Genomic DNA, 72,011 nt, shown 5'->3' on the forward strand with positions numbered 1-72,011 from the left:
CCTGGTTTTGGTTTCAAATACTGATGTAAAATACTGACCAAATACTGCTAGTGTGACGGCAGCCTAACTGTCAAAAAGTTTTTTCTAATATAATCTGTGTCTCCTCCCATTCAGTTTCATCCCATTGCTTCTAGTCTTTCCTTGTGCAAATGAGAATAAAGATGATCCTCCTACAATGTGACAGTCCTTGAGATATTTGTAGACAGCTATTAAGTCTCCTCTCAGTTTTCTTTTTTGCAAGCTAAACATTCTCAGATACTGTAAACGTTCCTCATAGGACAAGGTTTGCAGACCGGTCACCATTCTGGTTACTCTTCTCTGAACTTGCTCCAGTTTGTTGATGTCTTTTTTAAAATGTGGTGCCCAAAACTGGACACTGTATTCCAGATGAGGTCTGACCAAAGAGGAGTAGAGGGCAATAATGACTTCACATGATCTAGACTGTATGCTTATGTTAATACATCCCAGAATTGTATTGGCCCTTTTTGCTGCTGCATTACACTGTTGACTCATGTTAAGTCTGTGATCTATTAGTATACCCAAGTCTTTTTCACATGTGCTGTTGCTTAGCCCTATTCCTCTTATTCTGTATATGCTTTTTTCATTTTTTTTTGCCCAGATGTAGTACTTTGCATTTTTTCCCTGTTAAAAAATCATTCTGTTAGTTGCTCCCCACTGCTCCAGTTTATTTATATCTTTTTTAATCCTCTCTCTCTTCTCTAGTATTAGCTATCCCTCCTAGCTTTGTGTCATCAGCAAATTTAATCAGTGTACCCTCAATTCCTTCATCTAAATCATTGATAAAGATGTTGAACAATACAGGGCCCAGGACAGAGCCCTGTGGTACCCCACTTGAGACATTCTTCCAACTGGATGTGCAGCCATTTATGACCACTCTTTGAGTCCGATCACTAAGCCAGTTATGAATCCACCTAACAGTTGCCTTGTCCATTCCATACTTAGTCATTTTTTCAATAAGGATTGTGTGATATACTTTGTCAAATGCTTTGCTGAAGTCAAGATATACTATATCTACAGCATTTCCCTGATCCACCCAGTCAGTGATTCCATCATAGAAGGAAATTAAGTTAGTCTGACATGACTTATTAGTTACAAACCCATGCTGACTCTGGTTAATCACTTCATTCTGATCCAGGTACTTACATACATGTTGTTTAATAATTTGTTCAAAGACCTTTCCTGGTATAGATGTCAGACTCACCGCCAATAGTTCCCTGGGTCCACCTTCTTCCCCTTTTTGAAGATAGGAACAACATTTGCTCTTCTCCAGTCTTCTGGAGAGGGTGTTAATATTTTGGACTAGCCCAGAATGGGGGAGGCTTAGGCCTCTTTCACACTTCCGTCTTTCATCTCCCGTCACAATCCGTCGAGTTTTGAGAAAACAGGATCCTGCAAATTTTCCTACAGGATCCTGTTTTTTGTATAAGCGATGGATTGTGATGGATGGCCATCCATTTCATCCGTCGTGCACTGGATCCGTCTGCCAAAAATGGTCCATCGGGCGGAGAAAACCTTCAGAGGAACGTTTTTTCTGCACATCGGAAAATCGCTCAGCGACACATCCTGCGCTGCCCGTCGTTGGCTATAATGGAAGCCTATGGGCGCAGGATGTGTTGCTGACTGTGAACAACAGGAATCCAGTGACATATCCCGTTTTTCCACTCTGATCATGCCCGGAAGGATTTTCAAGTCTGTGAAAAAGTCTCTCTCTCTCTCCTCCAGAATCTTATACCTGAAAATCCAGGCAGGAACTCCTTCGACGCATCCGTCATAACACTGGATACGTTGCACACGTTTTCCGCTACTTTCACAACATCTGTCGATACGTCGCTTCACTGCATTGCCATGCAAACGCAGCGACGGAAGTGTAAAAGAGGCCTCAGCTGAATGGATAGAGACAGTTTTCTGTCAGGAAGTTAGATAAAGCCCAACGTGATGTAAATGCAGACCTAAGGTCTGACTAGTGAGCGGAGCCGCATGATGTTGGTGTCACTGACATGTGTGGAGACCGAGACAAAGGATGGCGTGGTCCTGGGTAAAGAGAAAGACGGAAAGAGAGACGTGATCGATGGACAGAGTGATGCACTGGAGACAGAACGCCTAGCGGTACAGCCCTAAGTATGCAAGCCGGAGAGGTAACGGGCCAGGACGGAACAGGGAACGTAAGACAAAGAGAGCCCTAGGCGGTAGTTCCAAGGCATTAGCAGGCAGAGAAGATAAATAAAAAGGCAATGACGTGGCACCATGGGTTGAGAATAGGATTCTCCCTAACTGGTTTGTAGTACTGTGCTGGGTTGTGGTGAACACAGAGGATGAAGTAAGCAGGAAATAAGTAAGCATGGAAGAGGTAAAGAGACCATCTGTAAAGATGCTCCATGTTGTAAAGGAAATGCTTGTGGAGTTATACACCCACTCTTTATTGTACATAGTTCCCACCATGACTGATAGTCTCCCTCATTGAACTTTGCAACAACTGGTCCTGGCAAACCAAAGTCATTGGTATCACGAAGCCTGCAAGGGTGTAGCACCCCCATAGACGAAGCTGACACACCCAGCCAGGACCCATATCTTCATGTAACGTGCCAGGGAAAAAGAGATGAGTACGTCACCCAAAGCTATCGCCCCGCACCACATTACACAAGACTGTTGTCCGTGCCCACTTGGTGCAACGCTCCACAAGGTTGTAGCAATTCAGAGAAATCCAGGAACTAGGGCACTAGACATCCTCCTTTGGTAACTTTATTGATACAGAAAAATCACAGTGCCTTTATCAAGCCATATCTCTCTTTTTATGGCTTGATAAAGGCCCTGCGTGGCCGAAACATTTAGATTTTTCTGTACCAATAAAGTTACCAAAGGATGACATCTGGTGCTCTGGTTCCTGGATTTCTCTATGGAAAGGAATTCCAGCAGAGTGCCCCCATAATCAAGAATGGGATTTAGTAGTTTAGAGCAGTAATGGGTATGTCACTGGTAGCTTAGGGTAGTAAGTAGATTCAAAGGGTATTCCCACCATGTCAGATAACGAGAACGAGAGCTCATTGAGTGTTTTTAACATGTTCATCACTCTCCATCCATTTGGGAGCTCAAAAATTGTTGAGCCAACATAGGACATTTATGGCTTATCCTATGGATGAGCATCACAAGTGGTGGCTGAAGGAACGTTATATTAGAGATCAGCTCAGACTAATGACCCATTTAGCGGATCGGCAGTCCTTTTTGGACTGTTTTACGCAAGCAGACGAGACAGCGATGGGGACGGATCCATGGTTAATATGATTGTTCTGTTCCCATGCAGTAATCATAGTTCTCAGCAGCACTTTGCCCAATGTAAAGAGGGGATGTGCTGCCGATAACCATGATTTTTTTGCATGCAGAAAAGTCATGGCTTTGCTCATTTGGCAGGTGATTATTGAGTTCACAGAGTATTGGCTCATCTAAATGGACCATATGAAGGACGGTTGACCCGTGGTATATGCATGTGGTGGCGCTCCATAGCCCTCATGTATCTCCCCGCCTCCAAGCTGTCTCCATAATGTGGCCAGCTGTAGACACTCTGCAGAATATACTAATTCGGACCTGTATGAAGGATTATTTGTGCACCATGTTCACCACAGCATGGACTAATGTGCAATTTCTGTGTAATGAGTTGCACTTTGCACAGCAGGACTGTTCTGTTGTCTGCACGTCTGTAAGAGAAATGAAATTATGTAGGTGGTTGTCAGTGTGGTAAGACTATGAATAAAATTGAAAGTAGAAACAGTAGGAGAATGCAGGCTGTAGGAGAATGCAGAAGCTTTGCACAATATTACAGGTGAAATACATATGAATGTTCTAAAAAATGCCTATCATACCTGTTTTTTTTTTTTAAGTGGGAGAAGTTAGATACTTCCTGTCTCATTGAGCCAAACGTCAAACCAGCTTGTAGTAGGATAGCTAATCATTGCAAGACTCTGTTCACATGGCTAGCTGTTATCCGTTTGTAACGGATCCAGTATAAAAGTATTAAAGAAAAATAAAAAGGTTAAAAATTGAGTAAAAATGGATGCAAAAAGGAAACTAAAATTTTTGTTTTTCAGCAAATTCATCATAGTTTCATATTGAATGAAGACACAAATCCATAGTGTTGAATAGTGATGAGCGAATATACTCGTTACTCGAGATTTCTCGAGCACGCTCGGGGGTCCTCTGAGTATTTTTTAGTGCTCGGAGATTTAGTTTTTCTTGCCGCAGCTGAATGATTTACATCTGTTAGCCAGCATAAGTACATGTGGGGGTTGCCTGGTTGCTAGGGAATCCCCACATGAACTTATGCTGGCTAACAGATGTCAATCATTCAGCTGCGGCAAGAAAAACTAAATCTCCGAGCACTAAAAAATACTCGGAGGGCTCCAGAAATCTTGAGTAACGAGTATATTCGCTCATCACTAGTGTTGAATCAATAACCTAACGTGGTGATCCAGAGGAAGGCAAAAATCCCATAACTCAAATGGGGATTCCAACCCAATTCTCGGACTGGCCGGCGGCTATCCTGACCTGAGCATGATAGCTGCATTAAAATACATGCTGTTATGCTCAGGTCGGGAGAGCCACCAGCTAGTCCGAGCATTGCGTTGCAATCCCTTCCTAGTTATATAGTGGTCTGACTCTTCCTGTAGTGAAAAAATTTCTTTCGGTTGCCACATCTGTAATAAGACTAGTTCCCTGCATCAGAATCTAGTGCCCATTCCCTAGAATGGAATGATATTATATTTTTTCAAAAAGGAATCCAAGCCCTCATTGAACTTAGAAAAATAAAATAAAATGGATTCATTTAAAAAAGGATCACTTTTGCTTCTGTTTTGCATCAGTTTCTGATTCATTTTATTCTGGGCATGCACAGTGTTAAAAAAATGGATGACATAACTGGTGACTCTCTATTATGATCTGCTTCCCTTAAACCTCAAGGTTTAAAAAAAACGGATCCTTTTGTTCTTTTGGCCGCGCAAAAAAAAGTTGCACAGACTGCGTGTTTCCTTCAACATCAGAATCTGATCCGATAGTAATTGCAAGTAGACAAACATTTTATGACACCTCACATGGGAGTGCAGCGCCCCAGAGTCCTGGTCGTTGCAGTACTGTGGCTCCGCCACTAAGGGGAGCCATGGTGCGTTCGATGGCACTGAAGGAGTTCCTCCAATCAGGTATCACAGACACCAATATGTTTCACAGCTGGGCCTCCGGGGGGAGCTAAGGGTGCTATTCATTAGGCCACTCCGCACCATAGTGGGTAAACTGGGGGTCAGGCAGGAAGTTAGTAGAGAAAGCTGACTGGATCGAACGAAGCAACACCTAGTGAGAGAGGGTGTTGTGGAGGAAGAGACAGTAGGGTCTCTGCCAGGGGTGGGATCCTGGCAGAGGCTTGGCATTGAAAGAACGTAACGGGACCGTGCCTGCTCAGAATAGCGGCGGTGCCCTAAGAAAGGATTAGAAGCGAGATAGATTGTGCTGAGTGAGAAACTAAATCAAGCAGAAGGAGAATACCAGCAGGGGTTTTGTTGAAAGAGGCAGCACCTTGCTGAGGCGCATTACCGGTGGCCGGAACGCCGAGGGAGTGGAATAATATACAGCTTTAAGCCATACTCCAAACAGCGGCAGGACAGTCAGTCTCAGGCGGGCTGTCTACCACATATCACCTATGAAGTCTTGGGGGGCAATTGCGGGAGAGGGGCGTCTCTAGGGTCCCGGAAGAACTCCAGGCCTACCTGACAAACGGGTGCCGTTCTTACTGTAACATCAGGAAGGGACGGAAGATTAGCAGAAGATCAGTTAATCGAGTTGTGAGGGAACTTAAGAAACAGACACAACAGTTGTGGGGTACTTTCCGTAAGCACAGCAGGGAAGGACTACAACACAAAGCGCTAAGAAGGAAGGCACTGATTTCCACCTGTGAGGAGAACTCTGGAAGTGCTATTGGACCGGCCGGACTTGCGCAGCCTGGTGGACCGGATTCTGGACTGAGGACCGAGAGATCTCCAGTAAAGAGGTAAAGAGACTGCAACCTGGTGTCCTCGTTATTTATCGCGACCTGCACCCCACAACTGTACCGCTATACCACCGTTAACAGCACCTATTTGCAACGGACGTCCCCCACTGACAGACAGGGCCACGGACCGGGTCTAGCCACCGTGACAACCCCAGGACTGAGATCCCAGAGGCCCGGCTCCAGGTACCCCTCGGCCCTGCGGCGGTGTGGGGGCGCTCCAGGAACATGGCCCAATAGTGTCGCCACTATTTGTACACAGGGGTTATACACAGGAAGCTGCCAATGAGTGATGTGGGAGGGGTTATACACAGAAAGCTGCCAATCACTGGTGTGGATGGGGTTATACACAGGAAGCTGCCACTAAGTGGTGTGGGCGGGGTTATACACAGAAAGCTGCCAATCACTGGTGTGGGTGGGGTTATACACAGAAAGCTGCCAATCACTGGTGTGGATGGGGTTATACACAGAAAGCTGCCAATCACTGGTGTGGATGGGGTTATACACAGGAAGCTGCCAATAAGTGGTGTGGGAGGGGTTATACACAGGAAGCTGCCAATAAGTGGTGTGGGAGGGGTTATACACAGGAAGCTGCCACTAAGTGGTGTGGGAGGGGTTATACACAGGAAGCTGCCAATAAGTGGTGTGGGAGGGGTTATACACAGGAAGCTGCCAATAAGTGGTGTGAGAGGTGTTATACACAGGAAGCTGCCAATAAGTGGTGTGGGAGGGGTTATACACAGGAAGCTGCCAATAAGTGGTGTGGGAGGGGTTATACACAGGAAGCTGCCACTAAGTGGTGTGGGAGGGGTTATACACAGGAAGCTGCCAATAAGTGGTGTGGGAGGGGTTATACACAGGAAGCTGCCAATAAGTGGTGTGGGAGGGGTTATACACAGGAAGCTGCCAATAAGTGGTGTGGGAGGGGTTATACACAGGAATCTTCTAGTGGTGTGGATGGGGCTATGCACAGGAAGCTACCAATCTGTAGCATGGGTGGAGTTATATACAGGAATCTGCCAATAAGTAGTGTGGGCGGAGTTATACAAAGGAATCTGCCAATCAGTCGTGTGGACAGGATTATATACAGGAAACGGTCAATCTGTGGTGTGGGTGGAGTTATACACAAGAAGCTGCCAGTCAGTGGTGTAGGTGTGGTTATACACAAGAAGCTGACAATCAGTGGTGTGAGCAGGGTTATACACACAGGAAGCTGCCAATCTGTGGTGTGGGTGGGGTTATACACAAGAAGCTGCCAATCCGTAGAGTGGGAGGTGTTATAGACAGGATGCTGCCAATCAGTGGTGTGGGCGGGATTATACACAGAAAGCTGTAAACTTCGGCAGTAAGTGTTTAATATTCCTGCAGCGCCATTGTGAGCAAGTTGCGGGATGCAGTAACGGACAGGAGACAGAGTTATCTTGGTTTACTGTAACAGGGGTCTGCTCCACGGCGGGAGGAGGTTGGGTAAAACTGGGGTTTAACAGTTTGGTATACGGGATGGGGGTAAAGTGTATAATAGAGATAACAACAGTTCTCAAGAGTTAACTTATCAGTCTGTCGGCTTCCTGACTGAAAAGTTCACAATAGGTACGGTGGCGCCAAGACGGTCAGCGCGGGATGGCTCCGGTGTCGTCCTGTAGGTGTCCTTGAGTGCCGACGGCAGCGGCTTGTCCTCGGCGTCTTTAACGAGTTCCTTGGTCCAGGGTCTGCTGCGCGGGGTGCAATACAGTCCACAACACTAACAGAGCCCAACATGGCTCAACAGATGTATACCGGGTGATGAGAGCACAGTTGTTGGTGAGTCACCCGGTCTTACCTAAGCGGTGCGCGCACGTTACTCACAGGCACCTCGGGTCACAGGAGCCAGCGGGCACACGGCAAGATACTGGTCACAGTCTTTGTGAGTTACTGCAGGGAAGCACAAGCGCAGGCCTGGGCTATTCCGGTGCTGAGTAGTCGTAGCACTGTCTTGTCCCTGCCGCGCGCTGTCGCTTCCCGCCAAGTCTGTCTGCTTACGCGCGTGCTCAGGCTTTTTCTTAGTAGCAACGCCCCCTGCTCTGTCGTGCAAAGGTCAGTCCGAGTCTCTACGTTTTCCCCCAGACAACAGGGGAGACAGCCCCGACAGTTCCGGACCCGGCACAAGACAGGTACCACCGGTCCGGTCCTTCTTCTTACACAATCACAGGGTAAATTAGGCATTTCACAGTGCACATTCAAATCAGTGTTTTGTCTGCAACATATGAGAGCGGAGCCGTACTCCAGAGAGAAATATTACTTGTAACCACTTAGTATGCTGGTCATGAGATGGGGATCGTGAACAGAAGACTTTGCTTCCTTCATTTTAACTTTTCTAAAAGTTTAGATTTACACTGCACGACCCCTTTAACTCTCTAAGCTCTGAGCCTGCACTTTCAGCGCATTATTTGGACACTTTGGGTCCGTTTTGTTGGTACGCAGTTGGCAAGCATCGATACGCGGACAGGTTTTATACTGATATCATACCTATTATTACATCCCAAGTCTTACAGATGAGCCGCATTACAATGACTTATTTGTGTGGAGGAAATTCCTCCGTCGGCTTCCCGGTCGGCCGCTCCAGGCTAAGTTTCTGTTTTTCAGCCAGAATGATGACTCTTTAACAAAGGACAGTATAGACACTTTCCAGCTCTAGAGATAATAGTCTAGTAACTCTTTTCTCAACATCTCATTTAGAAGATTTAACCCCTTAAGGACACAGACAATTTTTTATTTTCACATTTAATTTTTTTTTTCCTCTACCTGTAAAGTGCAAGAGCACAGGAGCTTATAAGAAAAATCATCCTAGAAACTACTGTAGTCCATGCTGCATTTTTTTTCACGCTGATCTAGTCCATGAAAAAATGCACATTTGAACCGCAACGTTGCACATTTGGTTTGCGTTGACATTTTCCAGGACCCATAACTTTTCCTTTATTTGTTGATGGAGCTGTGTGAGAGATTGTTTTTTTGGATTGCGAGCTGTCACTTTTGAAGGTACCATTTTGGTGGGTGTTGACGACGTTTTTACAATCAATTTTTATTACATTTTTCTGCGACCTTTTGGCTAATACGTTTTTTTTTCTTTATACCTTATGGTTTACATAATTTTACAGTTTGCAAAATTGGACTTTTATAGACCTGACAGTACCAATAATTCTTAGAAAAAAAATTTACGAAAATGATTTGATTTTTTTTCTCTATTTGTATTTTTTTCTATTTACTTTACACTTTATTTTTTAGTCCTCATAAAGGACTCGATTTCTTACGCTATGTAGCGCAATATTTAATGATTTCCTTCACAAAAGTACCAAGATGGCAGTAACTGAGAATCCAGCTGGAGCCGAGTTATAAATTTCCATTGTCATCTATAAATGTAAAACAGTGACCAAAAGAAAAGAAAAACATGTCTGGCTTTTAGTCCTGTACTTCTCAAGATTTTGTAATCATGCGTTCCATGGGAAAAGAGGAAGCCCTGGCTGCGGCGCCTTCACATGAGATGGTTCATGACTAAAATGATAAAGTTCATAGAGGTTCTAGTTTCCGAGTCTAATTAAGATAAATATGAAAAAAAAAATAACAAAAAGGGAGGAAAAAAAACCACCCCAAAAAAAACTTTCACCCACTGCAATTATTTTAATGTGCAAAAAAAAATAATGTATAATTGTTATTATTGTTCCAAATTCTAAAATAATTCTGGTTTTAATATGCATGGTCAAGGTTGTAAAAGTAAAACAACAATGACAGAATTGCTGTTTTTTTGAACATTTTACTTGCCATAAAATAAAAAAAAGAAAAGGTGCTTTCCAACTCCTAACGAAGGTGCTACATTAAATAAGAACAATGCATACTTATCTTCCGGAATGGCACCGCCTCTTCTGCTTCTGATGGAATTTTGAAGGCTGCAGACCATCAGTGGCTGCTGATCGGCTGCAGCACTCAAGCGACATTGTTTATGTCACGAGATCACCAGGTGACACAGCACGCAGGAGCGGCTCCGATCTGGGAGGAATATATACACATTTTTTTTTCCATTTTTTTTTCTGTGTCATGCACCACTTTGGTGACATTCATAAAGAGTTGAAAACGGGGAAATTATGCAGACCTTAATAGCTCGCGCTGTTATCAGTTGAATAAAACTTTCAACATTGTCCTCTGCTATCACTGATCACAGTGCCAGCAGGTGAGAGTGATAAGAGCTGTCTTCAGCGCCCGGGAACAGTGTTAACTGTACCGCTGCTTCCCAGGCGGTGGTACGTGTGGTTCTGATGCAGCATATGGGCGGCACGCGGTTGCCATACATATGCCTCAAATATTACACACACATACTCATGGACACACGCAACCTGATATCAAGACGTGTGAAACCGGCCTAAGAAAGTAAACAATGTCCGACCTTCAAAATGCTCTACCAATGTCTAGGTAAACTATTCCAGACCAACTCAAGTACCACCGCAGTTTTTACATTTGCAGTTGTTTATTTTTTCATGAACTCATATGAACTTTTTTGTTTAGAATAGTCACTATTTTTTCAGACATAACAATCTTTTCACACTAAATCATTTGATCAAATTGCCCTTTTTTAAAAAAAAAGTGTTATGGTGTCACAGACGTCTTGCGTTGGAGGCCTAACACCTTGTACGGTTGGAGCAGCAAAAGAGTCAACACAAACTGTTGTACTTGCGTTTTTTCACCAAAATTGCAAAAACGTCAGTTTTAGCATTTTTGGTGAAAAAACGCAGGTGCAACAGTTTGTACTTAAAAACGCAGCAATAAAATTGCAACAAAAACACAAGTGAAGTAATGCTAAATTGGCACTTATTGGTTTACAGTCAATTAACTTTTCGAATTCTCAGCACGGGCCGGGTTATAAAATTTCCATAATGTCATTTATAAATGGAATGTTCGTTTATGGCGATCAAATGATTTTCATCAGTGACACACCCCCCCCCCCCAAAAAAAAAAGCAAAACGTGTCTGGCTTTTAGTCTTTTACGTCTTTAGGTTTTGTAATCATGCGTTTCATGGGAAAAGAGGAAGCCCTGGTTGTGGCGCATTCACGTGAGAAGGCTCATCGCTAAAACTATAAAGGTCATAGAAGTTCTAGCCTCCAAGTGGATCTAAAATAATAAATGTATTTTTCCTGTTTTCCACTTTGTGGACAGAGTTCAAACATTCCAGATGTTTTCAGCTGATTCATCAATGTCAACTCTTTAAAAATCGCAAAAGTTGGCACAACTCCACTCAAGTAGACCCCTGAAGTGATATTTTGGTACGTCTTTCAAAATGCACATCTTTTTTTAACATTTTGAAAAAGTCGCCAAAATGGTTAATGACATGAAAAAAGCCTATTTTTGTTTCCACACCAAATTCTTGAACCATGTGCATCATTTTGATGAATTGGGCGCAATAAATGTTAGCGAATACCAAAAGACAAAAAAGACCCCAATTCATCATTTGTGGATTTTTTGAAGTTGCTTTTCTTATCTTGTGGTATTTGCTGATGTTTATTGCACCAAATCAAAGTAAAAAAATGGTATTTTTTTTCTGACATCAACCATTTTTGCAACTTTTTGAGCAAAAAGTCACATCAAAAACTGGACTGGAGTGCGCCACACTTTGCCGCTTTTTAAAAACTTGAAATTGAAGAGGGCGCCTCACCGCAACTCAAGGTAACTCCAGGTCACCCTGCTTTCCATTCAGTCCCTGGGGGTTTTACAGCCACGAGCACTGCTTTAGCACAGCTCCTGGCTGTAAAATGATTTAACCCCTTCAGATGGATTTACTTCGTGGGACTGACCTGAGCGTCGGAAGGTATGAGATATTGTTGTTTTTTTATTTTTCCTTTGTTACAGAACGAGGGTCTTCAGCTGGATTACCAGTATTATAAAATATTACAACAACCTGTGTCTTTATTTCATTAAAATACTTTTTAAAAATGTGTGTGTTTTATTAACCATTTGGTACTATTGGATTAATAATGGAAAGGTGTCATAATTGACGCCTCTCCATTATTAATCTGGCTTAATGTCACCTTACTATAGCAAGGTGACATTAACACTTCATTACCCCATATCCCACTGCTACACGGGAGTGGGAAGAGAGTGGCCAAGTGCCAGATTAGGCGCATCTTCCAGATGTGCCTTTTCTGGGGTGGCTGGGGGCAGATGTTTGTAGCCAGGGGGGGGCCAATAACCATGGACCCTCTATCTGCCCTCAGTCACTGGCTTTACCACTCTGGTGGAGAAAATTGCGCAGGAGCCCACGCCAATTTTTTCCGCCATTTAACCCTTTATTTTACAAGCTACAGCGCCCACATTTTGCACATACACACTACTAACATTAGTAGTGTGGAATATGCAAAAAAAAAAGTGATATGAGATGGTTTACTGTATGTAAACCATGTCTCATATCATGTCGGGTTTGGGAAGGAGAAAGAAAAAGCCGGCAATTGAATTACCGGATTTTCACATATCTCGCGCTGAATTAAATATAAATACAGAATATATATATATATATATGTGTGTCTCAATGACATATATATATATACTGTATATATGTTTTAACGAACATTTGAGCACATAAATCCATTAGATGTCGGTTTTGCAAGCCTGGGAGAAAATATCGCAGTACGGATGCCATACGGATTACATACGGAGGATGCCATGCGCAAAATATGCTGACACACCCTGCCTACGGATGACATACGGATCACTATTTTGGGGACTTTTCTGCGTATTACGGCCGTAAAAAACGGACCGTATTTACATACGCTGAGTGTGACGCCGGCCTTAAGGACATGGTGGTATCACTGTTCCACCAGCCGCTGAACTGCTGAAACCTGTGAGTGGCCGCAGCTCTCAGGTAACTTGATCATCGTCAATGAATGCAAGTAAATTGTCAAAAAACTATAAAGTCCACAGTAAATGATGGAGGACAGCACCACCTCCTGAGACCAGCAGAACTTTTGCCTCCTTCATTTTAGTGAACAGTGGTAGTCTCAGCACCCAGAATACTACTGGCCAGAACTTCTCACCTGTCTCAATAGCAAATCAAAAAGTTTTCAGAAAGTTGGCTCACATTACTTTAGTAAAAGCAGACTTGAGCAAAAATATTTGTCAGTAGTCCATGGCTGCTTGACCAGATCCCCATCAATCCCCTACTACTTTCTGGAATCCCCGGTGCCTTTTCTTATTTGTAGACCTGGAGTGACATCATACATGCTTCACAACAATGACATCACACCGGGCCCACTAATTAGAAGAGGCATCAGGGATGCCAGCAGGTAGGAGGACATTCACGGGATTCTGTTCTTGTGGCACCGGAACAACTGACATGGCCGCCGGACCAGGGTCCTGCAAATATTGTAACAGTATGCATGGGAATATATAAAGGGAGTGGTTCTTGAGCTATGAAGAGAGTGATATGTATTATTATTTGGCAGTGCGAGGTGGACAGATCATTGATGCTACCTGTGCAGCCTACCAGGGGCCAAAGAGCTAAGAGGGCCACTACCACCTCCAAAACAGGTGGAATTGTGCATTATACTGAGCTATTGGACTGCAAAGGGCCCATATACAATTTTTGCACAGGGGACCTCTTCTGTCTGTGTCTGCCCATGTTGGAAGTACATTCAATTTTCCTTTTTAAAAAAAAAAAAAAAATTGAAATATCGAATGTGACTGAAACTACTCTTTAGACATTATAGAAGATGGCCTCATCTCTCTACTAGTGAGAGGAAAACTTTTGTTGTGCTGTTTATTGCATGGCCCGTGTCCAAAACCCATTTTGCAATCTGTCATGCAAGGATTTTCTCATGCGGAGATTGAATTTCTCTGCTACTTGTAATAATGGTCCATTGACAATCCTGGACTCTGAGCAATTCGGGAAGTGTTTATCTTCCTTGAAGCAAAACCACAAAAGGAAATGAAATATTACATTGCCCCTATTAACGGATTATCTGTGTAATGCAGGACAGGATGGGTCCTCCAAAGCGAGAGACACTCATTCTCCCTTGATCCATTGTTGACAAAAGATGAGGATCATGAACAGGAAACTCTCCTTAAAGCAGCACTCCTCCTCCTCGTGCTCCTCCTCCTCCTCCTCTCACAGTTTTTATCCTTTTAATATTTTGCATTCATCATATTTTTACAGCCCTGTGTAATTATAAATTGCTAATTTTGCCGATCTACCCAGTTAATTCTTCTCTCGAACGGTGCTGGCACCGGATGTGAGTATAAGCGTTATTATTTTACTAAGGCCGGGATCACACATACGCGAGATACGGCCGAGTCTCGCAGGTGAAAACCCTCTTCTGGAGCCGGCACTTGGGAGCAGAGCATGCAGCTCCATGTATTGCTGTGCGGCTGCACGCTCCGCTCCGGAGTGCCGGCGCCAGAGCTGGGTTTTCACCTGCGAGACTCAGCCGTATCTCGTGTATGTGTGATCCCGGCCTTAGGGCAAACATGCTGATTGAAAAGGAGTAGGCCGAGTAGTAGAGAACTCCATTAACAAAGGTAAAGTTTGGCGTATGAAACACCAGTCTAGATAAATTCTCCCCATAGTGCTTGAAGTTCGTCTCGCAGTTGTATTCCATAAACGGTTTGTCCCATGAAGAAAGTAGACCAATAGATCTTGGAAAAATAATAAGTTCCACAATTGGATGTGTTTAAAAAAAATGTTCCTGTGCCGAGATAATCTTATAAATGTGCCCCTGCTGTATACTGTGTAATGGTTGTTTCTGACCGTACAGAGACATGGTCTGATCATCTGGGCAGAAGGGGAAGCAAAAGAGAGAATACAGACAGGCTGCTACTGCGACCGCTCCCAGCTGTAAACTACTAGTGAATGAATGAAATGCTTCGGTGACTAGCAGTGATGTCACTGAAACTGCGCTCCCTGGCGGCCTGAACTAAAATGACCTCTTCAGCGTGGGAAAATGCCAGCAAAGGCAATTTTGGAATTGCATCAAATCCGTAGTGTAGTGCACAAGCAATGTTAGTCAATGTGAAATTGACATTTGGTGTGCACATGCTGCTTAAAAAAACACGCGGAATCGCAGATTTTTTTTTACGCAGCATGTCATTTCTTTTTGCGGATCTGCAGCGTTTCTATATGCATTGACTTCCATTGTGTCAGGCTAATCCGCAGCAAAACCGCAGGTTTAAAAAAGATCTGCGGATTTGCTACGGAAGTGTCTGCGAGAAACGCTGCAGATCAGGAGGGGGAAGAGTGTGTGAGCAGAATGTGGGCGGATACTGTGTGTGTGGGCGGAGACTGTGTGTGTGCAGAGAAGATGTGCAGGGCTGCTTGCGGGTGTTTGTGTGTGTCTGTGTGTGTCTGCAGGGGTGTACGGGGCTGTGTGTGTCTGTGTGTGTGTGCGGAGAAGATGTGCGGGGCTGTGTGTGCGGGTGTTTGTGTATATCTGTGTGTGCGCGTGGGTATACGGGGCTATATGTGTGTGTGTGTTCGTGCAGGGCTGTGTTCGTCCAGGGCTGTGTGTGTGCGGGGCTGTGTGTGTGTGCGGGGCTGTGTGTAGGCAGGCATAGTCCGATGGGACTGCTAGTCCCATCCAGCTATGCCTGCTACAGTGACAGGTAGCCGGCTGATGGGACAATAGTAGTCCATCAACTGGCTACTGTGTTCAAGTGTAAAAAAAATACAAAAACACATGTACACATATACAGTACATACATATAGACATACAGTACATACAACATACAACACACAGTATATACTCACCTCACAGCTAATACCTGAAGCCCTCGATCACCTGTAAAAAATTTAAAAATAATAAACCAACAGTATACTCCCTGATCCGATGTAATCCATGTAATAACGAGTGTCCCATTACGATCTTCCGTGGAGAGCTGTCACATAGGCAGATGCGACCGCTCTCCAGGGGCTACGATGATACAATGTATCCCTCCGCCACTGTGAGTGCAGAGTTCATACTGTCACTTGCGGCACCGCTGCATAGGAAAATTCTCACGCAGCAGTACCGTAAAGTGAGAGGCCATTGAACCCTCAGTAATAACACTGCAGGAGCCATTGTCTCCTGTCAGTGTGTCACTGGAGGCCTATACTGTAGAGCATTGACATTTCCTGATGTGACAGCTCTATAGGTGAGATCATCGTGGGACACTCGTTATTAATTGGACTGCGTCAGACCAGGGAGTATTTGTGTTGGTTTATTATTTTTTATTTTTTGCATGTGATCGATGGCTTCGGGGAATTAGGCGTGGTAGTAAGTGTGGTGAAATGAAGAATATTAAAATACTTTTTTCTGGCAGTGTCTTTGGAGCGCCCCCACTGCCGCAGGGCCGAGGGGCACCCGGTACCGGGCCTCTGTGTCTCAGTTCTGGGGTTGTCACGGTGGCTGGGCCCGGTCCGTGACCCTGCTGAGGGGCGTCCAGTGAAAGTTGAGAATGTGATGAGGTTGTGGTGCGGTGCAGGTCGCAGTAAATAACGAGGACACCAGGTTGCAGTCTCTTTACCTCTTTACTGAAGGCTTCAGGATCCTCAGTCCGGAATACCGTTAAACGGGCTGCGTGAGTCCGGCCGGTCCGATGGCACCTCCAGAGTTCCCTTTGCAGGTGGAAATCTGTGCCTACCTTCTAGCGCTTGTGTGTTGTGGTCCTCCCCTGCTGTGCTTACGGGATAGTCCCCACAACTGTTGTGTCTGTTTCTGAAGTTCCCTCACAACTCGATTTTGATGTTCTTCTTCGTCCCCCCAGATGATATGGCTAGGACGCACCCGTATGACGGGTAGGCTCGGAGCTCTTCCGGGACCCTAGTGTCGCCCCTCTCCAACTGTTGCCCCCTATGTCTTCTTAGGTGATTTGAGTAAGACAGCCCGCCTATAACTGACTGTCCTGCCGTAGGTTTGAAGTAAGGCCTGGAGCTCAATACTTCCTTGGCGTTTCCGGCCACCGGCTACGCGCCTCAGTAGGATGTTGCCTCGTCTTACAGCACGACTCCTACTGGTGTTTCTCCTTGTTGCGTTGATCTCGTTTCTCACTCAGCACAATAAACCTCGCTTCTTGTCCTTTCTTGGGGTACCGCCGCGATGAAGTGCAGGCGCGGTCCCGTAACGTTCTTTCCTGTTCGCTAGGCCTCTGTCAGGATCCCACCCCTGACAGGGACCCCCCTGAATCTTCCCCTGCAACACCCTCTGCCACAGGATGTTGCCTGGTTCCAACCCAGTCAGCTTCTGACTATCTTCCTGTCTAACCCCCAGGTTTACCAGATTGTGAGGAGTGGCCTAATACATAGCACCCTTAGCTCCCCCTGGAGGCCAGACTGTGAAGTGTATTGGTGTCTGTGATACCTGGTCAGGTGAACTCCTTCAGTGCCATCAGACGTACCATAGCCCCCCTTAGCGGCGGAGCATCAGTACTGCAACGACCAGGACTCTGGGGCGCTGCATCTTTATTTAACTCTTTTACTACTATAGGATTAGTAATGGATAGGTGTCTTATTGACGCCTCTCCATTACTAACAGGGCTTAATGTCACCTTACAATCAAAGGTGACATTAACCCTTTATTACCCCATATGCCACCACTATAGGGCAGTGGGAAAAGAGAGGCTAAGTGCTGGAATTCTGGGGCGGCTGGGGGCTGGTAGTTGTAGCCGGGGGGGGGGGGCAATATCTATTGCCCCTCTCTAGGCTATGAATATCAGCTCTCAACTGTCTGCATAGCCTGTTCTGGCTATTAATTATAGGGGGACCCCTCATTTTTTGGGGGGTCCCCTATTTTAATAGCCAGTAAAGGCTAAATATACAGCTGCGGGCTGATATTCATAGCCTGGGAAGCTCAATGGGTATTAACCCCTTCCCAGGCTAGAAATATTGGCCCCCGGATGTCAACTTTCCCTCTCTGGCGCAGAAAATTGCGCGGGAGCCCACGCCATTTTTTTTCTTTTTTTTCTTAAATTAAAGATATTGCATGCAGATTTTGTGTGTGTGTCTTTAACTATTTTTGTACCATTTTATTAGGTTCATTACTAAACATCGACCTTGGTATTATCTATCTATCTATCTATCTATCTATCTATCTATCTATCTATCTATTATCTATCTATAGATCTATCTATCTGTCTGTCTGTGTGTGTGTGGGGGAGTGTAAACATTATTCTTCAATGGAGTATGTAAATGAAGAGGTTGAACAAGAAATGACATCACAATTTTTTTTTGTTAAATAATAGATCTTTATTTAGCTTACAAAAATGCATACAAATCTGCATGAAAAAAACGCTTGAAAATCCGCATCAAAAACGCATAAAAAACGCATCTAAAATGCATCAAATCCGCACCTGTGTTTTCTGCCAAGAGAGGAAGAATCTGCACAGAAAATTCCACAGGCAAATCTGCAACGTGTGCACATACCCAAATTCCCCTAGATACGGATTACTGCGTAGGACTGACTGTACGCCGGACAGGTATTGGTATATTGTTGGTTTATTTTTTTGACATGTTTTCCAGAAGATCGAGGGCTTCACTTGGAATGGCAGAGTGATAAAGATGGAAAAAATGTGTATATTGCTTTATTTCATTAAAATACTTTTTTCTAGCTGTGTGGTGTGTTTGATTAACCCTTTAACAACTCTAGGATTAGTAATGGATGCTGACCTGCTCCTCAACCTCAAATCCGTCCTAAGATAACATAAAACAAGTCGGCCACTCTCTTTCTCCCACCTGCTCTCTCTCTCTACTTCTCCTCACTGCTGGAGACATATCTCCCATCCCTGGACCACCACATCTCATACCTCCCATTACTACTCCCTCCTATCGCTCCCTATCCAACATGAACTACCGCAATCTTTCCAACATAAAACCCGTGCCCCTGATGCCCACGCCCCTGCTCCCCCTTTCTGGAGCACTCTGGAATGCCCGCTCAATCTGCAATAAGCTTCATGTGATTCACAACCTTTTTCTCTCCCGCAATCTTGCCTTCCTTGGCCTCACAGAAACATGGCTAACACCCTCTGACACCGCCTCCCCTGCTGCGCTGTGTTACGGAGGCCTCCACTTCACCCACACTCCTCGACCCGGCAACAAACATGGTGGAGGAGTGGGTCTTCTCCTTTCTTCAAACTGCACCTTTAACCCAATCCCGCCTCTTCCCGCCTCTTCCCTCCCTTATTCTCCCCTCTTTTGAAGTCCATTCTGTCCGCATCTACTCTTCCTCCAACCTCGAAGTGGCCATCATATACCGACCTCCAGGCCCGGCCACTGCCTTTATTGACCAATTCTCCACCTGGCTTCTTCACTTTCTCTCTGCTGACATTCCCACCATCATCATGGGTGACTTCAACATCCCCATTGACACCCTTCAGTCAACAGCCTCCAAACTTCTGTCCCTTACCTCATCCTTTGGACTCACTCAACGGTCCTCCGCAGCCACCCACACAGGCGGGCATACACTAGACCTGGTATTCACCCGTCTCTGCTCTCTATCTAACTTCACCACCTCCCCTCTCCCTCTATCCAACCACCATGTGCTCACCTTCTCATCCCTGTCCTCCTCACCGGTCATCCATGTCCATCAACATGCGCACCCCCGCAGAATCCTTGCACACCTAGACACCCACACACTCTCTGACTCCATCCTACCACTGGCATCCATATCCTCACTCCACAACACAGACACTGCCACTGCTTTCTACAATGCCACTCTCACATCAGCTATTGACACGGTTACCCCTCTCGTCCATGGCAGAGTGCGACGTATCAACAGACAACCTTGGCACAATAACACCACTAAAAAGCTCCGGCAAGTGTCCAGGGTTGCGGAGCGGCGTTGGAAGAAAACACACTCGCAAGATGACTTCACTGTATTCAAACAAGCAACACTCGCATTCAAATCTGCTCTCACCTCTGCTAAACAGGCCTACTTCACAACCCTCGTATCTTCCCTATCCTACAACCCCAAACAGTTATTCAAAACCTTTAACTCCCTCCTCCGCCCCCCACTGCCCCCTCCAACCTCCCTCATCTCTGCTGAGGACTTTGCCACACACTTTAAAAATAAGATCGACCAGACAAGGCAAGTCTTCATTGTTCAAACACCACAACCACTTTGTATACCAGACCAATGCCCAAACCCCATAACATCCCTATCCAACATCACTGAAGGGGGGCTTAACTGTCTCCTCTCCAAATCGCACCTCACCACCTGTGCGCTCGACCCCATCCCATCCCACCTCCTCCCCAACCTCACCACCACACTGATCCCATCCCTAACCCACCTGTTCAACCTATCACTAACTTCTGGCACCTTCCCTTCTGCGTTCAAACATGCCACAATCACACCTATCCTTAAAAAGCCAACCCTCGATCCAACTGCTATGTCCAGCTATCGCCCAATATTGCTGCTCCCATTCGCTTCCAAACTCCTGGAGCAGCACGTCCACGCTGAACTTTCCTCCCACCTGTCATCTAACTTGTTTTTCGACAATCTACAATCTGGTTTCCTCCCCCGTCACTCAACCGAGACTGCCCTGACCAAAATCACTAACGACCTACTTACCGCCAAAGCTACTGGACAATACTCTGTACTCCTCCTTCTAGACCTGTCCTCTGCTTTTGACACAGTTGACCACTGCCTCCTACTACAGATCCTCTCCTCCTTTGGCATCAAAGACCTCGCCCTATCCTGGACCGCCTCGTACCTTTCCAACCGCACTTTCAGCGTCTCCCACTCCCACACTACCTCCTCATCCCACCCTCTCTCTGTTGGAGTCCCCCAAGGCTCTGTTCTAGGACCCCTACTCTTCTCAATCTATACACTTGGCTTGGGACAACTCATAAAGTCCCATGGATTCCAGTACCACCTCTATGCTGATGACACTCAGATCTACCTCTCTGGCCCAGACGTCACCGCTCTGCTGTCCAGAATCCCAGAGTGCCTATCAGCCATATCCTCCTTCTTCTCCTCTCGCTTCCTCAGACTCAATGTGGACAAATCTGAACTCATCATCCTCTTTCCTCCATCCCACAGATCTTCCTTACCTGACCTATATATCGCAATCAATGACATCATGCTTTCCCCCGTACCGGAAGTCCGCTGCCTCGGAGTAATCTTCGACTCTGCCCTGTCCTTCAAACCGCACATCCAAGCTCTTTCCACCTCCTGTCGCCTCCAGCTCAAAAATATCTCCAGAATCCGTCCTTTCCTCAACCTTCAATCTACTAAAATGCTTGTGCATGCCCTCATCATCTCCCGCCTTGACTACTGCAACATCCTTTTCTGCGGCCTCCCTGCTAACACCCTTGCACCTCTCCAGTCCATCCTTAACTCTGCTGCCCGACTAATCCATCTCTCTCCTCGCTACTCCTCCACTTCCCCCCTCTGCAAATCTCTTCACTGGCTCCCATTCCCTCAGCGTATCCAGTTCAAATTACTAATACTGACCTACAAGGCCATCCATAACCTGTCTCCTCCATATATCTCTGAACTAATCTCCATATATCTTCCCTCACGTAATCTCCGGTCCTCCCAAGACCTCCTTCTCTCCTCCACACTTATTCGCTCCTCATCCAATCGCCTCCAAGACTTCTCCCGAATATCCCCCATCCTCTGGAATTTTCTGCCCCAACATGTCCGGTTATCCACCACATTCGGATCCTTCAGACGGTGCCTGAAAACACATCTCTTCAGGAAAGCCTACAGCCTGCACTGACCCCGCTGCCTCCTCATCACTACCAAAGCTACTGCCTCACCAACACCGGAGCTCCTGCAACCCCCAACCTACTGTCTCCTTCCCCATAATCCTGCAGAATGTAAGCCCGCAAGGGCAGGGTCCTCGCCCCTCTGTATCAGTCTGTCATTGTAAGTTTGTCTACTGTAAGTGATATCTGTAACTTGTACAGTATGTAACCCCTTCTCATGTACAGCACCATGGAATCAATGGTGCTATATAAATAAATAATAATAAATAATAATGGATAGGTGTCTTATTGACACCTCTTCATTACTAATCTGGCTTAATGTCACCTTACAATAGGAAGGTGACATTAACCCCTCATTACCCCACTTGCCACTGCTACAGGGCAAGTGGGAAGAACCGGGCAAAGCTCCAGAATTGGAGCATCTAATAGATGCTCCTTTTCTGGGCAGCTGCGGGCCCGCACCTGTGAGTTTTGCCGGGTTGATTGTAAAATATAGGGGGGCCCCACGTTTTTTTCTTTCATTCATTCTCCCCTGCTCGCGCTGCTGGCTGCCCGAGCAGGGGAGAACGGATGACAGCCAGCTTCAGCACCACAAGCAGGGGAGCAGCGCTTACTGTAGTGCTGCTTCGCGGCAGCCGTCCGTGTGGTCCTGATGCGGCATACGGGCGGCACACGGTTGCCACACCTGTGCCACACAGATGTATCACACATACATGGATATCTCCGGTACCATGTTTACCGGTACCGGAAATATCAGGACATGTGAAACCGGCCTTAAGCTGAGGTCACACTTAACGTATGAAAAATCGGTCCGAGTCTCCATGCTGAGAGTCGCACAAGTGTTCTCCGTATGGTCATCCGTGTGTAATGCGTTTGCAATGCGATGATGCGATTTTCTCGCACCTATGTATCCATATGACATCCTTATGGCTTTACATTTCTCACTGATTTTCCCCATTGAATTTAATGGCTCAATGGGCTAAAATGAGGAAAATGTGTGCATATTTCTCGCAAGTCACACTGACAGTCCGTGTGGCGAACGAGTTTTTCTCGCACCCATAGGCTTGCATTGACGAGTCTCAGGCGATATACGCGTACAATCGCAGCGTGCTGCGATTTCACTCGCACGCTGAATATACCTGAGAAAAAAATACAGATGTGAGCTTCCCCATAGATTAACACTGGTCCGAGTGCTATGTGATGTTTCTCACATAGCACTCATCGTCCGTATTCTATGGTAGTGTGATGCCGGCCTAAGCCCGCAGATACATGAACGTGCCGGTTTGTTCCTCTTTTTGTGAATGGGGAAGTAACAAACCTTAAATGTTGGGCTGGAATTTCCTTTATTTTCAAGAGTATTATACGCTTCATGCTATTGCTGTAAAGTTGTCAGAACAGGAAACTTATCACAAATATGGTACGGCCTGGTGTTAGACCTACGGAAAAAGGAAGTTCTGTATCAGCAGAGGAAATCAGTCATGGACAGTTTTGTGCACCCGACTTACCCAGACCCTCGTAGTTGCATGAAGAAGTCAGTAGTGATACATCACCGCTCCATTCTTCTATCGGAACGAGAGATTTATCTACCTAACCATGGAGAAAATCTGATGGCGACATCCATAAAAAGATCTAAGTCTCGGGCTGCATCTGTGGATAGAAGAAACATGTGTCGTGGTGACACTATCAGGTGGGTGACAATCTTGAGAAATTTAGTATCTGAACATAGGGGCGTAAAATGGTAGAAAAGATGGAGTAGTTGTGCAGAAGGATTGCAACTTTTTTTAGATTTTGTTTTTCTATTTATGCATTTTTTCCAATTCTAGATATTTTTGTGAATTATTTTTAGAGTACATTTATTTTTTAAAAAATATATTCAATGTACAATCTCCAAGGAGCCCAAAGCAAACTAACTAAGAGGGCCAATTTGTAGAGAATAGGTGATAACTGACTAATTAGTGGAGGTCCGACCACTGGGAGCCGTGATCTACAAAGCTACACCGATCAGCAGAACGGAGACTTTTTATCCTCGCTGGAACCACAGGTCAAATGCCCGACAGCTACTCCATTCACTCGCTATGGGGCTGCTGGAAAAAGCCGCGTACAGCGATTGGCAGCAATATAGGGAAAAAATGGAGTTGTGGTTGAACATGCAGACTTCCACTTCCTTCTAACAGTGATAAAAGTGCCCCATTCTGCCCATCATAACGGGTCCTAACGCTTAGACCCCCATCCTCAATAATATCACCTACCCTTGCCTTTATTGGACAACTCCTTTGGGACTTTTCGGACCCCTCTGATACTCTAGGGCCGGGTTACATCCTAACTGTAGTTGTTCACCAATCGATAATTTTGCCTAATGCTGCCCGTACACATTAGACTTAGGCCTGCTGCAGACGAGTGTATGAAAAAGGTTTCAGCCAGAAGACTTGGAGGATTTTCATCCACATGTCCGTTTTTTATGTCCGTGTGCGCTCCATAGTCATACATCTACATTAAAAATTGTACACGATCATATACGATTCCCTAGGTTAGTAAAAGATGTGTGATGAGTGATGGGCGAGTGTGTTCATTGCTTGGGTTTTCCTGAGCACGCTGGGGTGACCTCCGAGTATTTGTTATTGCTTGGAGATGTAGTTTTCATCCCCTCAGTTGCATGATTTACGGCTTCCAGATATGTGAATACGTGTGAGGAATGCCTGTTTGTTAGGGAACTCCACACATGTATTGAGCTTATCTGGAAGCCGTAAATCATGCAACTGAGGCGATGAAAACTATCTCCGAGCAATAACAAATACTCGGAGGTCACCCGAGCGTGCTCGGGAAAACCCGAGCAACGAGTATACTCGCTCATCACTAATGTGTATCCATAAAAAAATTGGATGGCACTCGGATGCACTGGGATCCATCATGAGCCTCATCGAGATGCGGACTGTGATTTTTTTCCTGATGTACCGAGAGTAAAATCGTTCATCTGATCAACCTACTGAATAAAAAGGGTCAGTTTGCTGTCCGATGAAAAATTGGACAGTACATGTATGATTCCTATGCTCGTCTGCATGAGCCCTAATATTCATGAATCTCTCTCTACTTGAAAAATAGCAGAATATGCCCTTACCCCCATAAAAGCTGATCATCGATAAAGACAGAGAATGAGTTGGTTGGTGGCTTCCACTGTTTTGGTCACTATCTGACATTAATCAACGGTGATCACTGTCCCGCTAAGTGTAGATCTCACCACCGTGTTCTCTACGTCTGAGACTAATGGTCCGATTATTCTGATCAGAGTTTGATCACAGTGGCATCAGTTTTTTGTCTATGAAAATCGTGTTATCAATCGAGTGTGGTCCAATGTTTTTCACGGACCCATAGACTTAATTTGACAATTTTAATCCAACACTTGGATCAATATTGGACATGTCTCTGATTTTTTTTTCCTTGGACCGATCAGTCAGAGGAAAAAAGTGGACATGTTCACAGTCCTATAGAATATCATGGATACGGGCGCAATCAGTGAGAACCACAGATGGCACTCGTCTGAGATGATCGGTCGTATGCACGAGCTTTAAGTCTGGATTTTGAAGAAAAATCGATCAAGCGGTCCCACTATTGCTCGCCAATCCTTTTGTTTGAAATCTTGGTGCCACTTTGTCTATGGTTGATATGTGCTTAGTATTGGTCTAGCAATCATCGCAAAATCTGCTTCATACAATTTCTGACCCCGTAATTAGGGTGCAGTCAGATGGCTGTCTAAATCGGGGCGAGATCGGACCACTAATGCACAGACTGGCTCTTCATGTATTTCTATGCAACTGGAGAGCCGCGGCCAGTGGAGCGCCCCCACACCGCCGCAGGGCCGAGGGGATACCCGGAGCCGGGCCTCTAGTTCTCAGTCTCGGGGTTGTCACGGTGGCTAGACCCGGTCCGTGGCCCTGTCCGTCAGTGGGGGACGTCCGGTGCAATAAGTGGTAGTAATGGTAGCGATGGAGCGGTACGGTTGTGGGGTGTAAGTCGCGGTAAATAACGAGGACTCCAGGTTGCAGTCTCTTTACCTCTTTACTGGAGATCTCTGAGTCCTCAGTCCGGAACACGGTTCACCAGGCTACGCAAGTCCGGCCGGTCCAATGGCACCTCCAGAGTTCTCCTCTCAGGTGGAAATCTGTGCCTTCCTTCTAGCGCTATGTGTTGTAGTCCTTCCCTGCTGTGCTCACGGAAAGTAACCCCACAACGGTTGTGTCTGTTTCTTAAGTTCCCTCACAACTCGATTTGATGTTCCTCTGTAATCCACCCCTTCCCTGTATTCAGGTTGGAATGGCACCCGTTTGTCAGGTAGGCCTGGAGTTCTTCCGGGACCCTAGAGTCGCCCCTCTCCCGCAATTGCCCCCCAAGACTTCATAGGTGATATGTGGTAGACAGCCCGCCTGAGACCGACTGTCCTGCCGCTGTTTGGAGTATGGCTTGAAGCTGTATTCTAATCCACTCCCTCGGCGTTCCGGCCACCGGTATTGCGCCTCAGCAGGGTGCTGCCTCTTTCAGCACAACCCCTGCTGGTATTCTCCTTCTGCTTGATCTCGTTTCTCACTCAGCACAATCTATCTCGCTTCTAGTCCTTTCTTGAGTCCCGCCGCTTCCAGGAGCCTGCGCGGACCCGTTACGTTCCTTCAATGCCAAGCCTCTGCCAGGATCCCACCCCTGGCAGAGACCCTACAGTCTCTCCCTTCACAACACCCCCTGCCACAGGGTGTTGCTCCGTTCAATCCCGTCAGCGTTCTCTTCTAACTTCCTGCCTGACCCCCAGTTTACCCACTATGGTGGGGAGTGGCCTAATGAATAGCACCCTTAGCTCCCCCCGGAGGCCCAGCTGTGAAACATATTGGTGTCTGTGATACCTGATTGGAGGAACTCCTTCAGTGCCATCGAACGTACCATGGCTCCCCTTAGTGGCAGAGCCACAGTACTGCAACGACCAGAACTCTGGGGCGCTGCACTCCCCCCTGGTTAAACACAGTACTCCGGGACTGGGAAGAAAAACAACAATACAGATTAGTAAACAGACATACAATTTTGTTGAGTGCAAAACAATAAGTATACTTGAACAGGCTTCCCTTTATGGGAGGTGAGGACACTTTTAACGTTACAAAACATAATCATATATCATAGCAACAGGCTATAATTAACTCTCATTACCCAACCGGGTATTCTACTTAGTGCAAATTCTGGAACAATAAATTAACATTGCCTTTAAGAAACATACACTCTTAGTTTACCAAAGGCCTTCCTATAATCACATTACAGGGTAAGGTAACTTCACATTCTCCTACTTTGAACCTGCAGGACCGCCTGTCCCTATGGCACCAGACCTACTGCCTCTCCTTTCTTTTACAGGACCGCCCCGTTCAGCCAGGGCCTACTGCCTTTCGCTACTATACATAGTATAAACATAACATTCCTTTCATTTAAAGAACTCTGAGCCCGCTCTACTCGGCTCCTTTAAGGACTCACTCTCTAACCCCTACGGGTTCGCCTTCTGTCCTTAGTAACAAAGTAACTTTCTATGGGGACGCAGGGTTGACCTTCTATCCTCACCTTCATCATTACTTCCTTACTTTCAGCTATGCAGATCTCTATCTCTACCCCTACGGGCTCTCTGCATCTTTTCTTTCTGCAAAACATTATTTAGATTTCACATTTCAACAAATTCAACACATATAACTTAGCATGTAAAACAGTTACATTTCTTTTTCAAGCTTCATTATCACATTACTGTTCTGCAACAGTATCTTTCTCAAGTTCAATTTCACACATCCCCTTTAAGAGGGGACCAAGTCTTTCTGAGGTAGCTCGTCTTCTCAGCCTACCAGCCCACGCAAAGGTTCCGGTATGGTATCTTCGCAAAGTGTCTTTAACTAGAACCGGTAGGAAAGGTATCTTCACAAAGTGTCTTTGGCTCAAACCAATAGGGCAAATATCTTCGCAAAGTATCTTTGGCTAAAACCAGTAGGGAGCACCTTTAAGAAGGTGCAAACTATTTACAAAAGAAAGTTCGAATCATGCACAGTCCATGATTTCTGCAGTTCTTTAAACTTGTGCAAAATTTTAGAAAAACTCAGAACAAACACAGGGATCCCGGGTCAACAAAGGGATCCATTAACCCTGGACAGGTTTTAGCAGCAAACAATCAGGAATAGTTAAAACAATAAAATAGCAACTATTTACATTTTCTGACAGTAATGTCTTACTGAGGTTCTGCGGAAGGTGATCTCTTTTCTGGCCTCACCAGACCAACAGATCGGCCCGGTGAGCCAGGACGCCGTTCTGATCCCAGTAAGGATAAGATTCCCCTCCGGGGGGTCCTCCTTGTCGGCAGGTGCACACGTCCCTCTGGTGTGCGGCGAGGCTGGGCTCCTTGCGGTTCCGCGGGGCCGGGTTCTGCTGCCTTTCCTCCGGGACTATCCCCTTCTGGTGTCCCCGCCGCAGCCCGGAGGGCGATGCATCGCTGGACCCCTCGAGCGAACCAGCCCGTCTCACTGGCGTCCCTCTTCCACCTCGTATAGGTGACGGCATCTCCTGGCTCCAGGTCGCGATCAAACCCCCCGCGGCAAGGTTCCACCTCTTCTCGGTCTACCCGAACTTGTACTGGCTCTCCAATTTCTTGGATCACTCCTCTCCCATATCGGGGATTAAAGGCCACCACCACACCCCAGTGCGAGGTCGGAATCTCCGGCGCGCCAATCGAATCAATCTGCTCCGCCGGCTGGGGTCGGCTCCGCCAGGCGGCCATCAGACGCCGGAAGTGTTCGGCGTCCGGAATTATTTTCAGGTCCGGAGTCGGTAGCGTACCTTCAGACGCGGCCAGGTGGGACGGAGCGGGGGATACTGGGGACAAGCGGATCTCCGCTGGCTGACCCATCCGAGCAAGCACACGGGCATCCTCTTTCAGCCGGCGTGCTAACTGTCGGGCCTCGGCTGCAGCCGCGCACTCCGCGGACATCGGTACAGGGGGTCGTCCCATCTGTGGCCCTGCGAGGGTCAGACCCCGCAGTGTTGGTACCTCTGGGGCTACCCCAGGCTGCGCAGCCTCAGGCCGGGCCGGGTCAGCTCCGCATGGTGCTCCGGGCGTCGCCATCTTTTTCTCCTCTCCCGCGTCTTCTTCCCGCGGTCTCTTCCGTGGGCGGCCCCGTCCCCATGGTCTCCACCCTCCGACCAAGATCAGGAGGCGTACCTCAGCCGTTGACGGGCACGTCCTCAGGACACAGAAATACTTAGACTGGGCGGCCATTGTTGTTCGCGCTCTCCAGCTTGCCTACGCCCACTTCACGCCCCTCTTCTCTTCCTGCGCTTTCCTCAGCGCTGCAATGGCGGCGGATTTTGGCGGCAACTGGCGCAGCACAGTCTTTGTAATAAAGTACAGTTCAAGCACAACAAATCACAGTCTCTAGGCACACATGACCTGATTCTTCAGGCTTAAGTAGATCCTGTTCGTGACGCCAAGTTGGAGCGCCCCCACACCGCCGCAGGGGCGAGGGGATACCCGGAGCCGGGCCTCTAGTTCTCAGTCTCGGGGTTGTCACGGTGGCTAGACCCGGTCCGTGGCCCTGTCCGTCAGTGGGGGACGTCCGGTGCAATAAGTGGTAGTAATGGTAGCGATGGAGCGGTACGGTTGTGGGGTGTAAGTCGCGGTAAATAACGAGGACACCAGGTTGCAGTCTCTTTACCTCTTTACTGGAGATCTCTGAGTCCTCAGTCCGGAACACGGTTCACTAGGCTACGCAAGTCCGGCCGGTCCAATGGCACCTCCAGAGTTCTCCTCTCAGGTGGAAATCTGTGCCTTCCTTCTAGCGCTATGTGTTGTAGTCCTTCCCTGCTGTGCTCACGGAAAGTAACCCCACAACGGTTGTGTCTGTTTCTTAAGTTCCCTCACAACTCGATTTGATGTTCCTCTGTAATCCACCCCTTCCCTGTATTCAGGTTGGAATGGCACCCGTTTGTCAGGTAGGCCTGGAGTTCTTCCGGGACCCTAGAGTCGCCCCTCTCCCGCAATTGCCCCCCAAGACTTCATAGGTGATATGTGGTAGACAGCCCGCCTGAGACCGACTGTCCTGCCGCTGTTTGGAGTATGGCTTGAAGCTGTATTCTAATCCACTCCCTCGGCGTTCCGGCCACCGGTATTGCGCCTCAGCAGGGTGCTGCCTCTTTCAGCACAACCCCTGCTGGTATTCTCCTTCTGCTTGATCTCGTTTCTCACTCAGCACAATCTATCTCGCTTCTAGTCCTTTCTTGAGTCCCGCCGCTTCCAGGAGCCTGCGCGGACCCGTTACGTTCCTTCAATGCCAAGCCTCTGCCAGGATCCCACCCCTGGCAGAGACCCTACAGTCTCTCCCTTCACAACACCCCCTGCCACAGGGTGTTGCTCCGTTCAATCCCGTCAGCGTTCTCTTCTAACTTCCTGCCTGACCCCCAGTTTACCCACTATGGTGGGGAGTGGCCTAATGAATAGCACCCTTAGCTCCCCCCGGAGGCCCAGCTGTGAAACATATTGGTGTCTGTGATACCTGATTGGAGGAACTCCTTCAGTGCCATCGAACGTACCATGGCTCCCCTTAGTGGCAGAGCCACAGTACTGCAACGACCAGAACTCTGGGGCGCTGCACCAGTCCATAGACTGCGTTCCAATCTCGGTCCGATATATACGGCCGTCTGACTCTGCTCTTAGTAAGAATTGACAATTCTGGAGTCTAATAAATCTCAGACCATCCCTTTCCGCTTCTCCAATCATCCCCATATCGGTTATCTCCCAGCTTTCTCAGAAGGAGATATAACTAAGAAATAGATAATAATAATAATTTTATTTATATAGCGCCAACATATTCCGCAGCGCTTTACAACTTATAGAGGGGACTTATACAGACAACAGACATTACAGCATAACAGAAATCACAGTTCAAAACAGATACCAGGAGGAATGAGGGCCCTGCTGCTCGCAAGCTTACAATCTATGAGGAAAAGGGGAGACACAAGAGGTGGATGGTAACAATTGCTTTAGTTAGATGAAGAACTATTCAAATTTCGACAAGTCTGATGTATATCTTCTGGTGGAACTTTGTGCACTTGTCGAGCAGCGCCCTTATCATTAATACCAATGACCATATGTAGCAACTTCTCTTTTTTGTTTTGCTTTTCTTTTATGGTTGTGTTGGTGGCTTATTATGATACTTCCTCACCCATATATTTTTAGTCTGCTACAAACGCCCCCATTTTTAAGGGGACTTTTTGTTAATTTCTTACATCTCACTTTGATTGCTGCCTACACTTCTGCTTCTCTGGTAAATTTAGCAGCAACACCTGAGTGGGCCGCACTTGTGAAACCGCACTATGTGTATATGTTTAGCTCGCATCCAGTCCTACACAGGTACAGTCGGGCTCTGTAGGAGTCCATGGACATTATGTAAAGACCCTATATATATTGAGCGGAGAGATAATTAACCTTTACATGCAGCAGCTTTACCCCTGTACCACTGCGGTCTTTCCACTGTTTCCATACGCAATCACTTATTTTTGCAGGGTGACAGTTGTTTCATCTGCAAAGCCTGATTGATCGTCGCTCAGGATTGAAAGCAAAGCAGCTTTTTCCCTGCAAAATGCCAATTAGTGTTTGTGCAGGGAAACAGTGAAATGTGTGTGAAAGCGGCCTGAAAGATTACCCCACTATTGCAGCACTTATTGTATTGGATTGGGTCTAACAATCATATAGTATCACAGGGCTCAGAATTTATGGAGGCTGTGGAGACACGGGTGAGCGGGTGCTCTGGTCCGCTAGCCGAAACCACGTGGACCAGGGTTCATCCCACCGAACGCCTGCTCTCGTCTCTTTTTATGGTATTCAGACAATGAAATTAGAACCTGTATTCTGCTGACAGGATAAGGACGTTCCGTCATGGGGAATTTCATTTCCCTTTAGCTCCCATACAGATTTGATGATAATGTGCTGACGAATAATCGATAGTTTGACAACGACCTAAAAGAGATCTCAGACTGCAACGGCCAAAATTGGAATTTTTCAGCCAATAATGGAACCGGTGCTTATCACTGACCAAAAAATACAACAACCCCCTCTGGTGTTTCGAAGTATCAGTCATCAGTCAAAGCAAACGATTGTCCATTTCACCAAAGACAACGGACGATCATTTGTTATGCTCAGGACCGTCCATATTGGCCAATTTTTATCTGATCAGTACGTGAACCTGTGAACTAAGGCCGGGGTCACACTTGCGAGTGCAGTGCGAGAAACTTGCACGAGTCTCTCGCATTAATACCCGGCGCTGCCGCCGGCACTCGGGACCGGAGCGTTCAGCTTCATAGAAAGACATGCAGCCGCACACTCCGGTCTCGAGTGCCGACGGCAGTGCCGGGTATTGAGGCAAGAGACTCGTGCGAGTCACACTTGTAAGTGTGACCCCGGCCTATCATAGATTATCCAGAACTAGCTCGCCTTGGTCTCTGACTCCATGGACTCACTGTCTAATCCAAACACCATACAAGTGCTAGGGTCCCAGTTCAAAGGACAGTTTGAGGCCCCCCTTCTTTACCGAAGACCGTCACAGTGCGATAATATCCTTCTTAGTGAAACAGTGGGAAATGGCGGAGAAGCAGATTCCCGCCCTGGGTCTTCTCTATCACTGCATGGTCCAATTCCCTTGGAAGTACAGTATATTAGGTAATGGATGTATAGTAAGTTACTAGGACATGTCGTCCCTTCTGGGGTACAACATGGTCAGTTCTTCTTTACTCAGTCTGCTGCTTGACGACTTTGAGGTTACCGTTAGATAAGAACTGTTTTCAGTTTCACGTCTTACCGCATCGCATTTAGTGACAAGTCACGTCTCACAAAGGACATTTAAGAAGCCTTACTGTCACGTTACAAAAGTAGCCACGCAAATGACTATCATGTACAGCTCTTCTACTATGACATCAAACAAAGTTATCTCCACCAGCCATGGCTCTTCCTTCCCAATCACTTGTCTTAGTCAGCTCTGTCCTTCTTAAGGAAGTACACAGAAGACTCCCTAATCAAAGAGGAAACTTCTCAAACTTCATGACCACGACCTGAAATCTGTAACATAGCCCCCCACATATCATCATTAATGGAGTTGTTTCATCTTTTTGAACAAACATGAAACTTTACAATTTACGTCTTATAAAAAATTCTCTCGTTTTCAAGAACTTTACTGCTCACTACCAAAGTTATTGGGCTCCTCTGTAATCTTAGCAGTGGCCATCTTCTAAGTAAGGAGCACAGCGCATATAACCCCTTTTCAAGAGTTTGGAGCATCTACTCTGAAGCTGGCCAGATCACCAGATCCATCGAGCTTCAGTGCTCTGATGCTCCTCCTATGCCACTGCTTTTGCCTGCAGCATTAGATGACACACAATTTACGCCACCGGTCCACACTGTGAATAAATCAGGAGCACACTGCTCCCCCAGTGAGATGGAAGCTGGGAGGCTGGGGAGCGTTGTGCTCCTGAAGACAGAACATGGGACAACTCCTTAACATTATTTTTATAGAACAGAAAAACCTCTTGGACGCCATAGATCTCCAAGGTCCATGTGATATGGCAACTTCGATATTCACCATCTGGAAATTACATTTGGTTCAGGTTCTAGTTCAAATTCGAGTAAAGTTCTGGTACAAGAACCAAATTCTGGAATAAAATTTGGGTAGGGTACCAGAACCCGAACTTCCACTGATTTATTAAGGAATATTAAAAAAAGCAACTTTCTAATATATTTATGGGGCTATTCATTAAGATTAGCTTAGTGCAAACCAGTCTTAATGAAGCACTTGCTGGAGGCGAGTCTGATAACCAGCCAGAGCACTGCGGACCTCGTACGAAAAGTGGACAACCCCTTTAAGCTAAAAAAAAAATACACTGTGAAGTGAGGGTTCCTTTATGGAATCGTGTAAAAACATATTAAGTGGGGAAAAAATGCTTAGTAGACATATTTTTCCCCTGACTCTTTACAGAATCTTCTTTCAGTGTTTCAGTAAAATAAAGAATAAACGGACAGGGAAACGATTGATGGAGATAATGGGCGCTCAGTGCAGGGACAATCTTCACTTCATGCCGCCGTCTATTAATACTCAAGATGATAATCCACCATTGTAGTCACTTGTGGTCAGAAGTTTAGGGAAAGTTCATCATTAAATTTAATTATGGGCGCTCCACTCAGACAGACTGAGAATTAATTAAAAAGTTCATCCAGTGGCAGCTTTAAAAGGGAATAAAAAAAAAAAAGTTGCCATTTTTACAATACATTTTCAAATAAAAAAAAAATACGGTAAGTAATTTTGACTATTCTGATTTAAGAGAAACGTGTCCTCAGAAAATGATTATTTTATGTTGTATATTAAAAAATATATATATACATTTACATTTTCTCTATTTGTACAAAAAAATCAGAAATCTTTCAATTTTCGCACTAGTTTGTAGACCTTATGCTAAACTCTCACTTCAAGGAGACTTTTCAGCAGTCTCATTATCATCACAGACAGGATTACACTGAAAGGTATTAACTATACACAGCGGATAACACAGAATACTCCAGTTATAATAAGTGAAGGTTACAGCTCACCTCCTCCCCCTCCTTTTATGATTACCTTTGCCAGGATTGGAGCATGTTCAGATTGCAAACACAGAAGCCCCTTATACAAACAAGAAGGGTCTGAGTCAGTCTAATGCTGCCAATGTCAATGTGTTGGACAAGAAGTTGGTCAATATGTGAAAAATATCGTAAGAAAAACTAATGTAACATGGGAACAATAGGTAATTTTCTGATGACGCATTCCGTTAAAAAATACTTGAATACAGCTCTTATGCGGACCTATGTGTCTCCACGGTTACAGATCAACATATAGGTTTTCTTTTACATTTTCAGTATCTACATTTGCAAAAAAAGCCCGAAATGTTGTACATTTTCATACTGACTTCTAGATCTTATACTGGACTCACACTTCCAAAAAGACTTTTCAGCAGTCTCATTATCATCGCAGACAGGATTACAATGAAAGGTAATAACTAGGGATGAGCGGAAGAGTGAAAGTTAGGGTTCGTCTGGTTTCACTGTACTTAAGTCCACAGTTCGGTTTGGGTACAAGAACTGTACCCGACCTTGAACCCGAACCCAATAGAACTTTGAATCTGAAAAATCTCTCTGTCTCTTCCCCGAACTCCCGAACTGTAAAACAAACTTTTAGGAGTAGTCCGTGTCTGATACAAACCCCGAACTTTACAATTCAGGTTCGCTCATCCCTAGTAATAACCCTATACACAGAGAGAGTAGAAATGGTGGCAGAGTAGAAGGTGCAACACGTGACTCCAGACTACAAAACTATTTGTAGTCTGTAGCCATGGAAACACATAACTCTCCATATTAGCTGTATGCACAAAACGGTGGTCCATTTTTAATAGAGACTATTTGCTTAATTTTTTTGTTACATGCATCGGAACAATAAATGGTGGCAAAAGTATACATACCCTTTACATTTCATTGTCTGCAAAATGTTATTTAAATGGGTGACACAGAAGTGAAATCTTTGTGACGTTCGTGTGTTGTAAGAAGCAGCAATTAATGGATAACATGGGATTTAGAATAGTATTTAGGCAGCGCAGGATCATTTCGGATAATAATTACCCTGCTCTCCTACAAAGAAGCTACTGACCAGGATACACCCCTGTTATTATTAATGCCCGGCTGCAGGAGGTTTTGCGTTGGCAGTGCGCCACGGTAGAAGGGTGAAGGTTATTGTAACATTCATACTGAGCCTGACCTGCATTACTAAGCCCCGGACAGCATTGCTGCTGCTCGCCTGATCCTGTGCAGGCAGTTACAGACAGATTTTGGAAAGGAAGCTCCTAATATGTGAGGCCCGGTAGGTTTGGAAACAACCTGCTGAGATTTATTAGACGACCTTCCATTGAGATTTTTGTAAAATAATAAGGAAATCCGTGTCTTACAGAAATATGGCATCGGGAGAAGACAGCTGGCCCATTCCCATGAGGGCCATCGGTGCCCAGAACCTACTGACAATGCCGGGGGGAGTCACCAACTCGGGATACCTGCACAAGAGAGGAGGGAAGCAATTACAGCTGTTTAAATGTAAGTTACCGAAACATACAGATAAATGCCGTATAAAATGTGCGTGAGTGATGTTTTTTCTTCTCTAAAGAGTTGTCCTGGCTTAGGGTATAAATCTGCAGTCGTCGTTTGTGACTGCAGACTTGTACCGATGCCGATTTGTATACTTGCGGCCACATTCCGACTAGACGTGTCCGGCTTCACTCAATACACTTGCATGAAGACTAGTAAGCATGTGACCGCATGTGTGCAAATCACATACAAATCACATACTTGTGGTCAGGCAACCGCTGCTCTTTATACAAGCACCAGAGACTCCTTACAGTGGATGGTTTGTCTGCAAGTGACTGCAGATTTGTAGACTAAGGCCGGACAACCCCTTTATAAAAAAAATAAATAACATTTTTAGGGGTTTTCCAACTTTCAAAAATGTGGTCTGCAAAAATACAAACACAGATAGTAGTCACCCTTACTGGGTTCAGTGCAGGTTCTCTCCTGCTGTATCAGTGTTGTCACATGAATGCTGCTGCCAATCACTGAGCTTGTGCCGTCTGCGTCAGCAGAGCAGCTGACCTCAGTGATTGGCTGCAGCAGTGATGAGAGGAGCAGCGGTGGGGAGCTGACACTGGATCTGGGGAGCCTGAGTACTATCTGAATTTGAATTTTTTTTATTAATATCGTTGTGGATCCACTTTTTTTTTTAAAGAGGACTTTAAGAATTTACCAATTTAATATTGGTTCTTATATGGGCTCCCCCAGAATCCAGGTACCGGAGGCATCACTTATCACGGACCCCCTCATACATATGTCCTTGCATATAAGATATTATCATTGAGGATTAATGAGGTTCGACAACGACTGATTGTGAAGTTGAGCCCACAAACACTTTTTGGTAGCCAGTAGCCCCTTCCCTGCAGCTCGACCTGCATAAATGGGAAAAGCTGCTGTACCAGCCATGGCCTGTGTGTAAGAGTGGCGCTGTGTCAGGGGTCTCGTACACCCTGTTTAATCCTGGAAGAACCCTTTATTGTAACGCATATTTGTCCAGGATCAGGACCAGCTTTCAGGACTTACCTCATGTACTGTTCCTTTGTTTTATGTCGCAGCTGTACAAATCTATGATTACCTTTCTATTACTTTGTGGCCGTCTCCTGTGTGTTTCACCAGTCATGCTTCATATTCCTTTTGCAGAGCACAGCGCGGTGCAGCGAGAGGTTGTTGAGTGGCGCTCACCTATGAGGCTCAGTAGCCAAACCTGCACTGGGGGGAAATTGAGAGGAGAAGTTCTGAATGACGAAAATTATGATTTGCTTGAGAATATAAATAAATATAGATATTTTTGACATTTTACAAAAAAATAAAGGAACTTGAGGGAAGCACTATATAGTGACATTTCCTGTTTTCTGTAGATCACTTGTCAGCTTTGCTGTATAAACTAGGACATGAGGAGCAGAGACATTTCATTGCTCTTAGAGGGAGGGGGGATTTAAAGAAGCACTCCTCCTCCTCCTTGTCCTCTTCCTCCTCCTCCTCCTTGTCCTCTTCTTCCTCCTTGTCCTCCTCCTTGTCTTCCTCTTCCTCCTTGTCCTCTTCCTCCTCCTCCTCCTCCTCCTTGTCCTCCTCTTCCTCCTCCTCCTCCTTGTCCTCTTCTTCCTCCTTGTCCTCCTCCTTGTCTTCCTCTTCCTCCTTGTCCTCCTCCTCGTCCTCCTCCTTGTCCTCCTCTTCCTCCTCCTCCCATCAAATGTTTATCCTTTTATTATATTGCAGTCATCATATTATACAGCACTGTGTGTACTTACAATTGCTCATTCTGCCTTTCTACCCAGTTAATTATTCTCTTTTCTAAGCTCTGTGTAGAAACAGGAAGTCTCTTGTCCCTGCATTTATCGTTCCCCTCTTCATCTCCTAACCCAGCTGCTTCGTCCTCCCCCTCTGTATGTAGATTCTTGCATTTTCAGGGAGGGGGTCTACTTTGTGACATTCATCACCATTAAAGGGAATATTTCAGCAGGTTTTTGCTACCTCATCTGAGTCCAGCATAATATAGGGACTGAGACCCTGATTCCAGCGATGTATCACTTCATTTACTGGGTGCATCATTTGTGGTACAATCATTTTTTTCTTCTGCAGATCTGGCGGTTCTCAAATGCTGAGCCATGTATAACCCCGCCGACACCACTGATTGGGAGCTCTCTGCATACACTGTGCATAGGCAGAAAGCTGCCAAATGGTGGTATGGGCTTTATTGGACCAGGAGGCACGAGGCACAAAGTCCTATAGTGACAATCTCCTGTTGATAAAACATTGATTTTATTGAAAGAACAGCACAGCCCTGTAAGTGACACATTGCTGGAATCAAAGTCTCTGTCCCTACATTATGCTGCTCTCAGTTTACAGAACAAAAACTGGTGCCATTTTCCGATACCCGTAGCGTCTCCATTTTTCGCGATATAGGGCTGAGTGAAGGCTTATTTTTTGCACGCCGAGCTGATGTATTTAATGATACCATTTTGGTGCAGATATGTTTTTTTGATCGCCCGTTATTGCATTTTAATACAATGTTGCGGCGACCAAAAAACGTAATTCTGGCGTTTTGAATTTTTTTCTCATTACGCCATTTAGCGATCGGCTTAATCCTTTTTTTATATTGATAGATCTGGCGATTCTGAACGCGGCAATACCAAATATGTGTATTTTTTTATTATTGTTTTATTTTGAATGGAGCAAAAGGGGGGATGATTTGAACTTTTGTTTTTTTTATTTTTTAAAAAGCATTTTTTTTTACTTCTTGCATGGTTCAATAGTCTCCATGGGAGACTAGAAGCTGCAGTTGTCTGATCGGCTCTGCTACATACAGGCGATGATCAGATCGCCTTTATGTAGCAGAAATGCTCACTTGCTATGAGCGCCGATCACGGGGCGGCGCTCATAGCAATCTGGCTATGACAACCATAGTGGTCCGCTTCAGACTTCTGGTTGTCATGCCGACCTATTGATGACCCACGATCATGTGACGGGGTCACCGATGGGTGGGATTAGCAATGCGCGAGTTAAATGCCGCTGTCAGAGATTGACAGCGGCATCTAACTAGTTAAAAATGTGAAATTGCACTTTTTCTTGCAATTTCTCTGCACTTGGAATTTTTTTTCCTATTTTCCAGTACATTAAGTGGCAGAATAAATGGTGTCATTCAAAAGTACAACTGCGAAAACAAACAAGCCCTCATCCGGCTATATGGCTGGGAAAATATAAAAGTTATGGCTCTTGGAAGAAGGGGAGGAAAAAACGAAAACGAAAAATGGAAAATCGCCCGTGGGTGAAGGGGTTAAAGGGATATTCTGGGCTAAAAAAAAAAATCCCTTATTAAAGGTGCCAACTGTTAGATCGGTAATCGCCGGAAGGGGAGACCTGTGTTGCCACAAGTAACCCACTCTGGTGATTGATGGGGGTCCTAGCAGTGGGACCAGCACAGATCTAAAAACACCTACACAGTGGATAAGTGATAATGTTCTTAGACCGCAATGCCCTGTGCAAAAGACATCGGTCGTGCCACAAAGCCGTCCCATCCTGGAAATCAGTGGTGTCTTAGGCTTCTATAGATTTACGACATAACAGGAGAAAATTTTGCCAAAATTTTCTCTTTCTATTTCTTGCTGGTATTTGCTGTTATAATTTGTTTCATTTTACCATTCTTCGTTTTGAAGGTTTTCTTAATTTTAGTTAAAATGAAACATGCACTTAGCAAGCGGGTGGTTTAGGACTTGCCAGTAAGGACGTTTTGTGACATTCACGAAATAAACCACACGTCTATGTGGTCATCATGTGCTGACATTTACAGCAGACAGGCGACTACAGTTCCTGCATCGGCTCATCTAGCATCTACAGTTATCTGATTTGTTGTATGTATGTATGCCGGCCCCAATAATATTCACACTGCACCGATAACTTGTGAATGTTGACACCAAATAATCAGATTATTCTCATCTTCTCAGGTGGATATTGTCGGATAGAGCGTGTAATTACAAGCAAATTTGCAATTTACTGCTTATTAAAATTTGCAACCGTTCTTGAGATATTAAGAGTTTTCTTTTGCTTACGGCTTGTTGTTTTGGAGACCGACCACCACTTTTAGACGGCAGAACTTGTACAGTGCTTACAAGCTCGTTTCTATTGAGTGGTCGGTTTCCTGGGCAACGAGTTTAAAATAGAAGCGTTAATATCTCAAGAACGGCTGCAAATTTTAATAAGCAGTAAATTGCTAAAGTGCTTGTTTTTAAAAGCTCTTTCCGACAATATCCATCTCGTATGAAAATGTGAATAAGTTTTTAATTCTGTTTATTTATTTGTTTATTTATTTTATTTTGTCACCTATTTCGATTTTAATGGCTCTATTCACATCTAAATGTACACAAATAAATTAAATGAGATAGTATAACAAGTACAGGTAGGATTTACAGTGATTTTCCAACTTTTAACCTTAAATTATTTATGGAGCCATCATTTTGTGCTGATCAATCTCTTTATGTATCTTTATAGCAGTCAGATTTATTTTTTCTGATAAAAGCTCCAAACCCCCTGCTTAAATATAGTAATAAATAATGAAATTCTGGCAGCGTTTATCCACCACTAGAGGGAGACTACTGGTATACATAGAAGTCATCAAACAGTATACAGTGAGCTCTGAAGCTCCCTCTAGTGGTGTCCGCAGGCAACAAGAATTATGATATATTGGGAGCATGGCTTCTGATCTTCAGACTGTATGGCAGAGGGCAGAAGGAGTTCAGCTGACATCATATTATGCAACTGTTAGTATAAAACATTTCCATAAACCCTGATAAAAATCAGTAATGTGGCTGCTTTTAGCTAGAATTCTAGGATGCAGTTGGGTAAGGATGTCTGAGCAGCGATGGTAGCGACACTTTGCAGAAGAACATTCTCTGCGGTAATCTGATAAGCCACTTTCAGGGTGGAAGTTCCCCGTCTGGTATTGGCCACAAGCTACAAACAAGCAGCGGAGGTGTTTGACCTGCAGATTCCTAGCATTTTTTATTTATTAAGTAACATGGTTTATGAGCACCTGAGCTATTGGAAAAATATTTAAATCTTTCATTTTGACTACAAGGGGAATCCACTACATCTAGAAGAAGGTTTAATCACAATCATTGATGCAGATTTTTTAATGTAAGAGCAGTGAGAATATGGATTATTTATTGGAAGAGCAGTGAAACTATGGATTCTTTACTGTAAGAGCAGTGAGACTATGGATTCTTTACTGTAAGAGCAGTGAGACTATGGATTCTTTACTGTAAGAGCAGTGAGACTATGGATTCTTTACTGTAAGAGCAGTGAAACTATGGATTCTTTACTGTAAGAGCAGTGAGACTATGGATTCTTTACTGTAAGAGCAGTGAGACTATTGATTCTTTACTGTAAAAGCAGTGAGAATATGGATTCTTTACTGCAAGAGCAGTGAGACTATGGATTATTTACTGTAAGAACAGTGAGACTATGGATTATTTACTGTAAGAGCAATGACACTGGATTATTTACCGTAAGATCAGTGAGGCTATGGATTCTTTACTGTAAGAGCAGTGAGACTATGACTTCTTTACTGTAAGAGCAGTGAGACTATGGATTCTTCACTGTAAGAGCAGTGAGACTATGGATTCTTTACTGTAAGAGCAGTGAGACTACGGATTCTTTACTGTAAGAGCAGTGAGACTATGGATTCTTTACTGCAGGAGCAGTGAGACTATAGATTATTTACTGTGAGAGCAGTGAGACTGGATTCTTTACTCCAGGAGCAGTGACACTATGGATTCTTTACTGTATGAGCAGTGAGACTATAAATTATTTACTGTAAGAGCAGTGAGACTATGGATTTTTTACTCTAGGAGCAGTGAGACTATGGATTCTTTACTGTATGAGCAGTGAGACTATGGATTATTTACTGTAAGAGCAGTGAGACTATGGATTTTTTACTGTAAGAGCAGTGAGACTATGGATTCTTTACTGTAAGAGCAGTGAGACTATGGATTCTTTACTTTAAGAGCAGTGATCTTTTGGATTCTTTACTGTAAGAACAGTGAAACTATGGAACTCTTTTCCACATGATGTTGTAATGGTTGATTCACTACTAAAATTACATTAGGGCCTGGACAACTTACCTAAAAAATATAATATTACAGGTTGTGGGCACTAGATACGGTGATGGGACGTTGATCCAGGGAACTAGGCTGATTGCCATATGTGGAGTCGGAAAATATTTTTTCCCTTAATGTGGAGCTATTAATGTCTGCCTCATGGGGTTTTGCCTTCTTCTTGATCAGCATTTTAGGCTATAGGTTGCATGCAATGGACTTAAGTGTACCATCAAGCTTAAAGGGGTTGTCCGGTCAAAGCCGTTAAGTCTGCAGTCACCCTGTGTGACTGCAGACTTTTGAAACCCCCCATTGTATGCACTATGCGCTGTGAGGATTCGTGGTTTCTGAGCTGAGACCGGAGGGTATGTATAAGTTATACATACTCCCGGTCAGTGGGTGCGGCCTCGTTTTCCATACACTTGTCTGAGCTTGTAATGCCTGACACAGCCATTGACAAGAGAGGTGCTGTTTCTGGAACAAAATCCCTTTGTTGTTATGATTGATTCCTTTGTCCTTTTGACTGTTACCAACTCAGTTTCCTTCTTATCTTATTAAGGGCCCCTCAGATATGTCATCATACATAAAGGATGCGTGTACTACTTCAAGACGAGCACCTCGGCCACCTCCCAGGGAGCTTTTTCACTGAATGGATACAACAGGTTAGTAGTTATAATGTTCTATTAAGGGGTTATAACCAGAATCAAAAGTTATGAATAGGGGATAACTGACTGGTCACTGGCGGTCCGATAACCGGGAACCCCAGAGATCTCGAAAACGAGGATCTGGATTCAGAAACTTGCCCGAAGGAGCCTGTATAATGAATGGAGCAGAAGTTGATCATGCTCGCCTCCACTGCAATCAAGACGATGCTCTGCAGAACCCAGGGGATAAGTTACCTAGTAGAGGATGACTACATTCTGGGAATATCACTTTTAATGATTTATTGTCCTGTTTTAGCTATAAAAATGATGACAGTCAAAAATCATAGGTTTATAAAAAAAAATAATAATACTGTGGTTTGTGTCACAGTTTCCAAGACCCTTAATATATTTATTTCTCCAAGCATGGAGCTGTATGAAGGTTTTTTTATTTTTCCGCTGATGTCCAGATGATGTTGTCATTGCTTTTTACTGTATTGTTTCTTTGTATGCAGCTCTATGTGTCTCCATAGGAACAGACTACAAACAAACCCAATGTAGTCACATCCCGTAGATGTCTATTACTCTGCTCTTTTTACAACTCTACGGACAACAAGATAGGAAGGAGATGGAAGGATACGACTAGTCAAGGGTTTTTTGTAGTTTGTTTTCATGGAGCCTTTTAAGCTTTTCATGGAGATTTTTAGGCTTTTCAGGGAGACTTTTAGGCTTTTCATGGAGACTTTTAGGCTTTTCAGGGAGACTTTTAGGCTTTTCATGGTGACTTTTAGGCTTTTCAGGAAGACTTTTTGCCTTTTCATGGAGATTTTTAGGCTTTTCAGGGAGACTTTTAGGCTTTTCATGGAGACTTTTAGGCTTTTCAGGGAGACTTTTAGGCTTTTCATGGTGACTTTTAGGCTTTTCATGGAGACTTTTATGCTTTTCATGGATACTTTTAGGCTTTTTAGGGAGATTTTTAGTGTTTTCATTGATTTATCATTTCTTGTTATATTCGTTCACTTGAACATCATGGCTGAGCATGGGTTGTGAGGTCTAACAAGGGCTCTTAACTTTATGTCTTCAACAGGGTAATGCGGGCAGCAGAAGAAACAACATCTAATAATGTGTTTCCCTTCAAGATGGCCCATATCAGCAAGAAGCATCGCACGTGGTACTTTTCTGCAGCGTCTGAGGAGGAGCGGAAGGTACGGGGCATAGACGTGCAGCCAGCACCAATATTTTCTCACAAGAAATTAAAAGTTTACATTCACCTTTGTCTAAATTTTTGCATCAGATGTTCTGAGTTGGAGATCTCTTAAAGACGCAGTAGGTGTCCAGACATTATAGGGCTACCTCCTTGTTTGGCAAACTAGAGGACATCCAAACCAACATTGTCTCCTGACTTTATCTATATGAATTTTTGTTTTTCCTCCTCTTCTTCCGAGAGCTATGACGTTGTTTATTTTTATGTCAGTGAACCCGTAAGAGGGCTTATCTTTTTTAAAATTGTAATTTTAAATAACACCATCAATCTTAACATAAAATGTTCAGAAAATCAGGGAAAAAAATCTAAGTGTGATGAAATGGTGAAAGAAAAATACAATTCTGCCATTGTTTTGGAGGTTTTGTTTTTACAGCGTTCATTGTATGTTAACAATGTCCTGTCAGCGTTATTCTCCAGTTCAGTACAATGATAAGATGCTAAACTTGCACAGTTTTTTTATTTAAGTGGGGAAATAAACCTTTGAAGATTGTAAAAAAAAAGTGATTGTCGCTATTTTCCGAGACCCGTAATGTACCGTATTTATTTTTCCAAAGATGGAGCTTTGTGAAGGTTTGGGGTTTTTTGCATGACAAGCTGACATTTTTATTCTATATCTAAAAGTCCATATGACGCTTTGATACTTTATTTTTTGGGAGGCGTGGGGACTGAAAAAATGCATTGGCATTTAGTTTTTTTTTTGATATACAGGAAATTTACCGACGCGGTGATACCACATATGTTTATTTTTTGTATTCTTAATTTATTCATTTTTAATGGAAGGGAAAGTGGGTGATTTCAATTTTTAGACTTTTATATTTTTTTTATATTTTTGTAATATTTTTGTAAACCCCTTTTTTATTTACTCTATTTTTTTAGTCCCCTTAGGGGACTTGAACCTCCCATTATCCACACAACCTGCAGTTGTACAATATATACTGTAATAAAATACTGTACATACACGGTATACTGTAATACCTGGTTTCTGAGCTTCGTAGAAGAACCTAGGTGGCAGCCAAGGCTGTGGAGTCGGTTAGCCAAACCTCCTGCTCCTCAATTTCCATGACACCGACTCCGACTCCACCAAAATGCGCTCCGACTCCATGACTCCGACTCCACAGCCCTGGTGGCAAGGATGGGGATGTTTAGCCGGCCCACATCTGCCTTTGTAATCCATTGATACTCTGCGATCGCATTGTAAGGGGCTATTGTCAGTGACTAATAGCAGCATCTAAATGGTTAACAGCCAGAGCTCAGCCTTGGTTGCGGTTTTTAGACACAGATGCCGTCTGTGTAGCCGTCATATACCACGAGTGAAGGGAACTGAATTATATAGTTACTATATAGCCATATACACTACATATAGTACAGGTATACCCAAAGAGCTCATGATAAAGGGGTTGTTCAATCTTGGGGCTCAAGTCTGAAGTTACTTTATGTAACTGAAGACTTGTGAATCTTCACAGCGCGCACAGAGCACGCTGTCAGGATTCTCAGGTCCTGGCGCCAAGAGCGGGCGGTCATGTAACCACAAGTGTGCGATTTGCATCCTTCCAGCCACATTCCAACTAGACGTTTCTGTCTTCTCTCAGTTCGCATGTATTGAGTGAGGCTGTGCACTTCTAGTCGGCATGTGACCGCATGTATGCAAATCGCTCATTTGTGGTCACGTGACGGCACCCAAGAATCATGGCATGTCTGACACAGAAAGCAACTGTAGATTTGTACCGCTAGAATGGACATCCTCTTTAATATGACTTATGGAAAATGCTGTAGAGAACGGTTTATACTCAGATCTATTGGATCCAAATTTCTCTTTTAGAAATGGATGATGTCCCTGAGGAAAGAAATTGACCGTTACCATGAAAAGAAGGAGACGATCACAGACCTAAGGTATTACTACTTCACCTTTCCACCTCTTCGTCTCAGTTAGATAATGGTTTCTCTAATTAATACTGTACAGAAAAAGGAGTAGATACAGTATCTATCCAAAGTTCTCAGAGGTCTTATGAACATTTCCATAACTTTAACAGTTAATATTTTTTTAAAGGGATCCTGACAGTATAACCTTAGTACAAAGCCTATTTGAGGATATAGCCCCTATAAAAAAAAAATGTTGTAAAAATGTTGTAATCTCTTTTTCTAAGGACACGGTCAGTATTTGGTCAGTATTTTACATCAGTATTTGTAAGCCAAAATCAGGAGAAGAACAATCGGAGGAAAAGTATAATAGAAACATATGCACCACTTCTGCATTTATCACCCACTCTTGGTTTTGGCTTACAAATACTGATGTAAAATACTGACCAAATACTGATCATGTGAACGTGGCCTAATCTGAAGAAACTTAAGTTTAATCAGATATGCTAATTAGGGAGCTTAAAAAATGGTTTCACTATTTTCCAGTACATTATATGGTAAAATAAATGCTGTCATTAAAAAAATAAAACAAGATCTCATATTGCTGTCGATGGAAAAAAGAAACGATGGCTCTTGAAAGAAAAAAAAAAACAAGGGAGCAAAAAATAAAAAACCGCCCGGTCTTGCTGAGGTTTTATCAATTGCATTCACTTTACCTTCATTTTTCATAGCCATACTGCAGATATTTCCGATTATTTGTATTTAACATTTTTGCAAAAATAATGGATTGTAAAGAAGATAGAATATGTAATATAACGGGGCACGGTGACATTTCTGGAATATTTTAGTGATGGATGTTTACTAGTGATGAGCGCATGTGCTGGGATAAGGTGTTTTCTTAGCATGCTCATGTGCTGACCGAGTGACTTCTGTATGCTCGAATAATATGGCCGAGTCCCCGCGGCTGTTCGACAGCCTCAATACATGCAGAGATTGTCTGTTTTGTTAGGTAATTCCTGCATGTGTTCCGGCTGTCGAACAGCCGCGGGGACTCGGACATATTATTCGAGCATACAGAAGTCACTCGGTCAGCACACGAGCATGCTCAGATAACACCTTATCCCAGCACATGTGCTCACCACTAATGTTTATGGTAAATAAGGTAACATTACTGATTTTTGTATTTGTTTCCTGCCCAGTGATAGCGGTTCGGAAACAGACAGTTCCTATGGATCCATTGAGCGTCCCGTGGATATAAAATACACGCACAATCCCGCAGACGGTAATATTTCATCTGAACTTTATACGTTTCATATTATAGGTCGTCTGTATAAAGAGCACTAAGGTTTTTTCCAGCAGAAGTTCTGATTTCTTCTGCTCTGAAATACCTACATATACAGTATGTATGAAATTCCCTGTCTCTGTCCATTTACAGAAAGCTACCAGGATGAAGATGATGATGAAGAAGACTACGAGCAACCAGATATAATGGACGGTAAGTTATTAGCTGGAAGCTGTTTAGTGGAGGCGTAAAATCAACACCTACCTTTGATCGAAGAGATTCTCCAGGAATAGAAAAAATAATTGGCAGCTTTCTGTGTATAACCCCTCCCACACCAGTGATTGGCAGCTTCCTGTGTATAACCCCTCCCACACCAGTGATTGGCAGCTTCCTGTGTATAACTCCTCCCACACCAGTGATTGGCAGCTTCCTGTGTATAACCCCTCCCACACGGGTGATTGGCAGCTTCCTGTGTATAACCCCTCCCACACCAGTGATTGGCAGCTTCCTGTGTATAACCCCTCCCACACGGGTGATTGGCAGCTTCCTGTGTATAACCCCTCCCACACCAGTGATTGGCAGCTTCCTGTGTATAACCCCTCCCACACCAGTGATTGGCAGCTTCCTGTGTATAACTCCTCCCACACCAGTGATTGGCAGCTTCCTGTGTATAACCCCACCCACACCAGTGATTGGCAGCTTTCTGTGTATAGCCCCTCCCACACCAGTGATTGGCAGCTTTCTGTGTATATCCCCTCCCACACCAGTGATTGGCAGCTTTCTGTGTATAGCCCCTCCCACACCAGTGATTGGCAGCTTTCTGTGTATAACCCCACCCACACCAGTGATTGGCAGCTTCCTGTGTATAACCCCACCCACACCAGTGATTGGCAGCTTACTGTGTATATCCCCTCCCACACCAGTGATTGGCAGCTTCCTGTGCATAACCCCTCCCACACCAGTGATTGGCAGCTTTCTGTGTATAACCCCTCCCACACCAGTGATTGGCAGCTTTCTGTGTATAACCCCACCCACACCAGTGATTGGCAGCTTCCTGTGTATAACCCCACCCACACCAGTGATTGGCAGCTTACTGTGTATATCCCCTCCCACACCAGTGATTGGCAGCTTCCTGTGCATAACCCCTCCCACACCAGTGATTGGCAGCTTCCTGTGCATAACCCCTCCCACACCAGTGATTGGCAGCTTTCTGTGTATAGCCCCTCCCACACCAGTGATTGGCAGCTTCCTGTGTATAACCCCACCCACACCAGTGATTGGCAGCTTCCTGTGTATAACCCCACCCACACCAGTGATTGGCAGATTTCTGTGTATAACCCCGCCCACACCAATGTTTAGCAACTTTCTGTGCATAACCCCACCCACAGCAGTGTTTGGCAACTTTCTGCCTATGCACAGTGTACACAGGAAGCTGCCAATCAGTAGTAGTGTTGGGGCTACACGAGCAATAGGACTACATGACACAAGACAGATAGTCCTCTACTGATAATATTCTGCTGATAAAACATTGATTTTATTGAAACAGCAGCACACAGCCTAGTAAGTAATACATTGCTGGAATAAGAGTCTCTGCCCCTACATCATTCTGCTCTCAAAATACATAGCAAAATCCTTGTGATTGATTCCCTTTAAGCTCCCCCTAGTGATGGATAGAAGCAGCTAAATATTTCTATGCAGGAGTTTTTGGGCTTTTTATCACAACAGCGATATAGATTTAGCGTATATTGTAAAGATATATTACAGAGGTGTTCCAATAATTCCCATAATTTAAAGTTACCACCTATCTATAATTTACAGAACTCTTAGCCCACAATAGATGTTGACAATGGGAATGGGGCACATGGTCCTTCGTTCCATTTATTGTTTTTGAGACTTCAGGAAATAGCGGAGTACTGTACTTGGGTTCCTCTGGCAGACCCGTACACATGGAACGGAGTAAGCTTCATTCAGATGTGGCTCTGGAATAATTCAGCACATAGTCTTCCATCTAAATATTGGGCACATCTTAGAGAACTTTGATGTTTTATTTTTGTTTAGTTTTGTAAAGCCCTTGTCCCATGGCTGCAATTTGTTTAAAAAACAAAAAAAACAACACTCACCCTCCCCAGGTCCAGTGCTGTATCTCCACTGCTAATCCCGGCATCTTTCATTGTGTGCAGTTCTGATATCATGTCAGTGAGCTCACAACCTGTGCCCAAGTTGACGGCACGAGCCCCTGAGCTCACTGATTGGCTGCAGCGCTGTCGATGTGGCTTCAGTGCTGCAGCCAATAACAGATATCGGGAATCAGTACTGAACCAGACAAGGGTGAATACAGCATATATAAAAAAAACAAAAAAAAAACTGCAGCTTGTGGATAGGGGTTTTCCAAAGCCGGAAATCCTCTTCAATAAATGGTGCCCAAACGCAATGAAGATGAGTCAAAGTAGTGTGCCACCAGGCCAGGAACCGCTAAGAAAAAACGCACCGTTTTACAGCATAATGCCTTGTGAAATGATGGCAGCATGACTTGAACAGGCGCAGCGCGTGGTGTCAAAATCCACATCACAAAACCGTAGTAATTCACAATAACAAAGCAGTTGATTTTTCTGTGCGGTTCTCAGCCAATCGGTCAGGTGGATTTATAGAATAAGTGAGTTAATTGCTTGTTTTTTCTCGAATAGTCAGTGCACCAAGCTACCCGCCACCACCAGTTCCAGTGCCACCGAAGAGTGAAGCGTTTTCAAACTGGCAATCAACAACTAGAGCTTCGGGAATAGCGAAACCCCCTTCTCCTCCTTTACGCTCTTATCCAAGGAAAAGTAGTGATGGTTACAATGGACAAGAGGTCGGGGCGAAACCTCCGGTACCGGGGTTCCCACCTGTCTATAGGGCTTCGGATTTAATAACTAGATCCACTGACAAAGCTGAAAAGGAAGATAATCCACCCTTCCCATGCCCCGCTAGCAGGAAACCACCTATTTTACTGCCACAACCGCCAGTTCATCGGGTGGAACCATTGTCCCAATCAATGAAAGACAACAAAAGCAGCCAACCAAAGGAAACAGCGTTTGGGACCATGCCTTCATATATGGTGGGGAAGGACTTAAAATTTAAGGATGAACTCAGCAGCAGGTTGACCCCAGCTCCTCCTCCCGTGCTTTCAAAACCAACTAACAAGTCTAACCATGCCGTGAGTCCGGTAGTGCCAACCAAGCCAACTATGCTAGCCGCTAAACCAACCACACCGAACAGTTATGGACCACCGGTTCCTTTAAAACCTAGGGCATTGAGTGATTCTTTAAAATCATCTGAGGAGTCTTCACCCATCGTATCAAAACCCCTAGTTTCGAAGCCACCCTTAGTGAAACCTCCTACCCTTCCGAGGTTACTAACAAGGTGTGATGGACCTGGATACTCACCAAAATTGTAAGTAAACATCATTGTGTGGTAATTTTTTATCAATTTTCACTTGAAAATCGATAGCAACTTCTCTAACTTACCACTCGAGGACATGTAGCATTGGATGTCAGCCATCCAACTGACCATGTGATGGAAGGATCAGTTCCTCCAGGGTGTGGGAGATGCTTCTGGTTTTCTAGTTATATCCAACTCCACCCTGATATAATTTCTACATAGTGTGAACATTGTGGTGTTTTGTTTTTTTTACATACTGTACATACACATTATTCCTGCAAGGTGTGAAAAATAGGCCTCCTTCAGAAGGAAGGAAAATTTCCTAAGAATAGGTCATCGTTTCCCGCTTGGTGTAGATCAGTAGATGTCTTATCTTCAGTTCACAGTAGTATATTTATGGCTTGCTCTAGGAGATCGCCGCCGGATGGACAGAGTTTCAGAGACATCACAATGGAGTTGCCAGTCCGCCCACCAAAACCAAATTCGAAATTTAAGGATGACAAAAGCGATAGTGATGATGACTATGAAAAGGTAATAAAGTTAAAATGTGCTTAGTTTAGAAAACTGGAGTACAACAACGTCTCAGTCTGGAATCCTGGGTCTTTATCTCATGACCATTACCGTGCAATTGTAGCAAACACTTAGCTGTGAAAAATACTGGCCCCGATTCATGATTTGTTGTTGTATTTTTGTTACTTTTTTGGGCCTGATTCATTATTGCATTTACTCCTTTGTTCATCTAGTTTTTGATTGATTTTGACCCGTTTTTTAAATTTGCACCAAATTTTTCTTTAAATTTGCTCCCTTCTTGTAGTCTGTTTTATGAGTTCACCTGTTGTCGTTTTCTTAAATGTTCACCATTGTGGGCAGAGTTTGGAGTTTCCAGATGTTTTAGGCCAATTCATCAATTGCTACTTTTTTTGCTAAGTATTTGTGCCAATGGACTCCAGTGATTTATATACGCCTGAAGTTTTTTTTTTTTTTAAATCTTAGTGGAACTTGTGGCTTTTTTGTGCTAGAACAGATAAAGTTAGAAATAAAGTGTATTTTATATTTTGGGCAAAATTTATGACTCAACTCTTTCTTTCCTGTTTCCAGGTTCCTCTTCCCGCTAGTGTTTTTATTAACACCTGCGATTCTTTCGACGTTGAAAGGTAATTTTATTATATTTGCTGGGTCTATAATATTGCCATGTACATTAAGGTCCGTGGAGTGTCCTCAGCCTAGGCTGAATGTAGAAGGTTGAGACCAACCCTTTGTAAGTTCTTGCGGTCAACAGTGACCACGTTGCCCAACAAGGCAAGGTAGAAGCCGCAATCAGTTTCCACAAGAGAAGGGAAGGAAAGTCGTCTTCTTCCTATATGAATGGCGTAGAGGAGTGAATGGTCATCAGTGAGAGGAACCACTTTGGTCTTGTTCTTGGGTCTTCAGTCCTTTTTGAAGGACTTCTACAAGGAGGAAACTTTTAGTTTTCGATTATATATTTGTCCACCAATTATCGGTGAACGTCAACCTCCAAGTTTTGGCTAGAGAGGTTCCAGTAGGAAAAAGGAGAAGAGCCCTGGATTAAATACATGTAATTTAATTAATATGTAAATTGAAATAATGGGGGGTTGAAATAAAAGTAGAAGATGTGCAGAATAAAAGTCTTGATGGGTCGGAGATGAAGCAGAGGATACATCTGGATTGGAAAGTCTGGTCTGGACTGTTACGCTTTGTTCTCCTGTGCATTAAATATGTACAAAGCATTGATCACATAGATATGTTGACAGTTCTTGAAAGTTCTTGACCATATCCGAAATATACTAATGTATATCAGCAAAGCAAAGTCGACTCCTGGAGGGAAAATATTTCTGCACAGCAAGCACATGAAATGATAGCCTCGTCCTGTTAAGCTGGAGATAAATGAAAGTATTGTTATTTCAGGATGTTCAAAGCTACGGATGCCAGAGGAAGCCCCCTGAACGGACTCTTCTGCATCAGAAACTCAGCAAAGGCCGGAAAGGTAACCCTGGAGCTGAATACAGAACAGGCCGTTTAGTTTAGCTTTCAGTTTTTTGCATGTTATTGTCACAGCAATTTCCTGTTTCCTGATGGTTAACAAAATTAGTTTGGAGAAATTATAGATTGTTCATGTGGAGCTGGCGGCCGAGCGGTCTGCTGGAGGCTGTGCGCTCTATGTATATTACTCAGTGGCGCAAGTAATTTTTTATTTTTATATATGGTATCTTTTTTCTGTATTAATTGATAAATAAATAAATTAAAAAAATCATGGTATGCTCCGTTAGATAACAGATATAAATTAGGGCTCCAAAGATATGTTTTACCTCTAGATGTGAAAGTGTTATTAATAATAATAATAATAATAATAATGCCAGACATTCCGTGCAATTTTCTTGAATGTTCTCTAAATTTTTCCCTATATTTTTGGGTTAGTACAACTTTCATTTTTTTCAGTATATGATGGGTAGTGCAGGGAGGGTTTGTTAAGATATCCTATAGTCTATATCAGTGGTCCCCAACCTCTCCGACCTTGAGAGCCACATTCAGCTCTGCAAGAGGGTCGCGAGCCACATCCAACTCCTGTCCCCCCTCACAGTAGTGGCAACCAAAGCCCCCATTAAGTGTATAATGATAACCAAAGCTTTTCCACACAAATCACCCCGAAGCAGTATACCAAGATCCAGGGGTTCCCACCACACCCTCATTCAGCATTCTCCCATCACGCACTCCCAACAGTCACATCCAGCTTCAAGCACCTCCTCTGACCGGTAGTATCATCCTGTCTGTACCATACTTAAATTATCTCTAAACCCCCAAGACCAGTAGATGTGTACCCAGGTCTGCTCTTCTCTGCAGGGCTACTCACAAAGTTCACCATTTTGAGATGTGCTCTTCATTCCAGTTTACTAAATGTGGAGCTAATGCACCAAGCTGGCAGACAGCCGCGAGCCACAATTCATGGGACCCCGAGCCACATGTGGCTCCCAAGCTACAGGTTGGGGACCCCTGGTCTATATGGACACGATGGGGTGAATTTGCTTAACAAAATGGATGAAAAAAATTGAGTGAGACCTGTTCCATCCTCCTTTTTTTTGGCCTACCTTGATATTTATTAAAATTGTTGAGAAAATTAGTGTAACCATTATTTGTGTTTGGGATGGTGTATGTAGGAAAAATAAAAAGTCTAACATGCTTAGTAAGTTATAAAAAAATGTGGTCCAAGTTGCTAAATTTTAGTTAGTATTTCGCCACTTTCCAAAAATATAAATCTCCCTTTATATATTCAATACTGTATTTTTATACCTCCAGCTCTTATTTATGTACAAATATGCAGGTAACATAAGAAAAGATAACAAATGCTCATGTAGAAACTCAGCTCACGGGAAGAGAATCTTCTAGCGGGCCGAGGCTTAGAAAATGGTGTCCGTAGGAAAACAACCTTTTTTGGAGACAATCACTATGCACTAGGGTCTATAAGTATAAAATAATTCACAAATAACATAGTTTGTCATATTAAAGATACAGTGGGGAAAAAAGTATTTAGTCAGCCACCAATTGTGCAAGTTCTTTCCACTTAAAAAGCTGAGAGAGGCCTGTAAGTGACATCATAGGTAGACCACAACTATGAGAGTCAAAATGAGAAAACAAATCCAGAAAATCACCTTGTCTGATTTGGCAAGATTTGTTTTGAAAATTATGGTGGAAAATAAGTATTTGGTCATTAAGAAAAGTGAATCTTAATATTGTGTTATATATCCTTTTTTGGCAATGACAGAGGTCAAACGTTTTCTGTAAGTCTTCACAAGTTTTGCACACACTGTTGGTGATATGTTGGCCCATTCCTCCATGCAGATCTCCTCTAGAGCACTGATGTTTTGGGCCTGTCGCTGGGCAACACAGACTTTCAACTCCCTCAAAAGGTTTTCTATGGAGTTGAGATCGGGAGACTGGCTAGGCCACTCCAGGACCTTCATATGCTTCTTACAAAGCCACTACTTCATTGCCCTGGTGGTGTGCTTGGGATCATTATCATGCTGAAAGACCCATCCACGTTTCATACAAATCTCATGATACATGGCCCCATTCATTCTTTCATGTACACGGATCAGTCGTCCCGGTCCCTTTGCAGAAAAACAGCCCCAAAGCATGATATTGCCACCCCCATGCTTCACAGTAGGTATGGTGTTCTTTGGGTGCAACTCAGCATTCTGTCTCCTCCAAACACGACGAGTTTTGATTCTACCAAACAGTTCTACATTGGTTTCATCAGACCATATGACATTCTACAATACTCTTCTGGATAATCCACATGTTCTCTAGCAAACTTCAGACGGGCACGGACATGTACTGGCTTAAGCAGGGGTACACGTCTGGCACTGCAGGATCTGAGTCCCTGGCGGTGTAGTGTGTTACTGATGGTAGCCTTTGTTACGGTGGTCCCAGCTCTATGCAGGTCATTCACTAGGTCCCCCCGCGTGGTTCTAGGATTTTTGCTCACCGTTCTTGTGATCACTTTGACCCCACTAGGTGAGATCTTGCGTGGAGCCCCAGATCGAGGGAGATTATCAGTGGTCTTGCATGTCTTCCACTTTCTTATTATTGCTCCCACAGTTGATTTTATCACACCAAGCTGCTTGCCTATTGTAGATTCAGTCTTCCCAGCCTGGTGCAGGGCTACAATTTTGTTTCTGGTGTCCTTCAACAGCTCTCGGTCTTCACCATAGTGGAGTTTGGAGTGTGACTGTTTGAGGTTGTGGACAGGTGTCTTTTATACTGATAGCAAGTTCAAACAGGTGCCATTACTACAGGTAATGAGTGGAGGACAGAGGAGCCTCTTAAAGAAGAAGTTGCAGGTCTATGAGAGCCAGAAATCTTGCATGTTTTTTGGTGACCAAATACTTATTTTCCACCATAATTTGCAAAATAAATCTTGCCAAATCAGACAAGGTGATTTTCTGGATTTATTTTGACTCTCATAGATGTGGCCTACCTATGATGTCAATTACAGACCTCTCTCATCTTTTTAAGTGAGAGAACTTGCACAATTGGTGGCTGACTAAATACTTTTTTTCCCCACTGTACATCCTCTGTGAACAATCTCAGCACAGACTTTGTGCCATTGATAGACCAGGCTTTTTGTTGGGTCCACTTCAGCGCTTCCACATATCCCAATCATTCAACCCCCTTTATTTAAGAAAAAGAAGATGAGTTTTGTAAGCCACAGGATGTATTTGTTTGTGATCAGTTTATATGACTGCATGTAATGTTACCTAATAACTAATAAAATATTTTTTCTTAAGGTCCTGGTTGTATGGGATAAATTGGAATCCAAATTAAGAAACTACCGAATTTTTGAAAAGGTTTGTTTTTTGTTTTCCTTTACATTTCTTCAATGTATTTCTGTACAAAATGTTTTATATATGATGCTGAGTCACAGGTCATGGACAAGCTGTGAGACAGTGTAGTCAGGAGGTCTGAGCTCAGATACCAAGAGGGCTCGTAGTACAGAGGGGAAAGGCAAAGAAGTGGTCAAGTCACAGTCCGGGGTTAAATGCCAGAAGGGTTAGTCAAGATAAAGGGATAAGAGAAACGGAGGCCAAGTTCGGGGTAATGTACCTGAGGTCAGAGAGTGTCAACAGCAAAAGGGATAATCCACATCAATAGTCAAGACAAATCCAAGGTCCGGCAACAAGATCAGGAAATCAGACACAGAGCACAGCACATACATCACTGAGCAAAGCTACAACTGACAATAGTCTGCGTATAGATAGTCAGTTAAATAGCTATCGAATAATCAATAATGGGAGACACCTGGAGGAAAGTCCGCAGGCTAGGCCAGATTGAGCAGCAGGGATGTCAATCAAAATAGTGACAGCGCAGCACACCCCAGCCGATGGTTGGACGACTGGACTGCCACTCACAATACTGATAGTCGAGCACACTCCAGATCCTATAGGGTGGCTGAGCTGACAGAGCGTCCCTAGGCCACAGTGAATGATGAAACCGTGGCATTATACTGTATATCACACTCAGGTATCTATGAATCCTTCCCATCGGATGCCTTTTGTACCTCATTTTCTTATTGTTTTTTCACTGACGCTTTCCAAGAGCCATAACTTTTTTTTTTTATGTTATGTTTTATACTATGACCAGTTGAATTTTTCTTAATTTTGAAGTGTCTGGAATGTACTCAGCAACTTTTATTAGGTATTTTTGCATGGGTGAGGAAAAAAAGAGCTGTTCCGCGACTATTTTGAAATTCTATTTTTAAGACATTCATCTGATTGTATAAATGCCTTGACCCGACAGTTACAATGTCATATATTTTTCATGTTTACACAATAAAAACGCTATTTTAGAAAAAAAAGTCCCACTGCATTCATGTGTCATAAATGATATGATCATTTTATTGATCAAGTCGTTACGGATATGGCGACATGACTTATGTTTTTTTAATTTTTACCATAATATAGTATTTTGTGAAGGGAAAAACACTTTTTTTGAGTGTGTGTTTTTTCTTTTTTTTTACTTAACCCACATGATTTTTTTTTCTTTTTCTGCTTTTAGACCCACTATTGTTTTTGCTGATATGTATCCTATTAGGCTTACATCAGCGGCAGACCTTTGTTCTTTTACGTATTAATAAAGGGTAGTTTCACACTATCATGTAAAAAAAACAAGTTTCATCCAAAAAAGTGGGACAATTCTTTTCTCACTTGACACTGGTCATAATTTACAGGACCATTTACAGTTTCCTATGTTACAGAATTGCAATGTATCCATAAAAATCAGATTCTAAATGGTGGCTCCGTGTGGCATCTGTTTTTTTGCTCACCCATAGACTTGAATGGGTGAGTCTCATCCTATGTATTGAGGAAACTCATGCACGCTGTGATTTTTTCAGCCAGTGAAAAAAACACTCATGTTGCACTGTTCCATTAAACAACATTGGTCCGGCAGCACTCAAACCAAGAATGAGGTTGTGTGAACAATGCCTTATTCTGATATACATTTTCTCTGTCTTTACAGGACTGCAATGTTTACCTTGATCCAGAGATGTTATTTCCAGACCTTGCGACATTGGTTGAACACTACTATGGCAAACCATTGCCCACTCATGACACACTAGTTCTCAAATATGCCTATGGATGCTCAAATAACCCCAGGTGACAAGATTGTGAACACTTGGTTTTATCCTGGATGCAAATTAAATTCTAAAGATATGGACTTGCGATGGGGTTTACCAAGACCCCAGGTAGAGGCACTTCAGTAAAACCTATAGATATGGACTTGCGATGGGGTTTAAAAAGACCCCGTGTAGAGGTACCTCAGTAAAATCTATAGATATGGACATGCGTTGGAGTTTACAAATACACCAGGTAGAGGCATCTCAGTGAAATCTAGAGATATGGACACTCGTTGGGGTTCACCAAGACAAATGGTAGAGACAAGTGTGTAGCAGAGGAGAGGAACACACGTGGTTTATGATACAACTGTGAACTCATGTTTCTAAGAACTTTGATTCATCCTAAAAATAGCTGACTCCTGCCGTGACTACTTCCTTGCTGTGTTACTTCCTTTCCATGGGGAATGAAAGACAGAGGTACATATAATGGAAGAATCAGTGGAGAAGGAATCTGGAGGAGAGATCATATCCTCTCCGAAGATATGTAGAAGCGATAAATGTAAAGGTTTTTACATATAGAGTCCAACCAACCATGTGGAATATTTCTTTCCTTTATTCTATCAAGTCATTCATTTTGCTTGTGAGGATGTTTTATGGACAAAACAGGCTTCGTTGAGAACATTTGGAATAGTTTGTTCCAACATTTTGCTTCCATTCCATTCAGTTTTGAAAATTGTGAGCATATTTCTGGAATCAAAAGTACAAATATTTTTAAAGTATTTCAAGGTCTACAGATGTGCTAACTTTTGCAAGCATTTTTTAAATTGTTTTTATGTATCTACACTAAAGTTTGGCAATAGTTTTGGTTTAAAAACACGTCTATGGCCCAGATCCATCATTACTGTTTTTCCATTTTTCTGGAGTAATTTTCTCCTTTTTCAGTGGCTTTAGTATTTGTGCTTTATTTGCTATATGTTTTCTACCACTTTTTAAGTTGTATTTCTTTTTTTTTTACAGTGGTTGTCCTGTCTTTTACATTGATGGCCCATCCAACACCTGACACCTGATCAACTGTTCCCAATGTCGGCAGCAGCCGGAAGTTCTCAATTATGGAGCTGCACAGCTCCGTCTACAGTATAGTGGCCGCTGCCAGGTACTGCACATCCGTCCCCTACTTAAATCCACAGGGGGTGGATGGGCAGATGGGCAGTACCCGGTCGCAGCCACTATTCGGTTGACTTAGCTGTGCAGTTCTGTAACTGAGCAGTTCCGGCCGACACTGGTAACAGCTGGTCACTGGAGGTGTCGGGTATTGCACACCCACCCATCACCTTAAGGATAGGCCATCAATGTTAAAGTCCCAGACAACCCCTTTAAGTTTTTTTTTATATTTCCCTGCCAGCGTTGCTTATCCAGATGTTTTAGACTTTTATCAAACTTTGCATTTTTTTTTCTCGCTGCATTTCAGTTCAGTGTCCCCGCCTGGGATAAGGCTTCTGGAGAAGTTTTAATTTGACTCATCTTTGCAACTTTTTACAGAATTTTTGACTTACGGTGCTAAAAAAAAAGTTGGGAAAAAAAATGGTTAAACACAAAAATAAAAAAAAATATTTTTTATTTTGCGCCAAGTTCATGAACCACGTGCACCATTTTGAATAACTTGACACAAGAAAACATAAAGGTACCGTCACACTAAGCGACGCTGCAGCGATAGCGACAGCAATGCCGATCGCTGCAGCGTCGCTGTGTGGTCGCTGGAGAGCTGTCACACAGACCGCTCTCCAGCGACCAGCGATGCCGAGGTCCCCGGGTAACCAGGGTAAACATCGGGTTGCTAAGCGCAGGGCCGCGCTTAGTAACCCGATGTTTACCCTGGTTACCAGCGTAAAAGTTAAAAAAACAAACAGTACATGCTCACCTGCGCGTCCCCCAGCCTCTGCATCCTGACGCTGACTGAGCTCCGGCCCTAACAGCAGAGCGGTGACGTCACCGCTGTGCTTTCACTTTCAGTTTAGGGCCGGCGCTCAGTCAGTGTCAGGAAGCAGAGGCTGGGGGACGCGCAGGTGAGTATGTACTGTTTGTTTTTTTAACTTTTACGCTGGTAACCAGGGTAAACATCGGGTTACTAAGCGCGGCCCTGCGCTTAGTAACCCGATGTTTACCCTGGTTACCAGTGTAAAATATCGCTGGTATCCTTGCTTTTGCTGTCAAACACGGCGATACACGGCGACCTAGCGACCAAATAATGTGCAGACCTTCTAGCAGCGACCAGCAATTTCACAGCGGGATCCAGATCGCTGCTGCGTGTCAAATACAGCGATATCGCCATCCAGGTCGCTGCAACGTCACGGATCGCTGGCGATATCGCCTAGTGTGACGGTACCTTAAGGGGCAAAAAATAAAATCTGGCCCTGTGTGTTGATATGGCCGCAGACTCCAAACAATGTGGTTTAAACAGTGTCCTTTGATCTGCAGTCATGGGTCGGCATAGGAGTCGCATGCACAAAATGATAGGATATTTCCTTTTGATTTACTAAGACTATATTGCTTATTTTTTTTTTATTTTAGAGACATTGGAGTAATTTAAAAAAAATGGCTGCAAAAGTGTAATGTATCAGTTCCTAAAAATGAGGGGTTTTGCATTGACACCTGAAAAGGTGACAATATTTCAAGCATGGTGTCCATTATAGAGCATGTAGAAGACTGCCTAGTCCACAGTACCTTAGATGTTTGATGTACCCGTGTGTGACAGGCAATGAATGATTTGAAAAGAACATTAAAAGTTTTGCAACATAGAGGTAAAAGAAATCGATTGTTAAGTTTTGTTGCAACTCCAGAAAGTTTTTTCTTATGTGGCACAGGAATATTTTCAGATGAAGGAAACTAATTGTTACATTGTATTATGAAGGTATATTGTACACTACAGAAAGATGACCTGTGTTTGTGTATGTTTTTGTGTAAATTATAAGGCTGTCTCATTTTTAACTTAAAATAATACTAAACTCACTAATTGGTGCTGTGTTTTCTTTGTTTTTAAAGGTAGTCCAAATAACCTAGCTATATTAAACCATTTTCTTTGTTTTCATATGTATATACCGTTTCTGCTACCTGAGAGGTAAACTAATAGGTGAGGTGAATACTGAGTTCAGTACATGGACCATACGGTGATTCAGTAGTTAGCATTGTTGCTTGCATAAACAAAACCAAACATAGTACATAATTTTACATCACTATAACTTATCATAGTACATAAATACAATACCAGAACTCATCACAGTACAAAAATAGAAGTACATTTATTATATATAAACAGTATCAGAACCAAGCTCAGTTCATAAGTACTTACCTACACGCAACCTTCAATCCTCACAAGATCTCCTTCTTTACTCCCCTCTTATCTCTTCTTCCCACAACCGCATCCAAGACTTCTCCCGTGCTTCCCCCATACTCTGGAACCCTCTACCCCAACACATCAGATTCTCGCCTACCATAGAAACCTTCAAAAAGAACCTGAAGACTCACCTCTTCTGACAAGCCTACAACCGACAGTGATCCTCAACCTACTGAACCGCCGCACAACCAGCTCTACCCTCTCCTAGTGTATCCTCACCCATCCCCTGCAGACTGTGAGCCCTCGCGGGCAGGGTCCTCCCTCCTTCTGCACCTGTGTGTGCCTTGTATTGCTCATGTTTATTGTATTTGTCTATATTTGCCCACTTTTCACATGTAAAGCACCATGGAATAAATGGCGCTATAAAAAATGTATAATATTAATAAGTATTGTATCAGAACCAAGCTCAGTGCACAATTATTTTATCAAAACTGTACATAAATATAAAACAAGAACTAAGCTCATTTCATAAATACAGTATAAGGATCAAGCACAGTACATGAATACAGTACCAGAATTAATCAATGAAAGAAAATACTTTATCTTTTTTTTAACTTTTCACTGACTTGCAGTTGCGCTCATCCAATCGCCTGTGCTATACATGGCAGCGCTTCAGCACTGCTATGTATAGCAGAAATCACAATCTGCTATGAACGTCTTTGACAAGCCCACATGACAACCCATCGGCGCCCCGCAATTACATGACAGGGGTGCCAATGGGCAGGATGAATGATGCGCTTCCAACCGGCGCCTGTTATATTCCGTTGTCAGTGATTGACAGAAAGATTTAACTGGTTAACAGCCATGGATGGAGCTGTTAAAGGCACATGATGACTGATTAAATTAGTCATTATGTGCGGGGAAAGATGTGGGCTTGGCGTGCGAGCCCGCATCAAATGTCAAGGACGCTTAGAGGCGATGACTTGTCTCAAATATAAGCGCCACCAGTGTTTTGGGATTTATCAATAAAGCTATAAACAAATTAACAGGTTTTAGGACAATCTAACCCAAATACTCATGTTGTGACCATAAATATATTCACCTCTTATGCTGGAGTCCTGCCAAATCACACATTTATAAGTAACTTCAATAGCTTTCAACAGGTAGGTCATAAGTGACTTACTTATAGTAACCGCAAGCTGTTGTGATGGACACCGTATCAGACTCACCACCAGAGACTGTACGCATGTCCAAAGATGTACTGGGGAAACCTGGGGACTCCCACCCTGGAACGTGAACACGGCAGAAAGTGTGCTGCAGGAGGAACAGGACTTGCAATCACGTGACCACTGGGGGGTGATTGGGGCGGAGCTAGGTCCCGAACTCCTAGCAGGGATAGTGGAACCCAGCAGAGTCGGGGGAGTAATCAGTAAAGCCGAGGTTAGACCAGAGGGCAGCACGGTAATAAGCGGGTGACATGAATAGAGCAGTAAGAAGTAAGCCGGGGGTCAGAAGCCAGAGAGGCCAACGCAGTACCGGTGGAAAAGACAGGTGGGAAGTCAGGAACGTAGCCAGGGTAGAACCAAGAGAAACACAGAAGGTACAGAATCGGCAGACGAATCTCAAACGGGAAACAGACCGGGTCATACACAGCAATTGTACAGAAGCAGGCAATATACACAGGTATACAAGGGTCAGCTACTCAGTCAGGAACAGACATATCACTGACAACGAGCATGGCTCAAGTGAGGATACTTATAGCCCTCCCTAAACCAAAGAGAGGCCACAAATGATTAACCCTAGAAGAACCGTAACAGAAATTCCAGGCAGACCATGACAGTTGTCTGTTTGTTTCAAAAGTACTGCTTCTTAAACATATAGTACTATACAAAAGTTTTAGGCATGTGTGGAAAAATGCTGAAAAGAAAGTTTGCTTAAAATTAGAAGTGTTAATAGTTTATTTTGCAGCTGCACCGGGGCCCAGAGGTGGAATGGGGCCCTGCAGGATGACTAACACTGCCCTCATGTACGGCAGGCAGGGAGCAATTACTGCAACTTTGCTGCATGCAGAAGAAAATGGCAGAGGAGCTGCAGGGATCCGTCATCCGCTTTCTGCCCTCTTCCTGTCTGACACAGCCGTGTAGCTGGATGAAATCAGCATTCAGCGCACATCTGTATGATAGAAAGCTGCTGGCGACGATGATGCTGTGGCTTCAGCAAATGTGTGCAGAGGTGAGTGTTGTGAATTAGACTTTTTGGCTCCCTCTTGTGGTTACTAGTGATATTACTCTGGGAGTTTCTTCCCTCAGTTTGCACCCACCTGGGCCGTTAGTCCAGGGGTGTTGCTATATAAACTTCCTGGATCCTTAGTCCAGTGCCTGGCATCGTAGTAATCAGATCCTTTCTGTTTGCTCCTATCTGCTGGTCCCGGTTCGTGCTAAATTAAGCTAAGTCCTGCTTCTTTGTTTTTTGGGTTATTTGTTTGCTCTCATTTTTGTCCAGCTTGTACTAAATGTGATTCCTGACCTTGCTGGAAGCTCTAGGGGGCTGGTGTTCTCCCCCCGGGCCGTTAGACGGTTCGGGGGTTCTTGAATTTCCAGCGTGGATATTTTTGATAGGGTTTTTGCTGACCATATAAGTTATCTTACTATATTCTGCTATTAGCTAGTGGGCCTCTCTTTGCTAAATACCTAGCTCATTTTTACGTTTGTCTTTTCCTCTTACCTCACCGTTATTATTTGTTGGGGGCTTGTATCCAACTTTTGGGGTCTTTTCTCTGGAGGCAAGAAAGGTCTTTCTTTTCCCTTCTAGGGTTAGTTAGTTATCCGGCTGGCGCGAGACGTCTAGAATCAACGTAGGCACGTTCCCCGGCTGCTGGTATTTGTGGTGCTAGGATTAGATATATGGTCAGCCCAGTTACCACTGCCATATGAGCTGGTTTTTGTGTTTGCAGACTTAGTAAATATTTCTGAGACCCTCTGCCATTGGGGTCATAACAGTATGCCAGGCCAACATTGAATGTTTATGCATTGCAGAAGTGGGATAATAAGAAAGGAAATTCTGAGTGGTTTTTTTTTTTCCTCTCTTTCTCCCCTTTACCTTTGAGTGGCTTGTGCTTGCTGCAGACATGAATGTCCAGACCTTGATTACAAGTGTAGACCAGCTTGCTGCTCGTGTGCAGGGCATACAAGATTTTGTTACCAGTAGTCCTATGTCTGAACCTAAAATACCTATTCCTGAACTGTTTTCTGGAGACCGATTTAGGTTTAGGAATTTCAAGAATAATTGTAAATTGTTTCTTTCTCTGAGACCCCGATCATCTGGAGATTCAGCTCAGCAAGTTAAAATTGTTATTTCTTTTTTACGGGGCGACCCTCAGGATTGGGCTTTCTCGCTAGCGCCAGGAGATCCGGCATTGGCAAATATTGATGCGTTTTTTCTGGTGCTCGGATTGCTTTACGAGGAACCCAATCTTGAAGTTCAGGCAGAAAAAGCCTTGCTGGCTATTTCTCAGGGCCAGGATGAAGCTGAAGTGTATTGCCAAAAATTTCGGAAATGGTCCGTGCTTACTCAGTGGAATGAGTGTGCTCTGGCCGCAAATTTCAGAAATGGCCTTTCTGAAGCCATTAAGAATGTGATGGTGGGTTTCCCCATTCCTACAAGTCTGAATGATTCCATGGCGCTGGCTATTCAAATTGACCGGCGTTTGCGGGAGCGCAAAACCGCTAATCCTCTGGTGGTGTTGTCTGAACAAACACCTGATTTAATGCAATGTGATAGAATTCAGACTAGAAATGAGCGGAAAAATCATAGACGTCAGAATGGGTTGTGTTTTTACTGTGGTGATTCTACACATGTTATATCAGCATGCTCTAAACGCCTTACAAGGGTTGTTAGTCCTGTCGCCATTGGTAATTTGCAACCTAAATTTATTTTGTCTGTGACTTTAATTTGCTCATTGTCTTCTTACCCTGTTATGGCGTTTGTGGATTCAGGTGCTGCCCTGAGTCTTATGGATCTGTCATTTGCCAAGCGCTGTGGTTTTGTTCTTGAACCGTTAGTAAATCCTATTCCTCTTAGAGGTGTTGATGCTACGCCATTGGCGGAAAATAAACCGCAGTTTTGGACGCAGGTGACCATGTGCATGACTCCTGAACATCGGGAGGTGATTCGTTTTCTTGTTCTGCATAAAATGCATGATTTGGTCGTTTTGGGGCTGCCATGGTTACAGACCCACAATCCAGTCTTGGATTGGAAGGCAATGTCTGTGTCAAGTTGGGGCTGTCAGGGAATTCATGTTGATTCCCCGCCGGTGTCTATTGCTTCCTCTACTCCTTCGGAAGTTCCTGAGTATTTGTCTGATTATCAGGATGTATTCAGCGAGTCCAGATCCAGTGCTCTGCCTCCTCATAGGGACTGTGACTGCGCCATAGATTTGATTCCAGGTAGTAAATTTCCTAAGGGAAGATTATTTAATCTGTCTGTACCTGAGCATGCCGCAATGCGTTCGTATATCAAGGAGTCTCTGGAGAAGGGGCATATCCGTCCATCCTCTTCCCCTCTTGGTGCGGGATTCTTTTTTGTGGCCAAGAAGGACGGATCTTTGAGACCTAATATTGACTATCGGCTTCTGAATAAAATCACTGTTAAATTTCAGTATCCTTTGCCTCTGTTGTCGGACTTGTTTGCCCGGATTAAAGGTGCCAAGTGGTTCACCAAGATAGATCTTCGTGGTGCGTACAACCTTGTGCGCATTAAGCAAGGAGATGAATGGAAGACTGCATTTAATACGCCCGAAGGTCATTTTGAGTACTTGGTGATGCCTTTTGGGCTCTCTAATGCTCCCTCAGTGTTTCAGTCCTTTATGCATGATATTTTCCGGAAGTATCTGGCTAAATTTATGATTGTTTATCTGGATGATATTCTGGTTTTCTCTGAAGATTGGGACTCACATGTGGAGCAGGTCAGGATGGTGTTTCAGGTTTTGCGTGAAAATGCTTTGTTTGTTAAGGGCTCAAAGTGTCTCTTTGGAGTACAGAAGGTTCCCTTTTTGGGGTTTATTTTTTCCCCTTCTGCTGTGGAGATGGACCCAGTTAAGGTCCGAGCTATTCATGAGTGGACTCAACCCACGTCAGTTAAGAGTCTTCAGAAGTTCTTGGGTTTTGCTAACTTCTACCGTCGTTTTATCGCTAATTTTTCTAGCGTTGTTAAACCTTTGACGGATATGACCAAGAAAGGTTCTGATGTTGCTAACTGGGCTCCTGCAGCCGTGGAGGCGTTCCAGGAGTTGAAACGCCGGTTTACTTCGGTGCCTGTTTTGTGCCAGCCTGATGTCTCACTTCCCTTTCAGGTCGAAGTGGATGCTTCTGAGATTGGGGCAGGGGCCGTTTTGTCACAGAGAGGCCCTGGTTGCTCGGTAATGAGACCATGTGCTTTCTTCTCTAGGAAGTTTTCACCTGCTGAGCGGAATTATGATGTTGGCAATCGGGAGTTGCTGGCCATGAAGTGGGCATTTGAGGAGTGGCGTCATTGGCTCGAGGGTGCTAAGCATCGTGTGGTGGTCTTGACTGATCACAAAAATTTGAGGTATCTCGAGTCTGCTAAACGCCTGAATCCTAGACAGGCCCGCTGGTCATTGTTTTTCTCCCGTTTTGACTTTGTGGTCTCGTATTTACCAGGTTCAAAGAATGTGAAGGCTGATGCTCTTTCAAGGAGCTTTGTGCCTGACTCTCCTGGAGTCGCAGAACCAGTTGGTATTCTTAAAGAGGGAGTTATTTTGTCAGCCATTTCTCCTGATTTGCGACGCGTGTTGCAGAGATTTCAGGCTGGTAGACCTGACTCTTGTCCACCTGACAGACTGTTTGTTCCTGATAAGTGGACCAGCAGAGTCATTTCCGAGGTTCATTCCTCGGTGTTGGCAGGTCATCCGGGAATTTTTGGCACCAGAGATCTGGTGGCTAGGTCCTTTTGGTGGCCTTCCTTGTCACGGGATGTGCGGTCATTTGTGCAGTCCTGTGGGACTTGTGCTCGAGCTAAGCCTTGCTGTTCTCGTGCCAGCGGGTTGCTCTTGCCCTTGCCTGTCCCGAAGAGGCCTTGGACACACATTTCCATGGATTTCATTTCTGATCTCCCGGTGTCTCAGGGTATGTCTGTCATCTGGGTGGTATGTGATCGCTTTTCGAAAATGGTCCATTTGGTGCCTTTGACTAAGCTGCCTTCCTCTTCCGATCTGGTTCCTGTGTTCTTTCAGAATGTGGTTCGCTTACACGGCATTCCTGAGAATATTGTGTCTGACAGAGGATCCCAGTTTGTTTCCAGGTTCTGGCGATCCTTTTGTGCTAGGATGGACATTGATTTGTCGTTCTCGTCTGCCTTTCATCCTCAGACTAATGGACAAACGGAGCGAACTAATCAGACTCTGGAGGCTTATTTGAGGTGTTTTGTTTCGGCAGATCAGGATGATTGGGTGACCTTCTTGCCGTTGGCTGAGTTTGCCCTTAATAATCGGGCTAGTTCCGCTACTTTGGTTTCGCCATTTTTCTGCAACTCTGGTTTCCATCCTTGTTTTTCCTCGGGACATGTGGAGCCTTCTGACTGTCCTGGGGTAGATTCTGTGGTGGATAGGTCGCAGCAGATCTGGAATCATGTGGTGGACAACTTAAAATTGTCACAGGAGAAGGCTCAGCGTTTTGCCAACCGCCGCCGCGGTGTGGGTCCCCGACTTCGTGTTGGGGATTTGGTGTGGCTGTCTTCTCGATTTGTTCCTATGAAGGTCTCCTCTCCTAAATGTAAGCCTCGCTTCATCGGTCCTTACAAGATATTGGAAATCCTTAATCCAGTGTCCTTTCGCTTGGATCTTCCGGTGTCGTTTGCCATTCACAACGTGTTCCATAGGTCCTTGTTGCGACGCTACGTTGTGCCTGTGGTTCCTTCTGCTGAGCCTCCTGCTCCGGTGTTGGTTGAGAGTGAGTTGGAGTACGTGGTGGAGAAGATCTTGGATTCTCGTCTCTCCAGACGGAGACTTCAGTATCTGGTCAAGTGGAAGGGCTATGGTCAGGAGGATAATTCCTGGGTGGTTGCCTCTGACGTGCATGCGGCCGATTTAGTTCGTGCCTTTCACGCTGCTCATCCTGATCGCCCTGGTGGTCTTGGTGAGGGTTCGGTGACCCCTCCTTAAGGGGGGGGTACTGTTGTGAATTAGACTTTTTGGATCCCTCTTGTGGTTACTAGTGATATTACTCTGGGAGTTTCTTCCCTCAGTTTGCACCCACCTGGGCCGTTAGTCCAGGGGTGTTGCTATATAAACTTCCTGGATCCTTAGTCCAGTGCCTGGCATCGTTGTAATCAGATCCTTTCTGTTTGCTCCTATCTGCTGGTCCCGGTTCGTGCTAAATTAAGCTAAGTCCTGCTTCTTTGTTTTTTGGGTTATTTGTTTGCTCTCATTTTTGTCCAGCTTGTACTAAATGTGATTCCTGACCTTGCTGGAAGCTCTAGGGGGCTGGTGTTCTCCCCCCGGGCCGTTAGACGGTTCGGGGGTTCTTGAATTTCCAGCGTGGATATTTTTGATAGGGTTTTTGCTGACCATATAAGTTATCTTACTATATTCTGCTATTAGCTAGTGGGCCTCTCTTTGCTAAATACCTAGCTCATTTTTACGTTTGTCTTTTCCTCTTACCTCACCGTTATTATTTGTTGGGGGCTTGTATCCAACTTTTGGGGTCTTTTCTCTGGAGGCAAGAAAGGTCTTTCTTTTCCCTTCTAGGGTTAGTTAGTTATCCGGCTGGCGCGAGACGTCTAGAATCAACGTAGGCACGTTCCCCGGTGCTAGGATTAGATATATGGTCAGCCCAGTTACCACTGCCCTATGAGCTGGTTTTTGTGTTTGCAGACTTAGTAAATATTTCTGAGACCCTCTGCCATTGGGGTCATAACAGGTGAGTGTGTGCGTGTGTGTATGTATAGAGGGGAGCGGTGGTGTGTGTGTGTCTATATATGGAGGTTGTGGAGAGGGTAATGATGGAGGTGGTGGAGAGGGCAATGATAGGATTGTGGAAAAGGCAATGATGGAGGTGGTAGAGAGGGCAATGATGGAGGTGGTGGGGAGAACAATGATGGAGGTGGTGGAGAGGGCAATGATGGAGGTTGTGGGGGAGAACAATGATGGAGGCGGTAGAGAGGGCAATGATGGGGATGGTGGAGAGGGCAATGATGGAGGTGGTGGAGAGGGCAATGATGGAGGTGGTGGGGGAGAACAATGTTTGGGGTGGTGGAGAGGACAATGATGGAGGTGGTAGAGAGGGCAATGATGGAGGTGGTGGAGAGCGCAATGATTGGGGTGGTGGTAGAGAACAATGATTGGGGTGGTGGGGAGGGCAATAATGGAGGTGGTGGCGGAGAACAATGACTGGGGTGGTGGGGGGACAATGATTGGGGTGGTGGAGAGGGCAATGATGGAGGTGATGGGGAGGGCAATGATTGGGGTGGTGGAGAGGCCAATGATGGAAGTGATGGGGAGGGCAATGATGAAGGTGGGGGAGAGACAATGATGGGAGGTGGTGGAAAGGGCAATGATGGGGTGGTGGGGAGGTCAATGATGTGGGTGGTGGAGAGGGCAATGATGGGGGTGGTTGAGAGGGCATTGATGGGAGTGGTGGAGAAGGCAATGATGAGGGTGGTGGAAAGGGCAATGATGGGGTGGTGGAGAGGGCAATGATGTGGGTGGTGGAGAGGGCAATGATGGGGAGGTATAAAGGGAAATGATGGGGGTTGGTGGAGAGGGCAATGATGGAGGTGGGGAGGACAATGATGGGATTCGGGGGGAGGACAATGAGGGATGTGGGGGATTGGGACAATGGTAGGGGGAGGAGGAAGTTAGATATGGATGTAAAATGAACTGGGTGGTTTAGGACTGTGCTAAGCCCCTGACAGTGTCCTCCTCCATCTCACAATTCATGGTAACTCTATCAGGAACTTAAAATCTATTGGGGATTGGGAGAGGAGGCGATAAGATGCATAGGATCCTTTATAATGAATTGAAAGGTGGGAGAAGACGCTGTCAGGGATTTGTAATGAATTGGGAGGTGGCGGAGGATGCTCAGTACCTGATAATGTCTTGGGGGGTGCGTAGGACAGGGACTAAGGCTGTGTGGTGAGACGGATGGAGGAGCTTTTAAACTAGGATCTGGGGGAGGGAGGGTAGTTGTGCTAATAAGGGGATAGATAGAGTAGACAGAGAAAGGGAGGCAGTAGGGGTAAATGAGGATTTAAGGGGGATGGGATATGTAAGGAAAGCAGGGATCTGAGTAGGAGTAGTAATAGGGTTCTTATAATGGGGGATTTTAATTATCCAGACATTCAATGGGACATAGAATATTCTGGTTGTGCTAAAAGGTACGTTTTCTTATCCACAATTCAGGACAATTACCTCTCAGCTGGTAGATGAACAAACCAGAGGAGCCTGACAGATCAAGGAAGAGAGACGGGAGTCCCAGAGGTTCAATTTCTGTGAGCCCTACAGTCTGGGCTGAATTGAATGGGAGAGCAGTTCATCGCCTACCTGATACTGGATCACAAGTGACCACCATGCCAGAATCTTATTTCAGAAGTCATTTTCCGGAAGTGTCAGGGCCATAGTGGGGCTCGGTAATCAGATTGGCGGCAGCCAACCAGTTGCCCATCCCGGTCATAGTGGTGGTCTGGATGGAGATCCGAGTGGGTGGGAAGGATGTAGGCCGAAAAGGGTTCGTACTGGTGGCCAGAGATGTTGGTAGCGGGCCTGTGGTGACTCTCGGAATGAATGTACTAAAAGAAATTGGATCCCTCCTGATCAGTGAGCTACAAGAGGTTTTTTTGACCAGTGGAACCCACAAACTCCTCAAAGGAATGTATTCCAGCAACTGCCCAGGCTCAGGAAACGACGAGTGGAGGGAAAGTCCTGGGGAAGGTGATGGTTCCTGCAGCTGCCAAACTGATTACACCGCCTGGTCAGATGGTGCTCACGTTACCAGTATGAGCCTGTACGCCCCTCAAGGGGGTGGAAGTGCAGATAGAGCCAACATCGGTGGATCAGGTAACCCCCTGAACTCCTCATAGCTCGGGCACTGGCTGTAAATGTTGTAGTGCAGTACGTCAACCTGTGGGAAGATAGCCTCACACTCTCGCCTAAAAGTGAAGTGGCTCAGGTCCTGGGAATGCCTGAAGAAGTGATGCAACCCAAGGCTGTGCAATTGGCAGTCATGCAAGGCGATCCCGGGACCCTAGCCTTTACCATGGCACTGGGACACTCATCTAGCAGTGTAAGTTAGGGTCATCAGATTTTGGAGCAGATGTGGGCCAAATTGACGGGATTCTTGCCTCAGCAGGTACAACAGATGGAGCTGTGAGTAATACCAAGAGGTCTTTGCCCGCCATGAAGATGACTTCAGGTGCACTCAAGCTATCACCCATGAAATTGGGGATATCGACAGCTACCTCCTCAGATGCATAAATAGGTGAAGGAGATGTTGGCTCATATGTTGCAGAGCAGAGTCATATGGGAAAGTCAGAGCCCGTGGGCGGCTCCCATCGTTCTAGTTCGGAAAAAGGACGGAACCCTGCGCTTCTGTGTCGATTACAGACCACTGAGTGCGGGACTCCTATCCATTGCCTAGAATTAAGGAATCCCTGTCTGCCTTGGGAAAGGCAAAGTACTTTTCGTCTCTGGATCTGGCCAGCGGGTACTGACAGGTGCCCATGGCTGAACACGATCGGCCGAAGAAGGCGTTCATATTGCCCATGGGACTGTTAATAGGATGCCTTTTAATCTGACTAATGCTCCCGGAACGTTCCTGCGGTTATTGGAGAAAAGCCTGAGGAACTTGAATTTTGGAGCAACACTCAATTTACCTCGATGACATCATCGTCTACGCGATAATAATATTGCACGCTTCACTTTTCAGTTTTTGATTTTCCACAAAAATTTAAAACAACCAATAAATTTCATTCAACTTAACAATTGTGTGCCACTTGTTGTTGATTCTTCACCCAAAATTTACATTTGGTATCTTTATGTTTGAAGCATGGTATGTGGGAAAAGGTTGAAAAGT

General features: G+C 44.5%; 1 protein-coding gene across 1 annotated transcript; it reads left to right on the forward strand.

The window, feature by feature from the left end:
- Positions 1-23,221: 23,221 nt before the first annotated feature.
- Positions 23,222-60,602, forward strand: SH3BP2 (SH3 domain binding protein 2). Its single transcript, XM_077280174.1, has 14 exons — positions 23,222-23,422; positions 35,748-35,887; positions 42,566-42,668; positions 43,735-43,852; positions 45,731-45,801; positions 46,968-47,050; positions 47,204-47,263; positions 49,735-50,479; positions 50,878-50,998; positions 51,566-51,621; positions 52,394-52,472; positions 55,771-55,830; positions 57,500-59,277; positions 59,986-60,602. Exons 1-13 carry the CDS (start codon positions 23,259-23,261, stop codon positions 57,638-57,640), a joined length of 1,941 nt encoding a protein of 646 aa, XP_077136289.1. The 5' UTR covers positions 23,222-23,258; the 3' UTR covers positions 57,641-59,277; positions 59,986-60,602.
- Positions 60,603-72,011: the final 11,409 nt, after the last annotated feature.

Source organism: Ranitomeya variabilis, chromosome 1 (assembly GCF_051348905.1).
Source record: "Ranitomeya variabilis isolate aRanVar5 chromosome 1, aRanVar5.hap1, whole genome shotgun sequence".
NCBI lineage: Eukaryota > Metazoa > Chordata > Amphibia > Anura > Dendrobatidae > Ranitomeya > Ranitomeya variabilis.

Bases quoted from the DNA above. Each gene is read 5' to 3' on its own strand.
- SH3BP2 (XM_077280174.1), top strand. From the start codon at position 23,259: ATGAAGAAGTCAGTAGTGATACATCACCGCTCCATTCTTCTATCGGAA. The intron at 35,888-42,565 runs GTAAGTTACCGA...TATCTTATTAAG, and splicing joins GCAATTACAGCTGTTTAAAT to GGCCCCTCAGATATGTCATC. The intron at 50,480-50,877 runs GTAAGTAAACAT...GGCTTGCTCTAG, and splicing joins CCTGGATACTCACCAAAATT to GAGATCGCCGCCGGATGGAC.